Source organism: Vigna umbellata, chromosome 2, assembly GCF_029865625.1.
Source record: "Vigna umbellata cultivar VRB3 chromosome 2, Vumbellata_1.0, whole genome shotgun sequence".
NCBI classification, from domain to species: Eukaryota; Viridiplantae; Streptophyta; class Magnoliopsida; order Fabales; family Fabaceae; genus Vigna; species Vigna umbellata.
The window spans coordinates 29,719,875-29,791,963 of record NC_142166.1 but is presented as its reverse complement, the minus strand read 5'-3'; the positions used below and the strand labels follow the sequence as shown (position 1 = coordinate 29,791,963).

Here is a 72,089-nt window from a genome sequence, read left to right as displayed (position 1 = left end):
CAACGATTCAGAAGATAAATTTAAAATATACAAGTTCATGAAAATTTTATTATATAAACTAATTTTTGTTACGTGGAATTAAGTTTAAAGTTCGTACTGAAATACTTTACATGAAAAGACCAACACCTCAGTGCTAAAGCTAGCTACGATATCCATTTCATTTTCTTCAATTTAAACGTAGGAGATCAATCCAACAAGAGTTTAAAGAACTACAAAAATGTTAGGAAACTAAATTAAACCGCAGATGGAGAAAATCTGTGATTGTGATCCTCCTAATTTGGTTTGGAAGAAAGTAGACTTTAAGTCTAATTCTATCTTATAAAATCAGTTTGTAATACAAGATTTGTATTTGTTTATAAATTATGAATTGATCTTATCTTTAATTTACGTAAGAATTCCAAGACTTCCAACAAATAGTCTCTTGTCGATGAGAGTGGGTTGGCTAAATAAGTCGGGTAGATTTCACCAGCCATGATCACAACAATCTGTGGCTCTGAAATATTAACCTTCTTTTTCTCCATCTTTGCTGCTTTCTCTTCATCACCGGCTGAGTTCGAAGCATAATAATGTTTACGATAACAACAAGCTATGATGAGTAATGCAACTGCTATGACTGCGAGCATCAGGGCTAAGCCACCAAACAGGTAAGCTATGGGAGAACTCAACTTTCTCAAATCACCTTCTTCCGATTCACTTCTTCTGTTTGAGTTCATTCTTTTTACTACATTTTTTTACAAAGTTGTAATCTTTTTTCTTTGGAAACTGGTTTTTGATTTTGGGATGGTGTGGATGTGATAGAGTTTAATCAATTTATAGTCCATGATTAAGTACAACTGCTACAGTTACGGATCTTCCATGAAAGAGAGTGTTCGGAAGTTACTAAAACGCCCATCTGGTTTTTCTTTTTCTTTGAGGTTGTCTTGTGTGAAACTTCAAATCATTGTTGGTTCTTTTTCTTGTGTTTGGAGCATCAATTGCTGCAATTTTTCTTTCTTCTATCTTTTCCAAAGGAGGGCCTCAGGAACTTGTCTCGTATATATAGTAACTCCATCTTTCAATATTTTATTTTATTTTAGTATGACTAATTAATAAGTTTGTATAGTAAGATTTAGCATCATTTCAACTAACATTTTTCACATTGCACATTTAATTTCTTATTTAACATTATATATATAAATATCAGAGATCACAAATTCTAACTCATCAAATCATTTGACCAAATACGACAAAAGTTTACTAAGAATATGATTTATGAAAACTCATGTAAGTGATTTTAGTAGACTAAAGTTATCTTTGAGAGAATTTTAGGTGATTCTAGAGTTATCAGGATCATTTCAAAGTCCAAACTGATAAACCCTTGTTTTAAGTTTTTAAGAAAAGAAGGTCTCCATTTTTTTAGTAGGGATTAATTTAAGCTTCCAAGTAAAAAAGTCTTCAAAATTTTTTTAAAACAAAAAAAAAAACTCAAAATTTTTGAAAAAAATATTTTAAATAAAATTATAATAAAAATCACATTTTAAAGTTTGTTTAAGTCTTTCAACTCGAAATTAACTTTATAGAAAAGAAACTAATCTTATTAGACATATGTAGAAATTTAAAGGGAAATCTAAAAGATGTCCTAAATTTGTCTCTTTGTTCCAAATTAAACTTGAAAACAACCTTTTTAAAGATGACTTAAAAAATATGAAAGTCTGATTTATTTTGGAAAGAAACTAAATCACGACACACTTATTGTATTCTTGATAAGTATCCTTTGAGGAACCTAATTCGGATAATGTGTGACTTATTTATTATTCGGTTGGTTGTTTTGTAACTTCCAAATGGATTATTGATGTTGTATCAATGAAACAACCAACACAAAAGAAGGAACAAGAAACCTGAAACTGTTGTGCTTTTAAAGTCTCTAAGACAATACAATTATTAGTCACACTTCTTATTACACCCAATTATACAAGAAAAAAAGACAGTATTATAGTTTGTTAAAAATAAGAGGAAGTGCAATATAACATTTATTTAAAAAAAATAATTATTATAAATAAAGTTTCTTTAGCTCGTGTCAGTAAGACCTAACAGTGTAATACAAATTAATGTATGATTAGGTCGTTATTGGACAATAAAAGATAAAGACTCATTACAACTATTATAAATAAAAGTTTCATATATGACTTTAAAATCATCATGCACATTATATGCATCACTTATTGTATTAATTGGTCGGTCATATTATTGACTTGAGGATCGAAATATCTTTGACAAGCAACTTATCTTAAGGACAGTTTGGAATACTTTGAGTAAGGGACCTCAATTCCGTACCTGAAAGACCTTGTGAAAATGTGAGTCTCGTTAAATAAATTAAGCTGGTTTAAATATTTATTCTTTTCAGCAATATAAATTCATAGAATCGTTTACACTGTGAAAGAGGAAACATGAAGATCTTTTGGTTGAATGACAACAGTGCAACAATTGATAGAAATAATGATAATAATTATTATGGTCTGGCATTGGAAAACAGTGGAGAAACACATAATGGGGTTAGTGTTTTTTTGTAATGGAATAAGCTAGTTAAGAGGTTTAATTATGTGATCCATTGTACTCTAACAGGAGAAATCTGTGGACTGACATAATGGATTTGGTGTGTGACTAATGGGGTTATGTGGAAAATAGAATGGTCACTTAGTTGGTGGATTAAGGTGGAAAAAGGAAAATCTTTTTGTGGGGTAAATTGGAATAAAATAAGTGAGTAGGAGTGGTTGATGGAAGGGTCATTGTCTTTAAGACTTATGAACTGATGAGGTTAAGAAAATTGTTGGAGGGCCACCCAGTACTCACATATTCCAACTCCACATAAACATATATTTAAATATAACATGTCTCAGTTCATGTCTCAGGCCAATTGGAACCAGATATGTAAAGAAGAAATGGTGATTGGATTTTTGGTTTAAGAGTTAACATTGGAATATGTTCTGTTTCTTTTGGAGTTACATGAGGCCAACATTTATTTTGTGGCCGTGACTTTAAGTGCTAACCAAAGACTACACTTCTAGAAAAGTGATTCCCATTACGAAAATCAATGATCATATCAGATAATTTTAAGTCATGATTGAGGAATATCATATCTATTCACCTAGCTAAAGGACAAAAATGTTATGGTTAAAGTTGAGATTCACGAATAAATAATGTGAATCTAAATCATATTAAAAGGATTGGTTAAAGTTGAGATTAAAAAATAATGTGATTTAAATCGTATTAAAATTATATTATAAATGATATTGTATCATCATCTGTTTATTCATATACTTAAACGAAATATTGTAGTTAGTGAAAACGTATCTTAACTATGATGTTTCAACAATTAATCAATCAAAAAACTGATCAATTGAACACTCACCAATTACTTAAATATTTCTAATAATCAAATTTAAAGGTGAAGTATATAGAATCATAATTAAGTTTATGTTAGTTAATTATAAATTTATCTCGAAATTTATAAATATAAAATTTAAATAAAAAGATAAATAATTATATTTATTATAAATTTAAGATTTTAGTTGATTATCCGAAGGGTCGTGTTACTTACTTGAATGCTGAATTACCTTTTATCTATATTCTCATACTACTTGTAACTAAAAATGTGAAAACAATTAAAAAATTTGGTGAAAAGTGTGACATGAAGTATTTTAATTGCGTGCTAAACTTGCTTTCATCTCATACATGATCCGTAGTATTACGCAATTCCAATATTTTTTTTGAAAGGTTATCTTAACATACTAGTTTCTATGATTATTTGTTTTTGTTTCAAAATTTATCAATTAAAAGAGTGTGTTGACAAAGTTTTCCTTTTGAGGAAGAAAAATACGGCAAATTATACATATATTATCTGCATATACTGCCACTATTCTTGGTAGTATCTGTACCAATGTTCTACACCGACATGGGACACTATTTTATGTTTGAGACGTGACATGCTTTCATGAGTATTTGATAATGAAAACTATGTCGTGGTATCACACTAGGTAGATAGGATAATGAGTTGCCGGTGATTTATTAGTTATTATTATTTCTCACGGTTTTCCTTCACAATTATATATTTTAAAATCAAGAAAAATCCTTTCTATTTTAAGAGGAAGTATATATATCCTTTTGTTCCATTCGTAATATTTTTCAAGCCAAAGATCATCAATTTATAGTTTTTTTTAGAATATCGGCTTATAGCTCTTAAATTTGATCAATCAAAAAGTTAAAAGTGTCCTATAATTCAAGTACTTAACATGACTTTGCACGCTTTCATAGGTTTAGATTGTTACTTTTCGGATTAATTTTTCAAAATATTGCATAAGACCAAAAGAAAAGTGTTTTTATGCCAAAAAATTTCTGGAATAATTTATAGCCTCTTCCAAAAAATTCATTCCGAAATGATAAATTAAATTGTGAAACATTCAGAAGATATAATTTTGTGGTACCACCAAGTTCAAAAATTTGTTTAAAGGCAATTTGATCATTTAGTACTTTTGGGGGTGCAGGGAGATATTCCTACTGTGTAGAAAGAAAATCACAACTTGGGAGCCCATGGCGCAATTCGGGCCTTGGAAACCCTTCTCTTTTGTTAAGAAAACCAGAAACAAAAGTACGCCTGAAATTAACGACCAATAAAGAAGCCAAAAATTGCTAATTTTAAAAAAGGACAAATCAACTAAAATACTTTCAATCTCTTTGTTTGGTCGAAGAGCCACCCGAAACAAACCATATTGAAAACACAAACATGGTAAAAATGTCATAGGCCAAAATCTGATTACTTTGGGTGGGTGAGATACAAAAGAAAGGTTGTTCTCCACAGGAGATGAAAGCTCAGATAGAACTTCCATCGCTACAGGTGGAAGCTCACAATAAACATATCGTTCAAACCTAATCTCAAACTCAACTGGAACCTTCTCTGCCAAAATTTAATTTCCACCAAATCAATGTTTGATAAGAGAACAACCAGCCTCTGCAAGCATAACAGAAAATAACATTGAAGAAAAAGAAGTACAGCCTATATCTCCAACTGAAGATATAAAGCAATTCACATCAAAAGCTGTTGCTGACAACCAAATGTTCCATCTCATGATGTAAGGTGGAATATGATTTTTTTTCTTACGCTTTAGATGCGGCTGTATTGAAAATCAATCTTTCCACATATCTGCAAACTCATCAGGCTCCAGAGGATTAGACATCTCATGCATTTTCCTCCTTGTCTTTGCTTTGACCTTCTTAGCAAACTTTCCAGACTTCTTCTTTTTCTCCAAAGCCCGAACCTATCACAACCAACCAATGACAGATATAATTATTAGTAGAAAGCTAGAGAAATTCAAAGCATACATGAAAAATATATTGATTGGTACCTGATTTGGAGATACATAAAATGGATTCTCATATAATGTCGGGCCTCCAAAACTGCCACCAAATATTTTAATTGGGTTCAAGCAGAACCGTGGACCGACCTAAACAAATAGTTTGCTCATAGGTTAAATGAATGTTAGAAATTGAAAGATCAAAAGATACATCAAGAACCAGTTTTCAGACCTCAATCAATGTCATTTTATCAAGGCCTCCCCTTGGTAATTTGTCTGATTCATTATGATGAGTAGAAATCTGCAAGGGAATAAAGATGTAACATTCCTCAGTAGGCATTAGCAACAGGTAGAAAATACTACAATATTGTCTCATGGAAAAATCAATATTATATAGTTGGAGAAAATGAGACCATTTAATGTTCGCATTAAATAGGAGTATTGCGAACAACTAATAGTAATAATTGTCCTCTAATGACCATGTCATGAGTATAACACAAATGACTCAATCTAACGGTATATTGTCCAACAAAAACGGAGTATAACATCTATTCGCAGGCACGCACAGGTCAAACCAAAATCCCCACTTGATTCGATCATCACTGATCTGGTAAGACTGACCATAATTAAATGAATAAAGATGATCAATAAAATAAAACATTACATGCATCATAGTTTAACCTTTGAGCTTACAAAACAATACAATAGCGGAACATATTAATGTATTTACAAATAAATTGTTTTACATCGGTAGTAGATAAAATTTAAACTCATTATAATGGTCAAATATCCTCCATCTTCAAAATTCCTGTGGTTAACCATTCTTTATATATTATCTAAGTCTTGTCAAAAACTAAAACTTCAAATTGAAATGTATAGATAAGTTGATAATTGAGTAATGTTTATAAGAAGTAAAGGAGTAAAGGTTAAAAATGCTCGACCCAAACTTCACTTCAATCATTAACATGTGGCTAAAAAGAGCAATAAACATGTTTATAATAACAATGCATACACTTAATTTGTATAGAAATAGGCAGAAAAGATGCTCCTAACAATAATCTCCAGGATTTTTTAACCTTTATCTTAATGCAAAAATAGTCTATGGTAATTCCGGAATACAGACACAAACCTGGTAATTCCGGAACCATATATGGTCATCAGCTATTGAGAAAACAAAAACATGATCATGGAAGGGCTTAGCCTTTCTATGGTCCTTTGGTACTTCAAATATCTAAACAAAAGGAAAGAAATAGTATATTAGAAATTATCAAATACAGTAAACAAACAACAGTATCAGAAATAGAGAGAACTGCACACAGAAAATATACATTAAACAGATATATGACATAAACTATGTAAAATAGATGGGCATAACAATAACATCAATTGAATTTTCATTGATCAGACATAATAAATTGAGAAAAAAATCGTAGGAAGATATATGACGACAAAAATGTAAGATTCCAATTAAATTGGTAGAAAGCACATGAAGCAGTTCTTAATTTGGCCGGAAATTCATGGTGTACAACATCACGAATCATAAAAATAAGATGAAATCATCAAGCTAACCTTTACCTTATATATGAAAGTGCACATATGAGAGTTATCAACATAAGTTTACAGAAATCCATCTTTCCTCGGATGGAACTAGATGGACAAAAACGAAAAAACTTGCAACGAAAGAAACCAACAACACACCTGTAACAACATCTCCTTTAACAGTTTCCAATGTGCATCTTTTTCAAAATTTGCAGAAAACGTCAAAAGTGGACGAGAACCTTTTAGGTGATTTCCCGTTAGCTTCAACTCCTCCATTGTATGAACTGAAAAAACAGTGGAGGAAAAAGGAAAATCACTAAAAGTGTATAAAAAATGGTCGAGATAGAGAGAGAAACACAAAAGACATAGTTCACTGGGAAGAATGACCAGTGATGCCTAGAGTATACAGACATCAGAACTCTAAATAATCAGAGCAAGCAAACTAGTGTTATATTAACATTACAATGATTGAATCGGAATATACCTGCACTGACTAAAAATTTTACAGATGGGCCACTAGGGGCATTTGGCCATCCAGAGATAAAGATCTTTTGCTTTCCTGCACTGAAATTGATACATAAAAAATGAGAGAAGACACTAATAGAATATAACAAGTTGACCAGACTCAAACTCACGACTACCGTATCTCATTGAAATAGCATCAACAGTTGTGACCAACAAAGAATTCCCCTACCCATTAGCATGCTTCAGGTTTTCCAAATAGCGCAAAAAAAAATGAAAATACTAGTCTAGAGAACAGCACAACATATCAATCCTAAATTGAAGTAACACGGCACTGAAAAAACCTTGTGGCATATAAATAAAATACCTCAAAAAATAAACACGAAGAACAACTTTTGAGCTCAACAAGCTCATTAAGGGTGGCGCCTTTAGTTTCTTTTGATTCAACCTTGTTATCCTTCTTGCAATGCGGCAAAAGTGACACCAAGTTCAACATCAAATGTCGGTACCTACAAATTAATGGAAAACAATCACTCCACCCATGAATACCATAACAATATACAAAACCTAACTCACTATCCAAGGTTTCTCTGTCCTTAAACTTTGCAAATCAAGACACAAAATTAGAGTAATCCAAACTCGAAAAAGCAACAAAAACTGTAACTAAAAGTTATGGGGTGTGTATTAGGTTGTACCTGTAACTGATACGCCTAGAGCAAGTGACCAAAACCTTCTCTTTGTTCCTAAATATTGGTGAAGCAACGTTATTGTCTTCTACTTCATCAGTGACTTGACTCTTATCCTTCCAACCCAAAAGGGTCCTCACCGGTCTCTCTGGAGCAGCATCTTCCTTTTTAGGATGTGCAACAACTTGACCACTCTCACTGCGCTTTCTCTTCTTCACCATTTTCTTCTTCAAAATCTGCAAAAACCAAGAACGACAATCACAAAAACAAAACAAAACAAAAAATTGCCAACGACCCTTTAGCAAGGAACGCACCTGGGGTGGGAAGAGATGATAGAAAAACTGGAATGGGATTTCGCCGATGGTGTCGACAAATGAATAAACGAATGAGTTGCAACAATGGGGGCAAAAGGTTTTTCTACTTAGCAAAGGGACTACGCTTAAATATGGCCTTTATTCCCGATGGGCCTTACGGAAAGCCCACATATACGACTTTTAGGGTGTTGCTGCCTCCACCACTGCACCATGTTCCTCCGCTTGTCCTTAGGTTAAAACTTTTTTACTTTTTATCATTTAGGATTTTTTTAATTAATTTGAAAACCCTATTTTTTCTCCGCGCGCCCCCCACCCATCTCTCACACGGATTCCTCTCTTCTCCCTTTTCGTTTCACTTCATCTCAGTTTCTTCTTCCTTTCCTTTCTTTTTCCTTTTCTCACTCATTTGTTTGGTTTGTTTTTTTCTTCATCCAGGTTGGTTTTCTTCACTGGTTTTCTTCAGCATTCTTTTGTAGCCTTGTTTGGTAGTTTAATTTATGGTGTATTATTACTTTTTGGCTTTGGATGTGTGCTATTTTGTGTTCTTATCCACTGTCTTTCTGCTGATTGTATTGTTGGTCGCCTGAACAGAGCCAAAAGGTAGATCAATTCTGAAATTTCTTTTTCGAAAGACAGTTAGCACACCCCTATTCCGGATCAAAATTTTCGGAAGCCTGTGATGAGGTGCAGGTAGAAATTCGATGGAATGCACGAAGAAACACCCATCACCATGCATTTTTATCCCCATTTGTGTGCGTGTCTTGTTTGAGAACGTTTCGACACATCTATAGCACCGGAGAGAAGGATTTGTGGCAGAGCATCGTTCACGGCGGCTGCGTAAGAATTTTTTTTTGTGCATGAAGAAAAGCCCAAAAGCGTGTTGGTTAATGCGTTCACGAGGCTCTAATAGGGAGAGTCTAATTTTTGTTCACTGTAGAAGCAACACCTTCAAGTGTTCGTTAAAATGCCAGAGAAAAACTCTTATGTACACAGTCAATTCCTCACCCCACGAAGGTCACCCAGGTTCCTCCCCCAACTAAACCACACCACCCTCAACCCCAAATCTGCCGCCGTTTTCGTAAATAAATGCAATGAGTTAGGTTGAGAATATCATCATTTAAACTTTAAAGTTTAAAATTTAAAATTTAAAATGATGATATTTAACAAAGAAAAAAAACATAAATATGGGAAGTGTGAGGTCTCTGTATGATGGATCCTGGGTCCTGCGTAATTTAGGGTTTGTGGCGGTGTGACTTTATTTCACTACTTTTATTAGTTTCAGCACGACAACCAAGATAGAACCAAATAGAACCCCAAGTGGAAAAGTAAGAAGCAAATTGACACATTCTCTTATGGATGATGCTTCTTACTCTTCCACTTGGGGTTCTATTTGGTTCTATCTTCGTTGTCGTGCTGAAACTAATAAAAGTAGTGAAATAAAGTCACACCGCCACAAACCCTAAATTACGCAGGACCCAGGATCCATCATACAGAGACCTCACACTTCCCATATTTATGTTTTTTTTTCTTTGTTAAATATCATCATTTTAGATTTTAAATTTTAAATTTTAAACTTTAAATTTTAAATTTTAAACTTTAAATTTTAAATTTTAAATGATGATATTTTCAACCCAACTCATTGGATTTATTTATGAAAACGATGGCAGATTTGGCTCTGTTTTGGCTCTGTTTTGGCTCTGTTTTGGCTCTGTTCAAGCGACCAACAATACAATTGGCAGAAAGACAGTGGACAAGAACGACAAAATAGCACAGATCCAAAGCCAAAAAAAAAATAATACACCATAAATTAAACAACAAACAAGGCTACAAAAGAATGCTGAAGAAAACCAGTGAAGAAAACCAACCTGGATGAAGAAAAAAACAAACCAAACAAAATCTGGATCCACGCTCCTTTACGCCCCTCCACACCAGAGATCAACAACAATGGAAGCAATGAAACCCTAAAGGAAAATGAGTAAGAGACAACAGAAGGAAAAAGAAGGGAAAGGAAGAAGAAATGAGATGAAGTGAAACGAAAAGGGAGAACAGAGCAATCCGTGTGAGAGATGGGTGAGGCACGGGGAGCAAAAAATGAGGACAAATAGGATTTTCAAATTAATTAAAAAAATCCTAAATGATAAAAGTAAAAAAGTTTTAAGGTAAGGACATAATTGAAATTAAAAGAATTTGGAAAGATGGAAGAAGGATGTTGTAGTGGTGGAGGGAGCAACATCCTTTTTCTTCTTGTATACCCAAATTTTACGGTGATGCCAAATACGTCCCTTCTGAATATATAAAATATTAAATTAATTGGGTCAAGTCCAGTGTAACATCCCAAAATACAGGAATTTCCATAATTGAGAATTAATTACAATTAACAGTAACATAAACAGTCTTTGCATTAAATCAGGATTAAAAGCCGAACGGCATCAGTACAAAAGAACGCGCATAACGCATACAAGGGAAAACCTTGAACAGACGTTCTTAGATAAATAAAACAACGTACGTCAAAATAGAATGATAGCTGATTAAGACGAACGGCCTTTCAAAATACTTGGCCGAACGTTCACGCTACACTAACATTTACAATTCTATTCTAACGAGCACTCTAAGGCTCGGCCTTCACTTCAACCTCTACCAGATTAGCTTCATCCAAATTTTCTTCTTCCAGCATTTGCTCGAGGGATGCACCACCATCTGCTCACATCCACAACGGATGATCATTGCATTTTGACAAGACGAAAGTACATGGACAGTAGACAACACAATGGAAATGCAAGGGTAAGCTTATAATATTTAATTTATACAATCAACACATACGTTTACAGTTAAATCCAAACATATAACATGTAACTCATCAATTATCAAGCATAGAAATACATATATAAGACAGACCGTCCGGACTGTATGAACCATGTAGTTACAAGCGTCCTTGCACCCGAGTGGTGTAGTAACTGATCAAATCTCCCTGCTGCCACTCGAGGTTAACCCTATCTGTCCGAAGTACTCAATGGACTAGGGCCTCCTGCCACTCCCACGCATGACTACCCCCTTCTACTTGAAGAGGAGTATCACGGAATATCAGGATGGACCGCGAGGCTTAACTTATCCAGGTTCATACTTTACCAAATTTCACATTCAACACATCTGAGACGTTCCTCCTTGGAACGCTCGTTAAAATCCACTTCCATTAATTCATTCAAAATATCATTCGCTCATATTAACCAGTTCTCTTATTCACATTTTCATTCAGTGCTCCATTCTCGTAACATTAACAACATGCCTCCTTTAATCAAATAAGAACGAAATTATTAACGTACCTTTGTCTACACGTTTCTGAACAAAAGAAACGAACTCTTGTCCACTTACGGACGTTAAGAATACTTAAATAATTTAAATGGGATTGAGTTTAGAAGATCAGAATAATACTTAAAAAATTTTGAGTACGAAGAATTTAGGTTGAATCAAGAGGATAAATACCTTACAGGATAACTTAGATAAATAAGCAGAGTATGTTTAATTCAGAAAACAACACTTACTGTCAATGACCGAACATTCAATAATTAACTTTGGACGAACGCCAAGTACGTTCGCTCAGAATTCAATGATAAGGACGAGCGTTCAGTTATAAAACCGAACCCTGCTTTGGACGAACGCTAGGTGTATGACCGAGCATAAATCAAAACGAACGCTTGGCAAAACCGAGCGCTATTTGGGACGAACTCTTCGGTATAAGACCGAACGCCCTGTAGAACGAACGTTCGACATAAGGCCGAACGATATTAAGGACGAACGCTTCGGTATAAGACCGATTGCCCTGTAGAACGAACGTTCGACATAAGGCCGAACGATATTAAGGACGAACGCTTCGGTATAAGACCGAGCGTTACTTATTCATAAAGTTTTAAATATTTAAATACTGCTGAGTTAGACGAACGCTCAGATAATTCAATTTGGGGACGCTCGTTCTCGAGCAGAATTCCTTCCAAATGAAAGAATCCCAATCTAAGTTATTTTACTGAAAACCGAACGGTCTAAGACCGTACAATGACGAGCGTCATTTATCAGAGGGGATGATTTGAAATTTCAGATTTTTCAATCGTAACAGAATTTTCCAGATTTCCAATTTTATAAACTTCATAACTTTCATTCCAGATTTAATTCACTGTAAACATCATCATCATACAGATTTCAACATTTTAATCATTCCAACTATACAATAACCATACTCCATTCACACAAAATCAGATCAATCATGCATTTAAATCAAAATCAACATCATATAATACATACGAGCAGTGTTCGTTCATAACAGATCAATCAAACCAGAATCATATCAGATATCAGTAACCGTTCATAACAGCTCAAACTTCATACGTTTCACACATGCATTCCAGATTACACAGCATGCAAGTATAAATTAAACATATAAGCTCCCCTTACCCGGATTGGAAATCAAGCTTGTCCTAGATAGAAAATGGCTTTGTCCAACTACGCTTTTCTTACGTTCTTGACTCTTCCAAAATAAAATCTAACCATGGAACACAGAACACTTAGAATACATGCTTGCATGCATGAAAAACTCCATTTTTCCAGAAACCTAAGGATGAACTACAGTAAGGAGACTTACCAGGTTGGATTCAAATTTTGTTCGGTCCAAAATGAAGAGTACAGCAGTACGAATACTCCTACGGTGCTGCAATTGGGATCGGAGGAGAAACGTGAGTTTTCCAATAGAGAGAAGTTAAGGGTTTTTAGAGAGTAGCTGGAGAAGATGAAAGGGTGAGTTCAGAGGTTGAAGATGAGTGCGTGCAAGTGAGAGAGAGTTTTCGAAAAGTCTGGTTTTGTTTAACTTTCACGTTCGTTTGAACGAACGTCTCCCACGCTGACACCTGCATACCAAACTCTGAATTTGAAACTTCCAACGTGACAAGTGGCGTGTGTGCATGCAGAGTTTAGTGCGTTTTTAATGTTTCAAAGAATGATGAGCGTGGTTCTTCGTGCACGTCAGAGAGGAATGGGATCAGTTTAAGGAGTGGGTTTTAATGGCTGGGAATGAGGTGGCAAGCATTAATGGTGAGGTGCCAGGATTAATTTAGGCTAATTATTAAGGGTTTCACATTCTCCCTAACTACAAAAATTTTCGTCCTCGAAAATTTAGAACTTACCAGTGAATAAGTGTGGATACAAGTCCCTCATTGCACTCTCCACTTCCCACGTTGAATCTCCAGTCTTAGCGTCCCACACTATCTTCACCAAACGAATGTCCTTTCCTTTATGTAACTTGGTGCGTTCACCTTCTATGCGGACTGGTTGTAGCTCCAACGTTCGGTCTTGGCGCAATTGAATGTTTTCCAGCTCCAAGACATGCGAAGGATTAGTTATGTATCTCCTAAGCTGAGACACATGGAAGACCGGATGTAGGTTTGACAATTGAGGAGGCAAGGCAAGCTCATAAGCTACTGGTCCAATCTTCTTTAAAATCTGGTACGGTCCTATGAACTTGGGAGACAGCTTCTTTGGACGAACCACTCTGCCTACTCCAGTGATCGGATTTAGTCTCAAGAACACGTGGTCTCCTGCAGCAAACTCCAATGGTCTTCTTCTTCTATCCGCATAGGACTTCTGCCGGCTCAAGGACGTCTTCATCCTCTCCTGGATCAATTTAACTTTCTCGGTTGTTTGCTGGATGAGTTCAGGTCCAGTTAGCACGTTCTCTCCCTCTTGAAACCAGCAAAGTGGAGTTCGGCATTTCCTCCCATATAGAGCTTCAAACGGCGCCATCCCAATGCTAGCTTGAAAACTATTGTTGTACGTGAACTCCACCAGAGGCAAGACCTCATCCCATGCGCCTAAGTGGTCTAGGACGCACGTCCTCAGTAAATCTTCTAGCGTCTGAATGGTACGTTCGGACTGGCCGTCCGTTTGCGGATGATATGCTGAACTCATCTGCAGCTTGCTCCCCAACTCGCCTTGTAATGATTGCCAAAACCGAGATTCGAATCTCGTGTCTCGGTCAGAAATGATGCTTGAAGGCACTCCATGAAGACGAACTATCTCCTTGATATATAACTTGGCCAAATTTGTCATTGACATCTTCAAGTTCACGGCCAAAAAGTGAGCGCTTTTAGTCAATCTATCCACGATCACCCAAATTGAATCATGATTCCTCACCGTTCGTGGTAGATGAGTCACGAAGTCCATGGAGATGCTATCCCACTTCCATTCTGGAATTTCCAACTGTTGAAGCAATCCGCCTGGTCGTTGGTGTTCGGCCTTAGCACGCTGACATGTCAAGCAGGATGCCACAAAACGAGCGACATCACCCTTCATTCCAGGCCACCAGAACGAACGCCTAAGATCTTGGTACATCTTAGTCATACCGGGATGTATGCTAAGACGACTATGATGTGCCTCTTCTAAAATAATCCGCTTCAGCTCTCCATCATTAGGGATGCACGTTCTACCAAGGTAACGTAGCATACCGTCCGTCCCAGCATTAAACTCCTTGGCTTTGTCTGAACCGAGCGCGCTAAAGATCTTCACCAACTCTTCATCCTCACGTTGCTTCATCCAGATACGGTCAAATACAGTGCTTGATATTCTAAGGTTACAGCACTTGATGCTGTTCGTTTCCAACTCAAACTGTAACCTTAGATCCCTGAAACTCTCCACTAAGTGCAGCTCCTTCACCATCATTAACGAGACATGCACTGTCTTCCTGCTTAGAGCGTCCGCCACTACATTGGCCTTCCCAGGATGATAGAGCAACTCAAACTCATAGTCTTTCAAAAATTCTAACCAACGCCTCTGCCTCATGTTTAATTCCTTCTGATCAAATAAGTACTTGAGGCTCTTGTGATCACTGAAGACTTGGAATGTGGATCCGTATAGATAATGCCTCCAAATCTTCAGTGCAAAAACGACCGCTGCCAATTCCAGGTCGTGCGTTGAATAATTACGTTCATGAATCTTCAGTTGGCGAGACGCGTACGCTACTGCCCTTCTCTCTTGCATAAGTACACAGCCCAACCCTTGATGAGAAGCGTCACAGTACACTTCAAAGGGTCTGGACGTGTCTGGAATAATTAAAACTGGAGCGCTCGTCAACTTATTCTTCAACTCTTGAAAGCGCTCCTCACACAAGTCAGTCCACGCGAACGGTTTGTCCTTCCTTGTGAGCTGTGTCAGCGGTGCTACTATTTTAGAAAAACCTTCAATGAAACGTCTATAGTAACCCGCAAGACCAACAAAACTCCTCACTTCCGTGACCGAACGCGGGCTCTTCCAATCCAGCACTGCTCGCACCTTAGCTGGATCCACTGAAATACCTTCAGCCGAGACCACATGGCCCAAAAACTGCACCTCCTTCATCCAAAATTCACACTTGGACAGTTTTGCATATAATTCCTTTTCTCTCAGCACGCTCAGCACTGCCCTCAAGTGTTCTTCATGCTCGGTTTGTGTCTTAGAGTAGATGAGAATATCATCTATAAAAACGACCACAAATTTGTCCAAGTATGGCCGGAAGATGCGGTTCATATAATCCATGAACACTGCAGGAGCGTTCGTTACTCCAAATGGCATCACTACGTACTCGTAGTGTCCATAACGGGACCTGAATGCTGTCTTTTGGATATCGCCCTCCTTCACCCTGATTTGGTGATATCCCGAACGCAAATCAATCTTAGAGAACACCGTTGCCCCATGCAGTTGATCCAACAAGTCATCAATCCTTGGCAACGGGTATTTGTTCTTGATGGTCAGCTTGTTCAATTTCCTGTAGTCTATACATAACCGAGAGCTACCATCCTTCTTCTTCACTAAGAGCACAGGCGCTCCCCAGGGTGATACGCTCGGCCTTATGAATTGCTTCTCCATCAGTTCTTCAATCTGCTTTTTGAGTTCAACCAACTCTGCAGGCGCCATACGGTATGGTTGAACAGATATAGGGGCTGTCGTGGTCACCAAATCAATGGTGAATTCAACTTCCCGAACAGGAGGCAACCCTGGTATTTCTTCTGGAAAAACGTCCTGAAACTCTTCCAAAATGGACGTTCGTTCTTGCCTCAAATCTCCCAGCTCTTGATCTTCATGCGTCATGATCAAGAAGCAAGACGCGCCCTCCATAATATCTTCTTTTAATTGACCGAGCGTCACACCTACGCATTCTTCATCTTCGTCAGGAAATACTAACTCCTTCTTGCCACAATCTATGAGAATGTGGTTGGCAGCCAACCAATCCATCCCTAGAATTATTTCCAAGTCCTTCAAAGGTAAACAGATTAAGTTCACCTTATAGCTATGCCCCTCAACCACAATAGGACATCTAATGCACACGGTAGATGTCCTAAGCTCTCCAGCCGCTGGTGTTGATACCACCAAGTCGAACTGCATATCTCTCTCCACTAATCCCAGCCTTTCAACACACGCCTTCGAGATGAAGGAGTGCGTCGCCCCAGAGTCAAACAACACACAGCAGGGTATTCCATGCACTAAGCAGGTACCAGTGACGAGCGTACCTGAGCTCGCTGCCTCCGCTCCCGTGATTGCATAAACACGCCCAGTAGCTTGGGCTCGACCACCCCTTCCTTGCTGATTTCTTCCTGCGTTCGGCGGTCTCATCACTGCGCGTCCGCCCATGTTGCACTCGTTCTCCAGATGGCCATTTCGCCTACACCGAGTGCAATATTTTACTCCAACAAGTTGAGGACATGACGAACGGTAATGTGGCCCCCCACACTTGTAACATACCACGCTACCTTGCTGTTGAGCGTCTGTTAAAATGGCTCTGGCGCTCGCCCACCAGTGGCTCGCCTCTCCAGTTAGCAAGTACTCTGTATACGCCAAGCGGTTTTCATCCGGACATCTCTTAGCGTTGAAAATTCTCTCCATATCCCTCAGCCACTGGTCCGCTTCATCCGGTAGACCCTTCCCACTAAACTTGGCAGGGTGATGCTGAAGGAAACTCTCCAAACTCCATTCAGCATTCGGTTGAGCAGCGTTTGAAGAAGATGCTCCAGGCGCACCTCTAGTTGCAGCCAAGATCTCCATCAATTGCCTTTGCGTGTTTTCAGAATTGACACGCGAGGCCTCCAAACCTTGCATAGCAGCTTGGTTTTGCTGCATCAGAGTGGCGCAGCGGAAGCGTGGTGGGCCCATAACCCACAGGTCCCAGGATCGAAACCTGGCTCTGATACCACTAATGTAACATCCCAAAATACAGGAATTTCCATAATTGAGAATTAATTACAATTAACAGTAACATAAACAGTCTTTGCATTAAATCAGGATTAAAAGCCGAACGGCATCAGTACAAAAGAACGCGCATAACGCATACAAGGGAAAACCTTGAACAGACGTTCTTAGATAAATAAAACAATGTACGTCAAAATAGAATGATAGCTGATTAAGACGAACGGCCTTTCAAAATACTTGGCCGAACGTTCACGCTACACTAACATTTACAATTCTATTCTAACGAGCACTCTAAGGCTCGGCCTTCACTTCAACCTCTACCAGATTAGCTTCATCCAAATTTTCTTCTTCCAGCATTTGCTCGAGGGATGCACCACCATCTGCTCACATCCACAACGGATGATCATTGCATTTTGACAAGACGAAAGTACATGGACAGTAGACAACACAATGGAAATGCAAGGGTAAGCTTATAATATTTAATTTATACAATCAACACATACGTTTACAGTTAAATCCAAACATATAACATGTAACTCATCAATTATCAAGCATAGAAATACATATATAAGACAGACCGTCCGGACTGTATGAACCATGTAGTTACAAGCGTCCTTGCACCCGAGTGGTGTAGTAACTGATCAAATCTCCCAGCTGCCACTCGAGGTTAACCCTATCTGTCCGAAGTACTCAATGGACTAGGGCCTCCTGCCACTCCCACGCATGACTACCCCCTTCTACTTGAAGAGGAGTATCACGGAATATCAGGATGGACCGCGAGGCTTAACTTATCCAGGTTCATACTTTACCAAATTTCACATTCAACACATCTGAGACGTTCCTCCTTGGAACGCTCGTTAAAATCCACTTCCATTAATTCATTCAAAATATCATTCGCCCATATTAACCAGTTCTCTTATTCACATTTTCATTCAGTGCTCCATTCTCGTAACATTATCAACATGCCTCCTTTAATCAAATAAGAACGAAATTATTAACGTACCTTTGTCTACACGTTTCTGAACAAAAGAAACGAACTCTTGTCCACTTACGGACGTTAAGAATACTTAAATAATTTAAATGGGATTGAGTTTAGAAGATCAGAATAATACTTAAAAAATTTTGAGTACGAAGAATTTAGGTTGAATCAAGAGGATAAATACCTTACAGGATAACTTAGATAAATAAGCAGAGTATGTTTAATTCAGAAAACAACACTTACTGTCAATGACCGAACGTTCAATAATTAACTTTGGACGAACGCCAAGTACGTTCGCTCAGAATTCAATGATAAGGACGAGCGTTCAGTTATAAAACCGAACCCTGCTTTGGACGAACGCTAGGTGTATGACCGAGCATAAATCAGAACGAACGCTTGGCAAAACCCGAGCGCTATTTGGGACGAACTCTTCGGTATAAGACCGAACGCCCTGTAGAACGAACGTTCGACATAAGGCCGAACGATATTAAGGACGAACGCTTCGGTATAAGACCGAACGCCCTGTAGAACGAACGTTCGACATAAGGCCGAACGATATTAAGGACGAACGCTTCGGTATAAGACCGAGCGTTACTTATTCATAAAGTTTTAAATATTTAAATACTGCTGAGTTAGACGAACGCTCAGATAATTCAATTTGGGGACGCTCGTTCTCGAGCAGAATTCCTTCCAAATGAAAGAATCCCAATCTAAGTTATTTTACTGAAAACCGAACGGTCTAAGACCGTACAGTGACGAGCGTCATTTATCAGAGGGGATGATTTGAAATTTCAGATTTTTCAATCTTAACAGAATTTTCCAGATTTCCAATTTTATAAACTTCATAACTTTCATTCCAGATTTAATTCACTATAAACATCATCATCATACAGATTTCAACATTTTAATCATTCCAACTATACAATAACCATACTCCATTCACACAAAATCAGATCAATCATGCATTTAAATCAAAATCAACATCATATAATACATACGAGCAGTGTTCGTTCATAACAGATCAATCAAACCAGAATCATATCAGATATCAGTAACCGTTCATAACAGCTCAAACTTCATACGTTTCACACATGCATTCCAGATTACACAGCATGCAAGTATAAATTAAACATATAAGCTCCCCTTACCCGGATTGGAAATCAAGCTTGTCCTAGATAGAAAATGGCTTTGTCCAACTACGCTTTTCTTACGTTCTTGACTCTTCCAAAATAAAATCTAACCATGGAACACAGAACACTTAGAATACATGCTTGCATGCATGAAAAACTCCATTTTTCCAGAAACCTAAGGATGAACTACAGTAAGGAGACTTACCAGGTTGGATTCAAATTCTGTTCGGTCCAAAATGAAGAGTACAGCAGTACGAATACTCCTACGGTGCTGCAATTGGGATCGGAGGAGAAACGTGAGTTTTCCAATAGAGAGAAGTTAAGGGTTTTTAGAGAGTAGCTGGAGAAGATGAAAGGGTGAGTTCAGAGGTTGAAGATGAGTGCGTGCAAGTGAGAGAGAGTTTTCGAAAAGTCTGGTTTTGTTTAACTTTCACGTTCGTTTGAACGAACGTCTCCCACGCTGACACCTGCATACCAAACTCTGAATTTGAAACTTCCAACGTGACAAGTGGCGTGTGTGCATGCAGAGTTTAGTGCGTTTTTAATGTTTCAGAGAATGATGAGCGTGGTTCTTCGTGCACGTCAGAGAGGAATGGGATCAGTTTAAGGAGTGGGTTTTAATGGCTGGGAATGAGGTGGCAAGCATTAATGGTGAGGTGCCAGGATTAATTTAGGCTAATTATTAAGGGTTTCACATCCAACCACATCCAATTTCTAATTATTATTTTAACTTTTTTATTTTATATGTTTTTAAACATTTTAAAAAACCATCAACTTGTGCTGCGCCGCCTAACCCCGAGATCGCTGGCCACGCCGTTGCCGCTGACTGTTTCCTGCGTTGCGTCATTCAATCATCGCCACCGTCATTGGTGTTGACGAAACCACTTGCCGGAAGCATCGCTCAACCACTGCATTATGTTCTCTGGCGCGACGTGGTTTTCATTATCTCACCATCCAAAATTTTGAAATCAAAAGTCATATCTCTTCTCTGTGTTTGTGACCTTGGGTTTTAATTTTTTTTTTTTAAATCATCTCTGATAATGGGTCTGTCAGTTTTTGTTTATGGTTTCTTGTTTATTCCGTATCCATGAATCAACAGAAACACAAAAAATTATGACACACAAATTTATCACAATAATGCTAAGAAATCATGCATCAGATTTGCAGAACAGAGGAAATACAACTAACAAAGATTAAGAAAACGCGCATGAACAAATCCAAAAGATAAGAAAATTTGACCAGTGATTTAAACAGTTCAAGCAAAGAGATAAGATTTGGGTAAATAACCTTCGTTGTGTGAAACCAATACAATCCTAATTTTCTTCTTTCTTCAATCCAGTATTCTTCTTCCCTCTAATTCTTTCCAGCTTTCCGAATTCCAGAAACCAATTAGCTCCCTTCCCCGTTTTTCAATTCTAGTCCCCCTCTCCCTCTTTCAAATACCACGCAAGCAGAAAACCCTATTAGGTTTTTACATTGGGCATTTTAGATTTTCCTTATTTTTTGTTTTTATTTTATTTATAAATTTTATTATATTAATAATAATTTTTATTATATATATATATATATATACATATATATTTTTAACATAATTGATATTTTTTCATCTTAATTCATTTATTATTATTATATTTTTTTAAAAAGTTAAAATCTTTATTGTAAGAACTTAAAAAATAGAGTATTAGACTAAATAGGTATACTAAAATAATGAGATTGAGTATTTTATTATAAAATAATTTTATGATATAAATAGAATTTTTTAAACTTGTTTTATTATTTTAAGAACACTTCATCTTTTTAAAAGTCTTTATCTTTGTTCTCTCTCACTTCTTTTTAAAATTTCTTACTCCTAAGTTATCTATTCGATGATTAGGAGGTGTCTAGGCGATTCTAGAGTCAAGGGTTTACCTATTTAACCGATCAGTTTCGTGATTAGAGCAAGTAAATTTTATTCTCTCTTTCATGGCATTTTCTTTATTCTTGATCATGTAAGGAGTTTCTGCTGCATCTGTCAATTTGTGTCCTTCAATTTTTGACTCCATTTAGATTCTAAAGTTTCTTTCCAATCACCAATCGATGATTTGCACATATTTTTAGAAGTTTCTTAAGGTGTAAGTTACAATTGGGGAAACTATGGAAGTTTTATAAAGATAAAGGATTTGCTTTTAATTGAAGTATGTGGTATAATTTTAATGATATGTGAATTTACAACGAATTAAGAAAGAAAAAGAAATAATTTATTGTAAACAAACATGACTAACCTTTGTTTTTCTGCAAGTATGTTTCAAGTGGCGCAATGAGCTCCTCATCTGATATATAGAAAGCATACGGCAACTTCTCTTCCTAAAATGAAAGCATAGATAATCGCTCAATGTTATAAATAATAAACAAAATGTAAAATAGAATTTGAGAAGAATAAAGGGACTTGCTTACATTGTTTTGAAGCTTATTAACAATCTCATTGAGGTGTTGAGGGCCAGCATTCTGAGGTAGGTACATGGGAGAGCCCAAGGGAGTTCCATCTGGGTCTGTCAAAAAGACACATCACGTTGTTGATTATCTCCCTCTTCTCCACCATAGTCTCTGTCTCTACCTGGATTTTCCTTCTCTTATGCTGAGATTCTCTTATGGATGATGCTTCTTACTCTTCCACTTGGGATTCTATTTGGTTCTATCTTCGTTGTCGTGCTGAAACTAATAAAAGTAGTGAAATAAAGTCACACCGGCACAAACCCTAAATTAAACAGGACCCAGGACCCATCATACAGAGACCTCAGACTTCCCATATTTATGTTTTTTTTTCTTTGTTAAATATCATCATTTTAAATTTTAAATTTTAAACTTTAAATTTTAAATGATGATATTCTCAACCCAACTCATTGGATTTATTTATGAAAACGGCGACAAATTTGGGGTTGAGAGTGGTGTGGTTTAGTTGGGGGAGGAACCTGGGTGACCTTCGTGGGGTGAGGAATTGACTGTGTACATAAGAGTTTTTCTCTGGCATTTTAACAAACACTTGAAGGTGTCGCTTCTACAGTGAACAAAAATTAGACTCTCCCGATTAGAATTCAAACTCGAATTGAGAGTCTCGTGAATGCATTAACCAACACCCTTTTGGGCTTTTCTTCATGCACAAAAAAAAATTCTTACTCAGCCGCCGTGAACGATGCTCTGCCACAAATCCTTCTCTCCGGCGCTACAGATGCGTCGGAACGTTCTCAAACAAGACACGCACACGAATGGGGATAAAATGCTCTGCCACAAATCCTTCTCTCCGGTGCTACAGATACGTCAGAACGTTCTCAAACAAGACACGCACACGAATGGGGATAAAAATGCATAGTGATGGGTGTTTCTTCGTGCATCCCATCAAATTTCTACCTACACCTCATCACAGACTTCCGAAAATTTTGATCCGGAGCAGGGGTGTGTTAACTGTCTTTCGAAAAAGAAATTTCAGAATTGATCTACTGTGTTGCGAAAAGTAAAATCCTGTATTATGGAATTAAGGGAAAGCCTAACCTGCCAATTTTTTTTTAAAATTTTTTAATTATTTTTAAAATTCGTTTATCCATATTTAAAGCATATTTAATTATATAATTTTTTTAAAATTTTTAATTAATGTTTTCAATCAAATAAATTAAAATAATATTATATTTACATATCATATTATTCTATTATAAATAAAAAATAAATTTTAATTTATAATGATAATGGTTTAAACTACAACACTAATATATATTTATATTCTTAAAATAATATAACATAAAAATATTAACTTTTAATTTATTTTATATTTTAATTTAAAAAAAACGGGTTAGTAGAACAATCCATCGCTAATTTGACAGAGACCATGTAAGATTTTTCCGAATTGAAGTCACATATCTAAAGAGTTCTTTCTTTTCAACATTTTAACCATTTAAACCATCTAAAACTAGAAGTTTGAATCTCTGAAGATACCTCACCCACCATTCATCTACGATTTGGTTAAAGGAGGGGTGTAATGGTTCAATGAGGACATCCACACACAGCACTTGGTCGTGTTGTACTTCTAAGCCTTTCACATCTCTTTTTCATGTTTGCATGGATGTTTTAATTTCACTAAATAGCAGTCTGAACACAGCTTTACAAAATAAGAACTAAATTTTAACCGTTACATCTCAATTTAAAATACTCCATTCAAACACTACAAAAGTGACAAGGTGAACAAAAATGACAGTTTAACCAAAACATGGCCATTGTTGTTAGAAGAAAATTCCAGGGTAGAGGACAAAAACAAAATACTTCAAAACAGACAAAACATCTTGGTAGGTATATATTCTCGCTAGTATGTGATTGGCATCCAAAAATTTCAATCAGCTTCTTTACCACTGTGCTGAGACTCAATTTGAGCAACTTCGTCCAGGGCCAGACCCGAATTGCTTATGTGGAGTAATATTTCTGATGAACACATCTTATATGCTGTCCATATAATTTAAAGAGGACCTTGCATTGGAATCTCCATGAAATCTCCATGACTCAATTGAGATTAGATTACACTTACTTTAGATTCCAACATTCGTCCCAAAATTAGCCTAGCCCATCCACAACTTCAGCACTTTATCCTTACCACCAGAGGCTACCTTCTCTCCATCGGGACTCCAATCAACAGAAAAAACCTTTACCGCAAGAAAATAAATTTAGGTAAGCAACTAGAACGAAAAAGTATATAGCAAAATAATACCAAAAAATTTGGCATGTGAAAAGACATACTTCATCAGAATGGCCTGGAAGATCTTGTTTCAACTTCCGAGTCCGAATATCCCAAACCTGGAAAACCAAACATGGCCAAGGTTCCACCTTTGCAAATGAAAATTTATACGTTCTGATGTATAAATCAAACTAAAAAATCGTGACACAAAATCCTTTATTAATAGAAACAGAAAACCATGCTTACCTTAAGTGTGGAATCTCTGCTGCCACTTAGAAGAAGTCTACTGTCTGCAGACCAGCTGTACAATAATAACTTGGTTAGGGTTCTAAATGAAATATCGTTGGCTTCAAGTAAGAAGGAATCACGTAATTGTACCTGATCTGGTAAACAGGCCCGACATGGCCCCGAAAGGCAGCAACAAATTTCCCTGTGGTGCCATTCCATAACTTCACAGATTTATCAAAAGAAGCACTTGCCACCCATAGCCCATCAGGTGAAAAATAGACGTGGTTCACAAGCTGTCAGCAACAAAGCTTAACTTAATCATTAAACCTAAAAGATGTTACATGTGTAACAATACAATCAATTTCAACCAGCAACTAATAACAAGAAATGGACATCAGCAAATATTTAACATAATTTGGAGACATAGCAGTCCGCAGGACAACCTGCTGTGACTCAAGTTTAGATATGATACATTGGCCAAGAAAAGGATATCAGATTTATTAGAACCTTTTTTCCAAATTTTAGATTGCAAAGATACAGTCATATATCATAATATTCTTTCAAAAGGCCTTAGGCACTCAATAACGCTTATATAAACCGAAGTTGCATTGCATTTGATGATAGTTTTGGTTTATTCTCATTCCCATAATTTGAATGATAAGAAAAATAAAGAAAAGTTGTACCTGCTGATGACCTGTCATGCGAGTTTTGGGATGCTTGTTGACAAAAGGTTCCCAAAGGAACATAGTAAAATCATCAGATCCAGAGACCAATCTCTCAGGGGCATTGCCTCTCATTGCTTGATACCTTTCCAGAGCAACCTATATTCATCAGTGGCATAAGCTGGTATTAGTAAATGTATAACAGAGATGGAAGATGTTCCGAGAGGAAGCAATCTGTAATAGTTAAAACCTGAGAAATGTGAGGAAAAGATAAATTTAACATTTAATAGATTGAAAGCATCAACTACTCTAACAATAGCTATGAATGCAAAATGGATAACTAAAAGAAAAGAATGGAAGGATTAATTATTTCAAACCAAAGTTCTAAAACATTAATTAACAGAAATGAGAAAAATGTAATATGAAAATGATAGGTTTCCAATTAAGAAACCTTATCCACCACTCACTACACACTTTAACAGAGAAGAAAGAATACTATATAACCTCTGATTTATTGATCGATCAAGAAAGAATACAAGAATGGAGCAACAAGGGAGCCTAACCTCCCTCCAACAAGACTCACAAGTCTGTTCAAACACCAGAGCTTCCCCTCCTCCTCCTCCTCTAATCCCCAGCTCACCTATTTATACAACATAACATTCCCCCCCATCTAACTGTTAACACAGTTAGGCCAACTAACCAACTAACTCTCTCTAACTGTTTAATAACAGTCGACTAACCTCTCTTCTTCCTTACATACACTTTCAACTTCCTATCAGAAAAACAATAAATCTTTCCAAACTAAGAACCACACAAATCACTTATGGACGGCATAAAGCAGTACTCGAGAGCTTTAAACTCTAAAGCATACAAAATTACAAACTTCGACAAACATTAAGCTGGTCACTAAAATATTATAAATTATTAAGAATAATTTCCAAGTTCAAGTAACATTTTTATAACAAAAATCAAGCCTAATACTGTTATATGGGATTGGATACAGAATAAAGCAATGCCATTGAGCAATATCAAAAAAAAAAATTCTGAGATAAGCAAGAATATAAGCAATGAACCAATCTATAATTAAACAAACCTGACCAATCTGAGTTTGGGCTAACCAATCTGACCAGCCAATGCAGTCGGGTCTAGTAACTAAAATCCTACGTTCAGAGGGCCAACAATACCATTAAATTTAAAAAGTTACCTTCTTCATTTCCTCTGGAGATGAATATTGTTTTCCAGTATGATCAAAAGCTCCTGTGCGAAGAACATACTCGGTGCTTAATGCCAAAGAATTAACCCAATGCCCATGTCCCTAAAATTTTTCCAAAATATTAGAAAAAGTATTGGAAAGTAAAGACAGTTTAATAACAGAAAATACATGTAGCTGATTCAAAAATTAAGAAAAGAAAGAACATCATCGTATCAATGATAGACTTTCGTCATTCCATGATAGACTTTCATTTGGCTTTAAAAATACCTCTAAGTATTTTTTTTGCTTTCCACAGCCATCGTGTCAGTTACACATTTTTTCTCTACAGCAGCTGCTATACCCTTTAACCACTTTTAAGAAGTTTGACTTATGATACATATGTTCTAACTTGAGGAGGTGTATTAAATAAAGATATGATTTGAAAAAATGAAACATGATGAATATTGATAGTCACTTTGACATAGAGAAAGTCATGTCGAGGAAATATCTATTAGCTTTGTCATCATTTACTTTGTCAGCTTCAGCAACCAACTGAGTTTCATTTTACTAAGTCTCTAAGGAGTCTTTGTGTTGATGACATCTGTAGCAAGTTGTCTCATGTGATACATATGCTTTGGCTTGGGGGAAGTGTTAGAGATATGATTTGATTACACTAAATAGAAAGATATGATATGATTTGGTAGGGAAATATCTTACCAAATATTTTCTATTATTAGATATTGATTGTGTTCCTTATTATTGCATATCTTCTTTATTATTAATAAGAATACTCATATGTACAATACACGGAATTCATTATATTCCATCTTGGTTTCTCTCTTCTCAACATGGTAATAGAGCGGTATCATCCTTGTGACCTGATTTGTCACTAATCCTTTCAATAATTGTATAACAAATTTACATAACATTGATTCAAAATAAAACATCGAAATCCTTCCAGATTGAAATAGAAAAATACCAATAGGTAGCTACATCTGATGAGAAGATATTATCAAAACACTAAATGAAGAAAAAAGTTACACCAGATCCGAAACAGGGGTCATGCATAACAAAAACCATGTTAAAAAATAAACATGCAGATGAAAAGTTCAACTGAAAAGGGATGAGGCTCACCTTAAGTTCACGGATTAGTTTCCCTTGTGTGGTTTCCCAGACTTTGATAGTACAATCCTGAGAACTGTAATAAAGCAACACAGATAGGCTCCAAGCAGTAAATAGAATTACAGAATGATAATTAAGACATTAACTTAACCAAAACAAGGGAAAAGCCATCTACAGGCATCACTAAACACTAGGATCAGTTCAGTTAAAGTACAGAAAATAAAATCTCTTGAGATAAAAACGTGAGTTAAAATCATAAAATGAGAATTGAACCAAAATGAATTTATATTTCCAGTCTAACAGGGGGAATGCAGGGATATGTAAACTATGACAATGAGCACAAATAAAAATCCCGACTAAACTTCACAGAAACTAGGACGAAGTAAAGAGAGAGAAAATACCCAGTATAAATCACACCATCTCCACCCCATTTTACACATGTTATTGCAAGTGTGTGGCCACTAAGGCACATAACACATTTCTTTAAAGAAACATCCCATATACGAGCATCCCCATCTTTGCTGGCACTTACAAAGCGACGACATGGAGAATTCAGGTGGACAGGTTCCCAAGAGATACCAGTAATCCATTTCTTGTGACCCTATATTTAAGAATAATTTGAATTATATTATCAAAGAAACACATCATATGGAATTCATGACACAAAAACCCTTCTACTAATATCTGTTTAAAAGTAAATAGTTAACAAACCAAATAATAGTTGAAATATGTAACTAATAATAAATAAATGACAATTCATATAAAACATCTCCAGGATGTTCTTTTATTTACTTTTGGAATTAGGGCAAGGAAGAGGGGGGAAGCTGTGTAACTAGAGTTGTGTAATTCTTATAGCTAAATCAATGCTGCCCCTGCAGCCATTGCTCCATTGCTCACTACTGTTTTCAATATGTACTTCACTACGACAATGTACTATTCAATGTTCAAAGCATCAAGTTTCTCTGTTTGAATCTTCAAATAGTGGAAGTTTGCAATGCTATCAATAAACTTAAATGAAAAAAAATTAAGAAAAGAGTAAACAAACTTTATAATGGATGTTTGTATTGGTGATCAAAGATCTTACAGTTAGTGGATTGCCTAATGACTTTCCAGTTTGAGGGTCCCAACAAATAAGTTCACCAGCCTTGCTCCCACTTACAAGATACTTTCCATCCAGTGACCATGCAATACAAAGTACCCAGTTCTTGTGTCCTGCATAAAATGTTAACAGCTATAATGCTATATATGACTCGTTAAAATTGCCGAAGCATTATGAAACTATAGAAATTGATATTAATTTAATAAGGAAGGATAAAGAATAGCTCTTTACAGCAGAGTAGACCATTGTAATTCTCCCAATACTATCATTCCCAGCCTTCACAGTCCCTATCCTTCCCTCTTATTATTTTCTCATTCCTTTGCAATAACCCCCACCCTCCCACTATTCTTTGCCAGCTTAGAATTCCATCATGATCCAGATTTAATAGCATGAACATTCCCCTTAGCAGTAACACACTGCTTCTCATCGAGAACCTTCAACTAATTCTAACTCCTTTTACCATTTAGTTAAATTGATCATTTATATTCTTGTACTTAATTAGCAGATACCAAGAACAACTTAACATTTTTAAATGTCAAACCTTTGCAAGTGTACAATGGTGTCTGAGTGGTCAAGTCCCAAAATCGAACACTGGTATCACCAGAACCACTTGCCAGTTGTCGTCCATCGGGACTGAAGGCAACACTAAGTACAGCTTCGGCATGACCTAAAAATATAAACAACCGCAAAAATATGAATTCCAGAAAATTCAAAGAATAACACAAACTTGTGCTACAATCATCAACATCCAAACCACACTGCTGTCTCTCAAAGTTTAGCAAGCACAATACAACATTGTGCCACTACGAATGGGAAAATACACAATATGTCTCACATACCAGAAATAGTTGCAGAACAGCGATTCACAGGACGAATCCGAAAAATAGCTTGAGGTTGACAAACTATAGGCAAAGCCTTCTCCACTGAGACTGGAATAGTGTTAAAGTAACATTGGAAAGGAAAAGAAAAACATCATTACAAGTGCGTAATTCTTTGTATCAATTCTTTAGAAAGATGAGGATTTTTTTTCTCAAAATGTGTTAAAAGCAAGTAAATAAGTGAATTTACAACGAATTAAGAAAGAAAAAGAAATAATTTATTGTAAACAAACATGACTAACCTTTGTTTTTCTGCAAGTATGTTTCAAGTGGCGCAATGAGCTCCTCATCTGATATATAGAAAGCATACGGCAACTTCTCTTCCTAAAATGAAAGCATAGATAATCGCTCAATGTTATAAATAATAAACAAAATGTAAAATAGAATTTGAGAAGAATAAAGGGACTTGCTTACATTGTTTTGAAGCTTATTAACAATCTCATTGAGGTGTTGAGGGCCAGCATTCTGAGGTAGGTACATGGGAGAGCCCAAGGGAGTTCCATCTGGGTCTGTCAAAAGACACATCACGTTGTTGATTATCTCCCTCTTCTCCACCATAGTCTCTGTCTCTACCTCCATTTTTCAATCAGGGATTTTCCTTCTCTTATGGTGAGATTCTCTTATGGATGATGCTTCTTACTCTTCCACCTGGGATTCTATTTGGTTCTATCTTCGTTGTCGTGCTGAAACTAATAAAAGTAGTGAAATAAAGTCACACCGGCACAAACCCTAAATTAAACCGGACCCAGGACCCATCATACAGAGACCTCAGACTTCCCATATTTATGTTTTTTTTCTTTGTTAAATATCAGCATTTTAAATTTTAAATTTTAAACTTTAAATTTTAAATGATGATATTCTCAACCCAACTCATTGGATTTATTTACGAAAACAGCGGCAGATTTGGGGTTGAGAGTGGTGTGGTTTAGTTGGGGGAGGAACCTGGGTGACCTTCGTGGGGTGAGGAATTGACTGTGTACATAAGAGTTTTTCTCTGGCATTTTAACGAACACTTGAAGGTGTCGCTTCTACAGTGAACAAAAATTAGACTCTCCCGATTAGAATTCAAACTCGAATTGAGAGTCTCGTGAATGCATTAACCAACACCCTTTTGGGCTTCTCTTCATGCACAAAAAAAAATTCTTACCCAGCCGCCGTGAACGATGCTCTGCCACAAATCCTTCTCTCCGGTGCTACAGATGCGTGGGAACGTTCTCAAACAAGACACGCACACGAATGGGGATAAAAATGCATGGTGATGGGTGTTTCTTCGTGCATCCCATCAAATTTCTACCTGCACCTCATCACAGACTTCCGAAAATTTTGATCCGGTGCAGGGTGTGTTAACTGTCTTTCGAAAAAGAAATTTCAGAATTGATCTACTGTGTTGCGAAAAGTAAAATCCAGTTTTATGGAATTAAGGGACAGCCTAGCCTGCCATTTTTTTTAAAATTTTTTAATTATTTTTAAATTTTTTAATTATTTTTAAAATTTGTTTATCCATATTTAAAGCATATTTAATTATATAATTTTTTTTTAATTTTTAATTAATGTTTTCAATCAAATAAATTAAAATAATATTATATTTACATATCATACTATTCTATTATAAATAAAAAATAAATTTTAATTTATAATGATAATGGTTTAAACTACAACACTAATATATATTTATATTCTTAAAATAATATAACATAAAAATATTAACTTTTAATTTATTTTATATTTTAATTTAAAAAAAACGGGTTAGTAGAACAATCCACCGGGGACCATGTAAGATTTTTCCGAATTGAAGTCACATATCTAAAGGGTTCTTTCTTTTCAACATTTTAACCATTTAAACCATCTAAAACTAGAAGTTTGAATCTCTGAAGATACCTCACCCACCATTCATCTACGATTTGGTTAAAGGAGGGGTGTAATGGTTCAATGAGGACATCCACACACAGCACTTGGTCGTGTTGTACTTCCAAGCCTTTCACATCTCTTTTTCATGTTTGCATGGATGTTTTAATTTCACTAAATAGCAGTCTGAACACAGCTTTACAAAATAAGAACTAAATTTTAACCGTTACATCTCAATTTAAAATACTCCATTCAAACACTACAAAAGTGACAAGGTGAACAAAAATGACAGTTTAACCAAAAAATGGCCATTGTTGTTAGAAGAAAATGCCTCCTGCATCGCATCGCTCGTGTTTGTGACCTTGGGTTTTAATTTTTTTTTTTAAATCATCTCTGATAATGGGTCTGTCATTTTTTGTTTATGGTTTCTTGTTTATTCCGTATCCATGAATCAACAGAAACACAAAAATTTATGACACACAAAAATTTATCGCAATAATGCTAAGAAATCATGCATCAGATTTGCATAACAGAGGAAATACAACTAACAAAGATTCAGAAAACGCGCATGAACAAATCCAAAAGATAAGAAAATTTGACCAGTGATTTAAACAGTTCAAGTAAAGAGATAAGATTTGGGTAAATAACCTTCTTTGTGGGAAACCAATACAATCCTAATTTTCTTCTTTCTTCAATCCAGTATTCTTCTTCCCTCTAATTCTTTCCAGCTTTCCGAATTCCAGAAACCAATTAGCTCCCTTCCCCGTTTTTCAATTCCAGTCCCCCTCTCCCTTTTTCAAATACCACGCAAGCAGAAAACCCTGATTAGGTTTTTACATTGGGCATTTTAGATTTTCCTTATTTTTCTATTTTTTGTTTTTATTTTGTTTCTAAATTTTATTATATTAGTAATAATTTTTATTATATATATATATATATATATATATATATATATATATTTTTATTATATTAGTAATAATATTTTTAACATAATTGATATTTTTTCATCTTAATTCATTTATTATTATTATATTTTTTTTAAGTTAAAATCTTTATTGTAACAACTTAAAAAGTAGATTATTAGACTAAATAGGTGTAGTAAAATAATGAGATTGATTATTTTATTATAAAATAATCTTATGATGTAAATAGAATTTTTTAAACTCGTCTGAGTATTTTAAGAACACTTCATCTTTTAAAAGTCTTTATCTTTGTTCTTTCTCACTTTTTTCTACAATTTCTTACTCCTAAATTATCTATTCGATGATCAGGAGGTGTTTAGGCAATTCTAGAGTCAAGGGTTACCTATTTGACCGATCAGTTTCGTGATTAGAGCAAGTAAGTTTCATTCTCACTTTCATGGCATTTTCTTTATTCTTGACCATGCAAGGAGTTTCTGTTGCATGCGTCAATTTGTGTCCTTTTTTAATATTTGACTCCGTTTAGATTCTAAAGTTTGGAGGATGAGGTATTTATGAGGAATCCCGTAGTTTAGTTTTCTTTAGATTGATGGTGTAATTATTTTTATTTATCCAGTTTGTATATAAAGTTAAAAATTTATAATAGTTTTGGATAACGGTAAGTTTGTATTATATATTATAGTTTATAACTGTTCTATCTTATTAATTATATAATGATTAAGATATGGTTAATCGTTATATTTTGGGTTATTACATTTATTTTTAATTAATTTTTTAAAAATTACTTTTATATTTTTTCAGACAAAATCAAGTAATCACAGTAATTATTATAATTTAGACTTTGATTAAGAAATTAACATTGCAATATAATTCATTAGATATAGAAATACATCATATTTTGAAATTTAATTAAGAACTTAATCTGTAACATCCCAATAAATAGCAATTACCATTAATTAGAACTAATCACATTTACAGAATTAACAGTGCAGTCTTAAACATAACAGCTATTAGAAGCCGAACGTACGAGATATACAGGGTTCGGGATCTATCTACAAAATATCAAGCTCTGGACGAACGGTTTTACAAAATTAAATAATCGAACGTCCCCAAAATACAATCCAAAAACACTAACAGCTACTACTGAACGAGCGCTCTAGGGCTCGGCTTTAACCTCTACTTCAACAAGATTGGCGTCTTCCAAATTTTCTTCTTCCAGCATTTCTTCAAGTGGCGCCTCTCTGTCTGCTCACATCCACACGGATGATCATTGCATTGACAAGACGAACGTACAACAACAGTAGACAACACAAGGAATTGCAAGGGTAAGCTTAGGTAATTTAATTCATACACCCAATATAAAATCTAACATATAAAATCAACAAAACCATACACATAACAACATATCAAAGCATATAATAACTCATCCAAATTCTCATAAATAACGACCGTCCGGACTGTATGAATCCATGTATCTACAGGCGTTCTTGCACCCGGGTGATGTAGTAACTGGAAACGTCCATCAGCTGCCACCCGAGGTTAACCCTATCAGTCCAAAGTACTCAATAGGACTAGGGCCTCCTGCCATTCCCACGCATGACCTACTCCCCTCTACATGAGGACGAGCACTCACGGAATATCAGGATGAACAGCCATCAGCAGCTTTACCATGGTCATACTACATAATTTCTCATATTCAAATCATGGAGACGTTCCTCCTTGGAACGCTCGTTCAAAATCCACTTCCAATAATTCACTCAAAATACCATTCGCACACATTAACTAGTTCTCTTATTCACATTTTCATTCTGTGTTCCACTTTCATAAATTAACGAGCGTTCATCCTTTAATAAATAAGGACGAACGTATTACAGTACATTGACTACACGTTTCTGAACAAAAGAAACGAACCCTTGTCCTCTAACGGACGTTATGAGTATTTAAATAAGTTAAATGAATTGATTCTAAAAGATCTGAATAATACTTAGAAAAATTTTAAGTATAAAGACTCTAGGTTGAATCAAAAGGATAAATACATTACAAAATTATTTAGATAAACAACAGAGTATGATTTAATTCAGAAGACAACACTGCCAGTCAATGACCGAACGTCAATTAATAATTTGGACGAACGCTATTTACGTTCGCTCAGGAATCAATGCTAAGGACGAGCGTTCAGTTATAAAACCGAACACTGCTTAGGACGAACGCTAGGTAAATGACCGAGCACTAAATAGAACGGACGTTCGATATAAGACCGAGCGCTCATTTGGACGAACGCTCAGTATAAGACTAAGCGCTACCTATAACGAACGCTGGAATATAAAACCGAGCGTTACTAATATACTTCAATTATTTCAACCGTTGGACACGCTAGGCTGAGTCGAACGCTCAAACCTAACCCTTCACACAAGGGACGCTCGTTCTTAATCAGGATCCTTTCCAAATGAAAGAATTCTTATTCTAAGTTATTTTCAAGGGAAACCGAACGGTATAAGACCGTTCGATGACGAGCGTGCATTACCAAGCAAAGACTTTGAGATTTTCCAGATTTTTCATCTACAATAACTTCACAGTTTTCATACGATTCATAACTTATAATTTATCTCCACCATAAATCTCATACATTACAGAATTCATATTATCATCTCTTACCATACAGAAATTATTCATTTTTCCAAATCATACGTTTCATCCTCAACATACAGTTCAAACAATATCATTCATATCCATCCATTACACAGCACTCGTTCATGCATATTTAAATATCATACAGTTCATATATCCAGTACAGTTTCATGCTTTCACACACACCATGCAAGTATCAATTAAATTACTAAAGCTTCCCTTACCTGGTCTAGCAGTGAACTCCCAAATGCAAGGGTTTCGCTCTTTCCCTCACAGCTTTCTACCCAAAGAATCACTCCACAACTTCCACTTAATCTAATACACCAAAATCATAAACAGTTTCAGACCTCTAACCCATGCATGCAACCAGAATTTTGGTTCGCATGAACTAAATGGACGAATGTGCAGAGACGAGAACTTACCAGTTCAGATCTCAGTTCTGTTCGGTTCAGAACGATGCTCACGGTGCAGGGAATGTTTCTACGGTATCTGAAATGGAATCGGAGTAGATGACGGTGAGTTATCTTAGAGAGAAGATGAAGGAGTTTTAGAGAGAAGCTGGAGAAAAAGAAAGGCCAGAGTTTCGTGAGGAAGAAGGTGAATGCATGCAGAGAATGGGAAGAGTTTTTCAGAAAAATTCTTTTCCCTCCCACGCAGAACGAACGCCATTCTCCACACGCCACTTGTCTTCCACTAACGTTTTTCAAACGTTCCAGCCGCGACACATGGCAGATACATGCAGAGTGGAAGTGAGTGGGTTTTGACGTGGCACGGTGCAATTAATGGTGATCAGAGTGTGGGATTTGGTGCGTTAATTAATCAGGGCTTCACATAATCAAATTGGAAATCTTATTTAAAAATTTATCAGATTTTGAAATATGGTTAAATTATATTGGATTTCAAACTTATGTTTAGGACACAGTTAAATTTCAAAATTCTATTAAGTATTTTTTTTAATTTGAAAATATGGTATTGTTTTTAGTTTTATTTTTTCAAATTTACATTGTTTGTTTTATTGCTTTTTTTTTATTTTATACTTTTAAATTTATTTTGTTTATTTTGTTTTATGAATTTGTTAATCTCAATTTTAGTTATGTTCAGTGAGATATTCTATCTTAATGTTGTATTATTGGTAGTTAGATTCGTCATAATTAAGGTGAAAGATTTCTTTTAGTTTTATAAATTTTACCTTTGTTAGATTTATGTTCTTTCACAAATAAAATGTGTAAAAAGATGATTATATAAATAATTTGACAACCGATCATATTTTTTTTCATATGTGATGAATTAATTCAATAAATTTAAAAAATTGTTTTTAGGTTTGGTTTTATTGTTGTCAATTGTAACATCCCAAAATATAGTAATACCATAATTCAGAATTAATTACAATTAACAGTGAACAGTAAACAGTCTTAATATTAACAGGAAACCAAGGTTCAAAGCCTAACGGCTGGTGTACAAATAACGAGCGTATCCAAGTGCAGAGAAAATAAAGCAGAACAACTTAAGGTTTCAGAGTTACAAATTACAGCTCAAAATAACGAGCACTAATAACAAACGGTTTTACAAGATGATAACCGAACGTCCCAAAATGAGCTAATATATATATACAGTACTAAACTAACGAGCGCTCTAAGGCTCGGCTTTAACTTCAACTTCCACCAGATTTGCATCCTCCAAATTTTCTTCTTCCAGCATGACTTCAAGGGATGCATCACCATCTGCTCACATCCACAACGGATGATCATTGCATTTTGACAAGACGAAAGCACATGGACAGTAGACAACACAAATGGAAAACGCAAGGGTAAGCTTATACTGTTTAATTAATACAACACACATACAGTTCGTAATTCGATTCACACATACATCAAGTAACTTAATCATGTAATTTAACATAGAAAGATATATAAGACAGACCGTCCGGACTGTATGAACCATGTAGTTATAGGCGTCCTTGCACCCAAGTGGTGTAGTAGCCGGGATATACCTAATCAGCTTCCACTTGAGGTTAATCCTTCGCCCCTGCTAAGTGAGGGATACGAAAGACCTCCTGCCATTCCCACACATGACTACCCCCTTCTACGTGAAGATGAGCATCACGGAATATCAGGATGGACCAAGCCAGCATTAACTAACCACAGTCATACTTTACTAATTCAATATTCAATCATATAAGAGACGTTCCTCCCTGGAACGCTCATCCAATATCCATAATCATAGATTCAATCCATATAGTGTTCACACTGTAATTCAATATGATGTAACATCAATTTCATCTTTAACTGTAAGAGAATAACAGAACGAACGTACAGTCCACTGAACACTCAGGACGAACGTCCAAATAACTTCACTGGATACTCAGGAAAAATACTTAGAACGAACGTAATTTCTGTGGATTCTGTTAAATGAACCGACTCGACTTGAAGTGTACTGGTACTTAGAAAATAATCATGATAGAAACTTGAACCAGATTTAATGTACAAAGGAGGGTCAAGAACACTTAGAATTATTTTTCAAGAGATCTACATATGAATCCAATTCCAGGAATGGAACGAACGCAAAGAAAAATGAATATTTAAATACTTTGAACGAACGCTATTTTATCAATTGAATATTCACTTAGTACAAACGCGAGGTAAGAGACCTAGCGAGATTCAGAACGGACGCTCGTGATAAGACCGAGCGCTTATTGAGAACGGACGCTCGACATAAGGCCGAACGCTACGAATGACGAACGCTCGACATAAGGCCGAACGCTTATGAAAAACGAACGCTCGACATAAGGACGAGCGCTATCAAAGACGAACGTTCAACATAAGGCCGAACGCTAATTAGGACGAACGCCTCGGTATAAGACCGAGCGTTACTTATTCATAAAGTTTTAAATATTTAAATATTGCTGAGCTAGACGAACGCTCAGACATTCAATTTGGGACGCTCGTTCATGAGCAGAATTCCTTCCAAATGAAAGAATCCCAATCTAAGTTACTTTACTGAAATGCCGAACGGTTTAAGACCGTACAGGGACGAACGTCATTTATCAGTGGGAAACAATGAAATTTCAGATTTCTCAACCTTAGCAAAATTTTCCAGATTTCCAATTTATAACTTTATAACTTTCATTCCCGATTTAATTCACCGTAAACATCATCATCATACAGATTTCAACATTTGAATCATTCCAACTGTACAATCACCATACTCCATTTATACATGATCAGATCAACATGCATTTAATCAAAATCAAAAACAACATATATAATACATACAAGCAGTATTTGTTCATGACAGATTAAACCAACATCAGAAATCATATCAGATATCAGTAACCGTTCATAACAGCTCAAACATCAGACTTTACATACATGCAACTCATATCACAAAAATCAAGCAGTATGAATTAAACTTATAAGCTTCCCTTACCTGATCTAGCAGTGCACTTCCAAATGCTTAGAGTTTCTCTCGTGCTCTCACGGCTTTCTATCAGAAATTCACTCAACCACTTCAATTTAATCTAACACACCAAAATCGTAAACAGATCAGACTTCTAACTCATGCATGCAACCAGAATTTTGGTTTGCATGAACTAAATGGACGAAGGTGCAAAGACGAGAACTTACCAGTTCAGTTCTCAATTCTGTTCGGATCAGAATGATGTTCACAGTGCAGGGAAGGTTTCTATGGTGTCTGAAATGAGATCAGAGGTTTGATGGTGAGTTATTTTAGAGAGAAGATGAAAACGGTTTAGAGAGAGGGCAGAGAATTTGAAAGCAGAAATTCTGAGAAGAAGATGAAGCATGCAGGAGGAAGAGGGAGAGTTTTTCAGAATTATTTTTCTCTTCCCATGCAGAATAAACTCCCCAACCTCCACACGCCACTTGTCTCCCACTAACCTTCTCAGAATGCTCCAACCGTGACACATGTCAGGCGCATGCAGTGGAAGTGTGAGTGCATTTTGACGTGTCACGGTGCATTAAAATAGTGATCAGAGAATGAATTAGTGTGTATTAATTTATCAGGTTCTCACATTCCCCCTAACTACAAAAATTTTCGTCCTCGAAAATTCTAAAGCTTACTAGGGAATAGGTGAGGGTACAATTTCTTCACAGCCTCTTCCACCTCCCATGTTGAGTCACCAGTCTTGGCATTCCACACCACTTTCACGAGACGAACATCTTTGCCTTTGTAGAGTCTGGTGCGGCTGTCTTCCACACAAACAGGTTGCATCTCCAGTGTCCGGTCTGGGCGAATTTGGATGTCTTCTAACTCCAGTACGTGTGATGGATCAGCTATATACTTCCGGAGTTGTGAAACGTGAAAGACTGGATGAAGGTTGGACAGTTGAGGAGGTAAAGCCAGTTCATACGCCACTGATCCAATCTTCTTCAGAATCTGATAGGGTCCTACGTACTTTGGTGAAAGCTTCTTTGGACGAAGAACTCTTCCCACTCCAGTGATTGGATTCAACCTTAGAAAAACGTGATCACCAGCAGAGAACTCTAAGGGTCTTCTTCTCTTATCAGCATAAGATTTCTGCCTGCTTTGAGACGTTTTCAAACGTTCCTGGATCAGTTTCACCTTCTCGGTTGTTTGCTGGATCAAGTCAGGTCCGGTTAACACATTCTCGCCTTCTTGGAACCAACACAAAGGAGTTCTACACTTCCTTCCATAAAGAGCTTCAAACGGTGCCATTCCTATGCTTGCTTGAAAGCTGTTATTGTATGTGAATTCCACAAGCGGCAGAACTTCATCCCATACTCCCATATGATCTATAACGCAAGTCCTCAACAAGTCTTCAAGAGTCTGGATGGTTCGCTCAGATTGGCCATCCGTCTGAGGGTGATAAGCAGAACTCATTTGCAGTTTGCTTCCCAATTCTCCTTGCAATGACTGCCAAAAACGAGATGTGAATCTCGTGTCCCGATCTGATATAATACTTGAAGGAACTCCATGCAGTCTAACAATCTCCTTAATGTACAATTTGGCCAAGTTTGTCATGGACATCTTTAAATTAACAGCCAGGAAATGGGCGCTCTTAGTCAATCTATCCACAATTACCCAAATTGAATCATGGTTTCGGACTGTACGTGGCAGATGAGTCACGAAATCCATGGAGATGCTATCCCACTTCCATTCTGGAATCTCCAATGGCTGCAGCAATCCTCCTGGTCTTTGATGTTCAGCCTTGGCTCTTTGACAGGTTAAACAAGATGACACAAAACGTGCAATGTCACTCTTCATCCCAGGCCACCAGAATGACAAACGAAGGTCCTGATACATCTTAGTCATGCCAGGATGCATGCTAAGACGGCTGTGATGTGCTTCCTCCAGGATGATCCGTTTCAGTTCGCCATCATTGGGAACGCACGTCCTACCAAGGTAACGTAGCATACCGTCCGTCCCAGCATTAAACTCCTTGGCCTGATCTGTACCAAGCACGCTCAAAATTTTCACCAGTTCTTCATCCTCACGTTGCTTCCTCCAAATTCGATCAAACACATCACTGGAAATTCTAAGGTTACAGCACCTGATAACGTTCGTTCCTAAATCAAATTGTAATCTTAGATCTCTAAAACTCTCCACCAAGTTCAGCTCCTTCACCATCATTGCAGAAACTCTTACGGCCTTCCTACTCAAGGCATCAGCCACCACATTAGCTTTTCCAGGATGATACAACAGTTCGAATTCATAATCCTTCAAGAATTCAAGCCACCTCCTTTGCCTCATATTCAATTCCTTTTGATCAAAGAGGTACTTGAGACTCTTGTGATCACTAAACACTTGAAACGTTGCACCATACAGATAATGCCTCCAGATTTTTAATGCAAACACGACTGCTGCTAGCTCCAAGTCGTGTGTGGGGTAATTCTTCTCATGGATTTTTAACTGCCTGGAAGCGTATGCTACTGCCCTTCTTTCCTGCATCAGTACACAGCCCAAACCTTGATAGGATGCATCACAATATACTTCAAAAGGTTTGGCCGTGTCTGGAATGACCAACACAGGAGCACTCGTTAATTTCCTCTTTAATTCCTGGAAGCTCTCCTCACATCTATCTGTCCAAGCAAACGGCTGATCCTTCCTGGTGAGGTAAGTCAGAGGGGCTACTATCTTAGAAAATCCTTCAATAAACCGCCTGTAGTAGCCCGCGAGTCCGACAAAGCTCCTAATCTCCGTGACGGAACGTGGACTCTCCCAATCCAGCACTGCCTTCACCTTGGCTGGATCTACTGCAATACCACCAGCAGAAACAACGTGCCCCAAAAATTGGATCTCCTTCATCCAGAATTCACACTTTGAACGCTTGGCATACAGCTCTTTCTCCCTCAACACGCTCAAGACAATTCTCAAATGGTCTTCATGCTCTTCAAAGCTCTTGGAATAAATGAGGATGTCATCAATAAACACCACAACAAACTTATCCAAGTACGGTCTAAAAATTCTGTTCATGTAATCCATGAAGATTGCAGGTGCGTTTGTCACTCCAAAGGGCATCACCACATACTCATAATGACCATATCGAGACCGGAATGCAGTCTTCTGAATATCCTCCTCTTTCACTCTAATTTGATGATAGCCCGAACGTAAGTCAATCTTAGAAAACACACACGCACCATGCAACTGATCTAGAAGATCGTCTATCCTTGGCAGTGGATACTTGTTCTTGATGGTCAGCTTATTAAGTTGCCTATAATCAATGCATAGCCGTGAGCTGCCATCCTTCTTCTTAACCAACAACACAGGTGCTCCCCATGGTGAAGCACTTGGACGGATGAACCTCTTGTCCATCAATTCTTCAATCTGTTTCTTGAGTTCGGCCAACTCAGCTGGTGCCATTCTATATGGTTGAACCGAGATGGGTGCAGCAGTGGTTACCAAATCAATTGTGAATTCTACCTCACGGATGGGGGGTAGACCAGGTACTTCATCCGGAAAAACATCTGGAAATTCATCCACTACTGTTCGTCCTCCACTGTTATCAACATTGGATGAACGCTCTATCTCATTGCCTTCATACGTCATGATAAGGAAACAGCTTGCTCCCTCCATGATGTCCTCCTTAAACTGCCCAAGAGTGATTGACAGTTCTTCCTCTTCTTCATTTGGAAAGACTAACTCCTTCTTCCCACAATCTATAATAATATGGTTGGTAGCCAACCAATCCATTCCTAGAATTATTTCCAAGTCCTTCAAAGGTAAACAGATTAAGTTCACCTTATAACTATGCCCCTCAACCACAATAGGACATCTAATGCACACGGTAGATGTCCTAAGCTCTCCAGCCGCTGGTGTTGATACCACCAAGTCAAACTGCATATCCCTCTCCACTATTCCCAGCTTTTCAACACACGCCTTCGAGATGAAGGAGTGCGTCGCCCCCGAATCAAACAGTACATGACAAGGCATTCCAAACAGCAAGCATTCACCAGTTATAAGATTACCTGCGCTTGCTGCCTCCGCTCCAGTGATAGCGTACACACGACCTACTGCTTGTGCTCGTCCCCCCCTGGGCTGATTTCTTCCAGCGTTTGGTGGTCTCATCACTGCTCTTCCACTCATGTTACACTCGTTCTCCACGTGTCCATTTCGTCCACATCGGTTGCAGTGTTTTCCTCCCACTAGCTGAGGGCAGGACGAACGATAATGCGGCCCCCCACATTGAAAGCAAGTTACATTTCCTTGTCCAGTTTGTCCGACAGGAATCAATGCTTGAGAACCACTCGTATTGGCTGATTGATTCGGACGAGCGTAAGGTAGTCTCCTTTGAACAGAACCTCCCCTGGACACAATTGGTCCCCTACTAACTTGTTGTTGCTTCTTGTGTCGTTCAGCTTCTGCCATATTTTTCTCCAAAACTTTGGCCCTCTCAACCATGGCAGGAAACGTTCTTATGCACAAACTTGAAATCATAACCTTCAAGTCACTTCTTAGACCGTTCTCAAACTTCCGACACTGCCACTCCTCACTGGTTGCCATAGTATTGAACCGCACAAGGTGCTTGAATTTATTGGTGTATTCTGAAACTGACATACCCCCTTGAACCAGCTGTAAGAACTCAACTTCCTTTGCAAAACGAACGCTGTCAGGGAAGTATTCTTCATAAAATTTATTCCTGAAAACTTCCCACGTGACTGGTTGTTGAGCGTCCGTTAAGATGGCTCTAGCGCTTGCCCACCAGTGGCTTGCTTCTCCCGTCAACAAGTACTCAGTGTACGCTAAACGGTTCTCATCCGGACACCTCTTAGCATTGAAGATCCTCTCCATATCCCTTAGCCACTGGTCTGCCTCATCAGGAAGACCCTTTCCATTGAACTTCGCCGGATGATGTTGGAGAAAACTCTCCAAGCTCCATTCTGTAGCAGGCTGGGCAGCGTTAGAAGAGGACGCTCCTGGCGTGCCTCTGGTAGCAGCAAGAATATCCATCAGCTGCCTCTGAGTTGCTTCAGTGTTAGCGCGAGAGGCCTCTAAACTTTGCATGGCGCTCTGATTCTGCTGCATCAGAACAGCATTCTGCTCCATTAAAGTGGTGTTTTGTTGATGCAGTCGTTCCATCACTGTTTCCAACAACCTGGTGTTGTTGGACGTATCAGGCTCGCTCGGTTGCGGAGGAGGAGGGAGTCTAGGCGCCATTAGTTCTCTGGATCAGAGAAAAACGATCGTTAATAATGTTCAAGAGTTAAAACAATAACTCGTTAAACAAGCAATAAGCACACAGCAAAAACATAGTGCACTCATAACCTACAGTGTCCTTAGAAGAACAAAACTGCTCTGATACCACTAATGTAACATCCCAAAATATAGTAATACCATAATTCAGAATTAATTACAATTAACAGTGAACAGTAAACAGTCTTAATATTAACAGGAAACCAAGGTTCAAAGCCTAACGGCTGGTGTACAAATAACGAGCGTATCCAAGTGCAGAGAAAATAAAGCAGAACAACTTAAGGTTTCAGAGTTACAAATTACAGCTCAAAATAACGAGCACTAATAACGAACGGTTTTACAAGATGATAACCGAACGTCCCAAAATGAGCTAATATATATATACAGTACTAAACTAACGAGCGCTCTAAGGCTCGGCTTTAACTTCAACTTCCACCAGATTTGCATCCTCCAAATTTTCTTCTTCCAGCATGACTTCAAGGGATGCATCACCATCTGCTCACATCCACAACGGATGATCATTGCATTTTGACAAGACGAAAGCACATGGACAGTAGACAACACAAATGGAAAACGCAAGGGTAAGCTTATACTGTTTAATTAATACAACACACATACAGTTCGTAATTCGATTCACACATACATCAAGTAACTTAATCATGTAATTTAACATAGAAAGATATATAAGACAGACCGTCCGGACTGTATGAACCATGTAGTTATAGGCGTCCTTGCACCCAAGTGGTGTAGTAGCCGGGATATACCTAATCAGCTTCCACTTGAGGTTAATCCTTCGCCCCTGCTAAGTGAGGGATACGAAAGACCTCCTGCCATTCCCACACATGACTACCCCCTTCTACGTGAAGATGAGCATCACGGAATATCAGGATGGACCAAGCCAGCATTAACTAACCACAGTCATACTTTACCAATTCAATATTCAATCATATAAGAGACGTTCCTCCCTGGAACGCTCATCCAATATCCATAATCATAGATTCAATCCATATAGTGTTCACACTGTAATTCAATATGATGTAACATCAATTTCATCTTTAACTGTAAGAGAATAACAGAACGAACGTACAGTCCACTGAACACTCAGGACGAACGTCCAAATAACTTCACTGGATACTCAGGAAAAATACTTAGAACGAACGTAATTTCTGTGGATTCTGTTAAATGAACCGACTCGACTTGAAGTGTACTGGTACTTAGAAAATAATCATGATAGAAACTTGAACCAGATTTAATGTACAAAGGAGGGTCAAGAACACTTAGAATTATTTTTCAAGAGATCTACATATGAATCCAATTCCAGGAATGGAACGAACGCAAAGAAAAATGAATATTTAAATACTTTGAACGAACGCTATTTTATCAATTGAATATTCACTTAGTACAAACGCGAGGTAAGAGACCTAGCGAGATTCAGAACGGACGCTCGTGATAAGACCGAGCGCTTATTGAGAACGGACGCTCGACATAAGGCCGAACGCTACGAATGACGAACGCTCGACATAAGGCCGAACGCTTATGAAAAACGAACGCTCGACATAAGGACGAGCGCTATCAAAGACGAACGTTCAACATAAGGCCGAACGCTAATTAGGACGAACGCCTCGGTATAAGACCGAGCGTTACTTATTCATAAAGTTTTAAATATTTAAATATTGCTGAGCTAGACGAACGCTCAGACATTCAATTTGGGACGCTCGTTCATGAGCAGAATTCCTTCCAAATGAAAGAATCCCAATCTAAGTTACTTTACTGAAATGCCGAACGGTTTAAGACCGTACAGGGACGAACGTCATTTATCAGTGGGAAACAATGAAATTTCAGATTTCTCAACCTTAGCAAAATTTTCCAGATTTCCAATTTATAACTTTATAACTTTCATTCCCGATTTAATTCACCGTAAACATCATCATCATACAGATTTCAACATTTGAATCATTCCAACTGTACAATCACCATACTCCATTTATACATGATCAGATCAACATGCATTTAATCAAAATCAAAAACAACATATATAATACATACAAGCAGTATTTGTTCATGACAGATTAAACCAACATCAGAAATCATATCAGATATCAGTAACCGTTCATAACAGCTCAAACATCAGACTTTACATACATGCAACTCATATCACAAAAATCAAGCAGTATGAATTAAACTTATAAGCTTCCCTTACCTGATCTAGCAGTGCACTTCCAAATGCTTAGAGTTTCTCTCGTGCTCTCACGGCTTTCTATCAGAAATTCACTCAACCACTTCAATTTAATCTAACACACCAAAATCGTAAACAGATCAGACTTCTAACTCATGCATGCAACCAGAATTTTGGTTTGCATGAACTAAATGGACGAAGGTGCAAAGACGAGAACTTACCAGTTCAGTTCTCAATTCTGTTCGGATCAGAATGATGTTCACAGTGCAGGGAAGGTTTCTATGGTGTCTGAAATGAGATCAGAGGTTTGATGGTGAGTTATTTTAGAGAGAAGATGAAAACGGTTTAGAGAGAGGGCAGAGAATTTGAAAGCAGAAATTCTGAGAAGAAGATGAAGCATGCAGGAGGAAGAGGGAGAGTTTTTCAGAATTATTTTTCTCTTCCCATGCAGAATAAACTCCCCAACCTCCACACGCCACTTGTCTCCCACTAACCTTCTCAGAATGCTCCAACCGTGACACATGTCAGGCGCATGCAGTGGAAGTGTGAGTGCATTTTGACGTGTCACGGTGCATTAAAATAGTGATCAGAGAATGAATTAGTGTGTATTAATTTATCAGGTTCTCACATCAATTACGGTAAATTACTTAATTAAATTTCAAAATCTAATATTTTTTTAATAGACTTTGGACGTTCGTCCAAATGGCTCGACCAATAAGTGGTCGGCCAAAATAACCTGAGCGTTCGGTTCTGTGTTAACGAGCGTTCGTTCGTTTACAGTAATATATTAGACGTTCGTCCCATCTGTATACAGGAATTAGTAATTTAGACGTTCGTCCTCAAAATTGTATTCTGATGAAGTAATCCCGAACGTTCGGTCTTGGTATATTAGTGTGAACGTTGGTTCTTATATTGGTAAAATTAAATTTCAATCCTGAGCGTTCGTCCCTAAATCAGTAATTACAGAGAGTGATCTTTAGCGTTCGGTATTGGATATTAGCGATTGCAGTCGTTCGTCCTTGATATGAATTCTTAGGTTTCAAATTTAAAAGGTTCGGTTTTAGTGGATAAATGAGCGTTCGGTCTTGTTTCTGTATTAGCAATTCTGAGCGTTCGGTTTTGAGGTTTCAGTGATTTAAGCGTGCGATCTAAATTTGATATTCTTAGGTGTAAATCTGGAACGTTCGGCCTTTGGGTGTATTAGTATAATTTGATATTCTTAGTTTAAGAGCTTGAACGTCCGTTTTGGTGAATTAGTGAGTGTAGCGTTCGGTCTTCATATGATATTCTAAGTTTGAATCGTAAACGTTCGGCTTTGGTGTATTAGACAGTATAAGCGTTCGTTCTTAATTTAGTATTCTTAGGTTTCCCTCTTGAGCGTTCGACATTGGTATGATTGTGATGTGCGCGTTCGGCCTAGGAACTGATAACGTCCGTTCTTGTAGTATTCAGGAATTAGCGTTCGGAAGAGAGCGTTCGTCCAAATGAGGTTCGGCCTTGATATTTTAGCGTCCGGCCAAATAAGTGTTGAATCCAATAGGACGGTCGGTTTTTAGCGTTCGGCCAAATTGTGTGGAATCCAATATGACGTTCGGCCTAATTGTGTTCAAGCGTTCGGTTTTAGCGTTCGGTCAAATTTTGTTAAATCTATTAGCGTTCGTCCTAAGTGTCAATATAAGCGTTCGGCCTAATGGTGTGATCAGTGAAATAGCGTTCGGCCTGTTAGTAAATAGCGTTCGTCCTAAGTATCAATCAGCGTTCGGCCACATAGTGTTGAATCCAATATGACGTTCGGTTTTAGCGTTCAGCCTAATGATTCAGCGTTCGGTTTTAGCGTTCGACCAAATTGTCTGAGGGTTCGTTCAATTGGCATAATTTGCGTTCGGTTTACAACGCTCGGTGAATAGTGTTCGTCCATCCAATGGTCTGCAAATGGTGATGGTTTTAAGGTCATTTCTCTTGAATTGAATTATGTGCAAAATGTTTGGAAAATATATACTGTAAAGGGGATTTATGTGAATGTATGAAATACGTTGGATTTAATGTGATATTATGGAGGTATCTGATTATTCATGACTTGGGATAAGGTTTAAAGTAACAGTATGATTCATGAACGTAATTCCATGATCCTCAAGGAGAGGATACATGGTGGTGTTTTTGGAGTTGTATAGAATGATTACATGATAGCTCAGTTTTGGGGGTCATCCTGAATCTCCAATGGTCTTTCTTCTCCTGTAGAGAGGATTGAACATGTGGTGAGGAGTAGCAGGAGGTCCTAGTCTTGGATGCTTCCATATGATCCAAGGTGAGTGATAACGGATTAACCTCGTGATTGTGGCTGGGCGGGAGTGCCCAAAAGTTCCACCGGGCGGGAGTGCCCAGAGTTCCACCGGGCGGGAGTGCCCAAAAGTTTCACCAGGCGGTAGTGCCAGGGCGGGAGTGCCCAAAGTTTCACAAGGCGGTAGTGCCAGGGCGGGAGTGCCCAAATTTCATAAAGCCACCACGAGTGCAAGACCCGCCATAGCTCGGTAATCATTCTAGTCCGGACGAGTCGGGGTATAAAGTAACAAGTCTCGTGATGTCAGTTTACTATGTTTGGATGAATGTTTACATGTCATGGGAGTGTGTGAAATATGGATCAATGATTATGCTTTAATTGTTCTTGATTGCATGAATTAACTGTGTTGTATGTATAACATGCTTTTATATCTAGCTCACCCTTGCATTGTTTGTGTTATGTGCTGTTTGGGTATGTTTCTTTGGCGATGATCATCCACTTGGATGGGAGTAGATGACGGAGAGGATACTTTGGAAGCGGCCCTTGATGGAGACGGAAGTACTGCAGCTTAGATTAGCTAGTATTATTTCGTAATTCTTAATGTTTGGTAGAACTCGTGTATGTTTTAAGTTTTAAATTCTCCGTGATTTTCATGGAGAAATTCTAATACTCTTGTTGTCAATTCCACACTATTCTGAGGATGACTGTAATCCTTAAATTACTCTTGACTGCTTTCCTATATTATGCATGATGACGTCTTTATTATATATTAATGATGTATATAATTGGGATGTCACACCGAACATCAACTAAAATCTATACATCAGTTTTAAGCTCAGACGCAACTGCAAAGATAACATTGAATCCTTCTAATTCGATCTTCCATCTCTTCCTCCATTTGCACAGGATCACGTGACAATCCTTCAACTGCTCCCGTATAACATCACACATTATACGATCATCGCATTCACATGCACAAACAAGCAAAGTAAGGGTGAGCTAACCTGAAACACATCATTTATAAAACGTGTATAAATTATTTCCATACAAAAGTCATATAATAATTAAGTCAGACATTCTCATGCCAACGTACCACAATTCCTGTTGGACACTCATCCCACAGTACCCAATAATCAACCCAATACACAATAGACTCTCATCCGGATGATATGTTGATGAGCAAATCAACGGAAGGTGCCCCATTTGTGATTTCATTCTTAGTCCCCTCAATATGTCCACACTCAGCCCACAGATCAAGACATCCTACTACAGTACCCTCAACCTCAATACATACACAGATACCATATCATTACTGAATCAAACGATAAAACAACGAACTTATATTATATCAAATACTGTTTGCACGAACGTTAAGATTGATCACTTAGGCTCGACACTAAACACCAAACGTTATTATACTGGATACCATTAGGTCGAATACCAAAAGATCAAACGCTAAGTAAAATCAAGTACTTAGACTACACGTTAAAACAGTGTACTCTACTAGAACAATTACTATTATTTCGAACACTATTCGAACGAACGTTCAAAGATCAACTCTTACCGAACACTGCCTCTGACGAACACTATCTGAGGGCAACATCATCGAAACTAAACGTTCCCTACGAACGACCACTAACTATTAACGATCCTTACCTGAGACAAGCATCATCCGACCCGAACACTACCTGAGAATGATCACTTCCTGAATCATGCATCATCACGATTGATCACGACTGATCACTACCTGAGAATGATCACTTCCTCAATCACGAATTCATACATATTCTCAATAATATGTATAAATAAACCAATATTGGATCAAGGAAATAACCAACAATTCTCAATAATTGTTTCAAAATACTCCCACGGATTCATGCATTATTGCCGAACGCTATTTCCAACTCTGATGCTGTCTGAACGAACGTTCTGGAATCAATCATCATCAAAGGCCGAACGCTGCCGATGAACACCCAACCTTATCAACCGAGCTCCAAGGACGAACGCTCGAGATCAAGTCTAGTCGTACGTTACTTTAGACGAGTACTTCCTGAGGATTAACATCATCGAGAACGAACGCTCACAAACACAATTAAACCAAGGTCGAACGTCCAAGATCTAAACCGAACACTTAAGAACGAACGCTTATACCTACTAATATCTCAATACTGAACACTCAAATCAAACACCATTAATCCGGACATGATAATGACGAACGTTTTAATACTTAGTTGAACCCTAAGTCAATTTGCCGAACGTCATTAAAAGAAGCCTGACCGAACGACATAAATCAGCAGCTAACCGAACGGTGCTAAATCAAAACTTAACCGAACGCTCATTTATACCCAAAAACCGAACGCTCACTTATACACAAAAACCGATCGCCCACTTATACCAAAAACCGAACGCTTACTTATATCCAAAAGCCGAACGCTAACTCATTACCAAAAACCGAACGCTCACTTATACCCAAAAACCGAACGCTCACTTATACACAAAAACCGAACGTCATATCGAATTGACTATTGTTTGGACGAACGCTAATCGATTGAAACTTAAGAATACTAACTCAAAGCCGAACGCTCATAATTACAATAATACCAAGGCCGAACGCTCAACTACTTAGCCGAACGCTAAGATGAATTACTTAGGCCGAACGCTAAACCATTGGACGCTTCATCACTGTTTATACGAGCGCTTAAAGACCAAACATCATCAAAGAACGAACGCTTATAATCTATGGACGTTCACTATCTGAGAATAAGGAACATAAGATCGAACGCTCTTTACAACCTATGGATGTTCGACTTGAGACCAAGGCCGAACGTTCAAGATTACTCCACCAAAATACTAAGTTAAGGACGAACGCTCATTAATCAACTATTTAAATACGATTTGGACGAGGGTCTTATATTACAGACTTGACGGACGAACGCAGACGTTCGTTCAAAACCGAACGCTCAGTACGACCATTGAGCAAATTTGGACGAACGTCCAATTTCACCAGAACTGGACGAACGTTCTGAAGTTGGCCGACCACTATTTGGTTGAGCACTGTTGGGACGAACGTCCAATTTTGACTCACCAAAATTGGACGAACGCGCATTCTGCAGAATTTTGCAGAATCGCGTCAGATTTCCAGAAACCCCAAATTCATCCCCTTCTTCCCAGATTTTACCTAGATTTGAGCAAACACCTAATAACTCAAAAATCAAGGAAATAAATCAAGCTCCCCTTACCTCTTGAAGACTTCCTTTGCAAAAATAGTGATCTAACTCCTCCCAGACGTGCAGCTCAAGATCTCCCAAGAACTTCAGCAGCTCTCCACTTCCTCTCCCAGCTCTTGGTGCAAGAACTCCACCCTCACCAGATGCCCAACCCAGATCCTCCTCTAAGCCCCTTCTAAGGTTGGTACTACTTCCCTTGGGTGTTCTTGGACGGTTGAAAATGGAAGGAGGGAAGGGTTCTGTACTAGCAGAGTCCGCTCGGCATAGATCGAGCGCCCAGCCATTCCGTTAATGGACGCTCGCCCATGATGTCAACGAGGACGAACGTCTAGCCATTCAAGAGCTGTTGGTTCGCCCAAAATGGGACGTTCGCCCAAGATGGGACGTTCGCCCAAGGAAGGGACGTTCGCCCAAGGACTTGACGTTCGCCCAAGGACTGGACGTCCGCCCAAGAGCTGGACGTCCGCCCAAGATGGGACGTTCGCCCAAGGATGGGACGTCCGCTCAAGATGGGACGTCCGCCCAAGATGGTGAGCGTCCAGCCATTCATGATGGCGGGCGTCCAGCCGTTCATGAAACAAACGACCGCCTAAGAGTGTCCGTCCAGTGTGACAAGTAGAACCAGGCGGACGCCCACCCAGGGTAACATCCCTGACCGACCACCATTCCCAACCGACCCGCACTTTGCTGATTACACGGTTAAATACTAATGACACATTAAAGTCCTTAATAAAGATTAAGGCATTATTGGGCCGTTTCCGGGCCCCCAAAAGGTAAAAGCCCATTACGATCAGTATAAATAAAGGTCTCAGGTATGATTTCTGGACGGATTGCTTAGAACGCAACACATGCATGCATTATATAACGCTCTGTCATATTACTGACTTGAGCGTCGGAGTGCCTTTAGCAGGTACCCGGCCCCTCCCCAATTGGGAGTGTGGAGCAGCTCCAGGAGAAGATGGGATGTCCGCCCGACTTGGATTGTGGAGCAGCGTCCGTCCGCCCAGCCTGCGTCAACTGGAGAAAAAGCGTTCGCCAAGTCCGTGTCAGCTGCGCCGTTCGTCCGCCCGTCTCTAACATTCGCGATCATCCGCCTACCTCTACCGTTCGGGATCGTTCATCCGCCCAGGCAAGTTTGTGTTTCAACAGGGTCCGCTCGGATTCAGTCGAAACAGGTTCCCTTCCTCTGACTGCTCTCCCTCATGCCAAAAATGAGCCCCCTCTCCTTTTGCAAAGCTCCCCCCGTAATAATGCAATACCAATGATTGCATTCTAATAATGCAAGAGGTGGGTGACCACCCCGTCCCCACCATGCCCCCACCACTTCAAAATACAGGTTCTTACAATGGTTTTCGACATCTAATTTAAATATAGCATAAATTTCTCATGAGAATATTATCCTCATATAAACAATAGAAAAAAAGTAAATAAAAATGGAAGTACTTGGAGTTAGCTTGCCATGAAAAGCAAAGGGAAACAGGAGGTTGGGGTGGGTGACATACATTGTATGGAGAGAGTGAAAAAAAGTTAGGGTTGTATTAAAAATAAAAGGAAGAAATTAGACTTTACATTTTTTACCCTAGTGAAAGATCAAAGGATATTTCGGAGTTTTAGATAAATTTGGAGGTTTAGGAAGAAATTTGGAAGTACAAAAAGAAAGCCTCGATATTTACTAAAACTGGGCCGTTGCGTTTCTCTTTCTTGGGCTTCATCAGGAATGCTGATTCATGTTAGATCCTACTCTTTACGGTCCTCGTTTTGTTACATTTTTTTAAAATTACATATTTACCTTCTTTGTCCATTTAAAAACATTATTATGTGCTTTGCACTCTTTTACACACTTGAACTTATATGATTTCATTTCCAACCTCGAAACAATGTTCTTTCTCGATAATATAAATTGAGATTAAGTTTTTTTTTCTTCCGATTAAATTAAGATATTTTCCACTCTTTCTGTTATTTTTTTCTTCTTCAAAACTTTGGTTGAAAATGTCATCTTAAAAAATACTTTCATAAACATTTTTCTTTATTTATTACATTCTACAAAGTATTTTACAACACACACGTAGATTTCGAAAACTTATTTTAAGAAATACATTTCGAAATCTACACAGTAGAAGAGCATTTTTGAATAATCTTCGCTTTAAAATTCGAAATACACTTTTTGGTACATTCCGTAAAATACATTTTTAAAACATAAAGAAAATTCGAATATAAAGAGAGTAATTTAAAAAAGTATTTTAAAAATATTTTTATCCATTTGTTATTTCAAGATGTACTTTATAAAAAGACATTTTTAAAAAAAAATTTTGATAATTGGAATTAAAAAAGTGAAAATAAGGTTCTGTACATAATTTTAAATAACATAATTAAAAAATGTAGATTATTGAAGCCTTTAAGTTTTATAATTTGCATTAATTTATGAGAACAATTAAGATGAAAGTACAAAACAAGGGTGCATTGGATTATAGGAATTGAACACATTTAATTACACTAACTCATGCATCTTACTGAATTAACCAAGCCAAACAATATACTTGATTATAATTATTACTAGATACCGCATATCACTTAAATATAAGGAAAAATGATAAAATGCTAATACCTGAAAGGATAATTGTAACATCCCAATAAATAGTAATTACCATTAATCAGAACTAATCACATTTACAGTAAATACAGTGCAGTCTTAATATTTATAACAGCTGCTCCAAAAGAAAACAGCACGTACAGCAAATTACAGCGTTCAGAATTCATGATCAATTCAAAGCCAATGCTGAATAATCTATTCTGCAAAACTATATACAGAACTGCCAAAATACAGCACAAAAATCTAATATCTACTACGGAACGAGCCTCTACTGCTCAGCTTTGACTTCAACTTCTACCAAGTTGGCATCCTCCAAATTTTCTTCTTCTAGCATTGATTCCAGGGGTGCCTCTCCATCTGCTCACATCCACAACGGATGATCATTGCATTGACAAGACGGACATCCAGATACAGTAGACAACACAAGGAGAATTGCAAGGGTAAGCTTAGGTAATTTAATTCAATACAATCATCATAATTTTTAACATAGTAAATCAATCATACCATTCATACATCATTAGATACATATATCCACGCATACATTAACTCATGCAAATTCTCATAATTAAAGACTGTCCGGACTGTATGATCCATGTAACCGCAGGCGTTCGTGCACCCGGGTGATGTAGTAACTGGAATTCGCATCAGCTGCCACCCGAGGTTAACCCTTATCAGCCCAAAGTACTATGTAGGACTAGTGCCTCCTGCCATTCCCACGCATGAACTACTCTCCTCTACATGAGGATGAGCAATCACGGAATATCAGGATGAACAGCCATCAGCGATTTTACCATGGTCATACTACACTACTTCTCATATTCACATCATGGAGACGTTCCTCCTTGAAACGCTCATTCACAATCCAATCCAATAAATCTATTCACACTATCATTCGCACATTGTTAAACATTCCTCTTATTCAGATTTCCATTCTATGTTCCACTCTCTTAATTTAAACCAAGTTTATCGTTTAATCGATCCAGACGAATGTATTACAGTACACTGATGTCACGTTTCTGAACAAAAGAAACGAACCATTACCCATTCACGGACGTTAAGACAAAGGAGTAATGTAACTGATATTGAGTTTAAAATATCAGAATAATACTTAGGAAAATTCTAAGTATAAGGACTTGAGGTTAAATGAAAAGGACCATCACGGTTTAAGTGAATCCAAATAAATAATCAGAGTATTAATAAATTCGGAAACGAGCACTGCCAGTCAAAGACCGAACGTTAATTAATAAATTGAACGAACACTATTGAAGTTCGCTCACGAAGCAATGATAAGGACGAGCGTTCAGTATAAACCGAACTCTCCTTAGGACGAACGCTAGGTCAATGACCGGGCACCAAATAGAACGAACGCGCATTTGAACGATCGTTCGGTATCAGACCGAACGCTAACGATGACGAACGCTCAATCTAAGATCGAGAGTTCATTTGGACGAACGCTCAGTATAATACTAAGCGCTGCTTATGACGAACGCTGGTAAACAAAACCGAGCGTCCTAACTACATTTCACTTTATTTTCAATTGTTGGACACACTAGGCTAAGCCGAACGCTCACACCTAACTCTTGACACCAATAACGCTCGTTCTTAATCAGAGTCCTTTCCAAATGAAAGAATCCTTATTCTAAGTGATGTTCCAGGGAAACCGAACGGTATAAGACCGTTCGATAACGAGCGTACATGATCAATCAGAGAAGATAAGATTTCCAGATTTTTCATTCATATTAACTTCACAGTTTTCATACGAACCATAACTTAGGATTTATCTCCAACATAATTCTCATACATTACAGAATTCATATCATCATCTCATCAATACAGAATTTTCCATTTTCCAGTTCAAACATATCATCAATACAGTTCAAAACATTTTCATTCCAAACCATACAGAAATTCAATCATATTCAACCTCACACATTTCATTCTCTGCATACAGTTCAAACAACATTAATAATATACATCCAGTGCAACCATGCTCATTCGCGCATACTTAAACATCAATTGTTTCATGCAGTTCAGACATCCAATACATTTCATTGCTTTCATACAAATCAAACAAGTATTAAATTAAATTACTAAAGCTTCCCTTACCTGGTCTAGCAGTGCACTTCCAAATGCTTAAGGTTTTCTCTCGATCAATAACAGCTTTCTACCCAATGAATCACTCCACGACTTTCACTAAATCTAAGATACCAAAAAGGACATCAGATTCAAACCTATAACCCATGCATGCAACCAGGATTTGGTTCGCATGAACTAAAACAGACCAAGTGCAGGGACGAGAACTTACCAGATCAGTTCTCAGTTCTGTTCGGATCAAAATGATGCTCACAGTGCTGAGGAGGTTTCTACGGTGTCTGAAATAGGATTGGAGGAATTGATAGTGAGTTATCTTAGAGAGAAGATGGAACGGTTTAGAGAGAAGTCAGAGATGAAGAAAGGCTAGAGTTTCGTAAGGAAGAAGGTGATTGCATGCAGAGAATGGGAAGAGTTTTCCTGAAAATTCACTTCCTTCCTTCACAGAAACTAACTCCCATTCTCCACACACCACTTGTCTTCCACTAACATTCTCAGAGTGCTCTAACCGTGACACATGGCAGGCGCATGCAGTGTGAAGGTGAGTGGAGTTTTGACGTGGCACAGTGCATTAATTGATGATCAGAGAATGAATTAGTGTATTAATTTATCAGGTTCTCACATTCCCCCTAACTACAAAAATTTTCGTCCTCGAAAATTATAAAACTTACCAGGGAATAGGTGAGGGTACAATTCCTTCACAGCCTCTTCCACCTCCCATGTTGAATCGCCAGTCTTTGCATTCCACACCACTTTCACGAGACGAACATCCTTTCCTTTGTAGAGTCTGGTGCGGCTGTCTTCCACACAAACAGGTTGCATCTCCAGTGTCCTGTCTGGGCGAATTTGGATGTCTTCTAACTCCAGTACGTGTGATGGATCAGCTACATACTTCCGGAGTTGAGAAACATGAAAGACTGGATGAAGGTTGGACAGTTGAGGTGGTAAAGCCAATTCATACGCCACTGCTCCAATCTTCTTTAAAATTTGATAAGGTCCAACGTACTTAGGTGATAGCTTCTTTGGACGAAGAACTCTTCCCACACCAGTGATTGGATTCAACCTTAGAAAAACGTGATCTCCAGCAGCAAACTCTAAGGGTCTTCTTCTCTTATCAGCATAAGATTTCTGCCTGCTTTGAGACGTCTTCAATCGTTCCTGGATCAGTTTCACTTTCTCTGTTGTTTGCTGGATTAATTCTGGTCCGGTTAAAGCAGTCTCGCCTTCTTGGAACCAACACAATGGAGTTCTACACTTTCTTCCATAAAGAGCTTCAAACGGTGCCATTCCTATGCTTGCTTGATAACTGTTATTGTATGTGAATTCAACAAGCGGCAGAACTTCATCCCATACTCCCATATGATCTATAACACACGTCCTCAACAAGTCTTCAAGAGTTTGGATGGTTCGCTCAGATTGGCCATCCGTCTGAGGGTGATAAGCAGAACTCATTTGCAGTTTGCTTCCCAGTTCTCCTTGCAACGACTGCCAAAAACGAGATGTGAATCTCGTGTCTCGATCTGAAATAATGCTTGAAGGAACTCCATGCAGTCTAACAATCTCCTTAACGTACAGCTTGGCCAAGTTTGTCATAGACATCCTTAAATTAACAGCCAGGAAGTGAGCACTCTTAGTCAATCTATCCACAATCACCCAAATTGAATCATGGTTTCGGACTGTACGTGGCAGATGAGTCACGAAATCCATAGAGATGCTGTCCCACTTCCATTCTGGAATTTCCAATGGCTGCAGTAATCCTCCTGGTCTTTGATGTTTAGCTTTGGCTCTTTGACAAGTTAAGCAAGAGGACACAAAACGTGCAATGTCACTCTTCATACCAGGCCACCAAAATGATTTCCGGAGGTCTTGATACATCTTAGTCATGCCAGGATGCATGCTAAGACGGCTGTGATGTGCTTCCTCCAATATGATTCTCTTCAGCTCGCCATCATTAGGGACACACGTCCTTCCCCGGTAACGCAACATGCCGTCTGTTCCTGCATTGAAATCCTTATCTTTACTCAAACCGAGCGCGCCTAATATCTTCACCAGCTCTTCATCCTCACGTTGCTTCTTCCAGATTCGGTCAAATACATCACTGGAAATTCTAAGGTTACAGCATCTAATAACATTCGCTCCTAAGTCGAACTGTAACCTTAAATCCCTAAAGCTCTCCACCAAGTTCAGCTCCTTCACCATCATTGCCGAGACCCTTACTGCCTTCCTACTTAAGGCATCAGCCACCACATTTGCTTTTCCAGGATGATACAACAGTTCAAATTCATAATCCTTCAAGAATTCAAGCCACCTCCTTTGCCTCATATTCAATTCCTTTTGATCAAAGAGGTACTTGAGACTCTTGTGATCACTAAACACTTGAAACGTTGCACCATACAGATAATGCCTCCAGATCTTTAATGCAAACACGACTGCTGCTAGCTCCAAGTCGTGTGTGGGGTAATTCTTCTCATGGATTTTCAGCTGCCTGGAAGCATAAGCCACTGCCCTCCTTTCCTGCATCAGTACACAGCCCAAACCTTGATATGATGCATCACAATACACTTCAAAAGGTTTGGCTGTATCTGGAATGACCAACACAGGAGCGCTTGTTAATTTCTTCTTCAATTCCTGAAAGCTCTCCTCACATTTATCTGTCCAAGCAAACGGCTGGTCCTTCCTGGTGAGGTAAGTCAGAGGGGCTACTATCTTAGAAAATCCTTCAATAAACCGCCTGTAGTAGCCCGCGAGTCCCACAAAGCTCCTAACCTCCGTGACAGAACGTGGACTCTCCCAATCCAGCACTGCCTTCACCTTGGCTGGATCTACTGCAATACCACCAGCAGAAACAACGTGCCCCAAAAATTGGATCTCCTTCATCCAGAATTCGCACTTTGAACGCTTGGCATACAGCTCTTTCTCCCTCAACACGCTCAAGACAATTCTCAAATGGTCTTCATGCTCTTCAAAGCTCTTGGAATAAATGAGGATGTCATCAATAAACACTACTACAAATTTATCAAGGTACGGCCTGAAAATTCTGTTCATGTAATCCATGAAGATTGCAGGTGCGTTTGTCACTCCAAAGGGCATCACCACATACTCATAATGACCATATCTAGACCGGAATGCAGTCTTCTGAATATCCTCCTCTTTCACTCTAATTTGATGATAGCCCGAACGTAAGTCAATCTTAGAAAACACACACGCACCATGCAACTGATCTAGAAGATCGTCTATCCTTGGCAGTGGATACTTGTTCTTGATGGTCAGCTTATTGAGTTGCCTATAATCAATGCATAGCCGTGAGCTGCCATCCTTCTTCTTAACCAACAACACAGGTGCTCCCCATGGTGAAGCACTTGGACGGATGAATCTCTTATCCATCAATTCTTCAATCTGTTTCTTGAGTTCGGCTAACTCAGCTGGTGCCATTCTATATGGCTGAACCGAGATGGGTGCAGCAGTGGTTACCAAATCAATTGTGAATTCTACCTCACGGATGGGAGGTAGACCAGGTACTTCATCCGGAAAGACATCCGGAAACTCATCCACTACTGTTCGTCCTCCACTGTTATCAATATTGGATGAACGTTCTATCTCATTGTCTCCATACGTCATGATAAGAAAACAGCTTGCTCCCTCCATGATATCCTCCTTAAACTGTCCAAGAGTAATTGACAGTTCTTCTTCTTCTACATCTGGAAACACTAGCTCCTTCTTCCCACAATCAATGAGGATCCGGTTGGTATTCAACCAATCCATCCCCAAAATTACTTCTAAGTCTTGAAGGGGTAGGCAAATGAGATTGACCTTATATCTACGTCCCTCAACTTCTATAGGACATCTTACACAAACTGTAGATGTCTTAATCCCACCAGCCGCTGGAGTTGACACCACCAGATCGAACTGTAACTCGCTCTCCACTAGCCCCAACTTCTCAACACACGCCTTCGAGATGAAGGAATGAGTTGCCCCCGAATCATACAACACATCACAAGGCTTTCCAAACAGTAAGCAAGTGCTGGTGATGAGTGTACCTGAACGAGCAGCTTCAGCACCAGTAATAGCATACACCCTTCCTGTGGCTTGTGCACGTCCACCTCTCCCTTGTGAAGCTCTTCCAGCATTCGGTGGTCTCATTACTGCACGACCTCCCATATTGCACTCCCGATCCGAGTGCCCGTTCCTCCCACATTTGTTGCAATGTTTCCCTCCAGCAAGTTGAGGACAAGCCCATCTCAAATGTGGTCCTCCACACTGATAGCACGTCAAATTTCTTGGCTGTCCAGTTTGGCCAACAGTGACTAAGGCCTGTGATCCACCAGATGATTGAGTTGGACGAACGTATGGGGGCCTTCTTACGTTCGTATTGTTTCTGGATGCAACCTGCCCCCTATTCAATTGCTGCTTCTTCTGTTGCTCGGCCTCAGCAACATTCTTCTCCAGTACTTTTGCTCTCTCAACCATGGCAGGAAAAGATCTGATGCACAAGCAGGATATTAACACTTTTAAATCACTCCTCAGCCCATTTTCAAATTTCCTGCATTGCCATTCTTCACTTGTAGCCATGGTATTGAAACGGACAAGATGTTTGAATTTGTTTGTATATTCCGAGACAGACATACTACCTTGCACCAATTGAAGGAACTCCACTTCCTTAGCAAACCGCACACTGTCCGGAAAGTATTCTTCATAAAATTTTGCTCTAAAAACCTCCCAATTAATGGGGTTATGCGCGTCTGCCAGGATAGCTTTCATGCTTGTCCACCAGTGACTAGCTTCACCAGTCAATAAGTATTCTGTGAAAGCCAACCGATTGTCATTTGGACACCTCTTCGCATCATAGATCCTCTCCATATCCCTTAGCCACTGGTCTGCCTCATCAGGAAGGCATTTCCCACTGAATTTAGCCGGATGATGTTGGAGGAAACTCTCCAAACTCCATTCCGCTGCAGGTGGGGCAGCGTTAGAAGAAGATGCTCCAGGCGCACCTCTAGTTGCAGCCAGTATCTCCATCAATTGCCTTTGCGTGTTTTCAGAATTAACACGCGAGGCCTCCAAACCTTGCATAGCAGCTTGGTTTTGCTGCATCAAGGTAGCATTTTGCTCCAGTAACGTGGTATTCTGTTGATGTAGCCTTTCAACCACAGTTTCCAACAACCTAGTGTTGCTGGACGTATCGGACTCATTCGGTTGGGGAGGAGGAGGAAGTCTAGGCGCCATTAGTTCTCTGGATCAGAGAAAAACGAGCGTTAGTCAAGTTCGAGAGTTAAAAATAATAACTCATCAACACACAATAAGCACACAACGAAAACATAGTGTACTCATACCCTACATGTCCTTAAAAGAACAAAACGGCTCTGATACCAATAAATGTAACATCCCAATAAATAGTAATTACCATTAATCAGAACTAATCACATTTACAGTAAATACAGTGCAGTCTTAATATTTATAACAGCTGCTCCAAAAGAAAACAGCACGTACAGCAAATTACAGCGTTCAGAATTCATGATCAATTCAAAGCCAATGCTGAATAATCTATTCTGCAAAACTATATACAGAACTGCCAAAATACAGCACAAAAATCTAATATCTACTACGGAACGAGCCTCTACTGCTCAGCTTTGACTTCAACTTCTACCAAGTTGGCATCCTCCAAATTTTCTTCTTCTAGCATTGATTCCAGGGGTGCCTCTCCATCTGCTCACATCCACAACGGATGATCATTGCATTGACAAGACGGACATCCAGATACAGTAGACAACACAAGGAGAATTGCAAGGGTAAGCTTAGGTAATTTAATTCAATACAATCATCATAATTTTTAACATAGTAAATCAATCATACCATTCATACATCATTAGATACATATATCCACGCATACATTAACTCATGCAAATTCTCATAATTAAAGACTGTCCGGACTGTATGATCCATGTAACCGCAGGCGTTCGTGCACCCGGGTGATGTAGTAACTGGAATTCGCATCAGCTGCCACCCGAGGTTAACCCTTATCAGCCCAAAGTACTATGTAGGACTAGTGCCTCCTGCCATTCCCACGCATGAACTACTCTCCTCTACATGAGGATGAGCAATCACGGAATATCAGGATGAACAGCCATCAGCGATTTTACCATGGTCATACTACACTACTTCTCATATTCACATCATGGAGACGTTCCTCCTTGAAACGCTCATTCACAATCCAATCCAATAAATCCATTCACACTATCATTCGCACATTGTTAAACATTCCTCTTATTCAGATTTCCATTCTATGTTCCACTCTCTTAATTTAAACCAAGTTTATCGTTTAATCGATCCAGACGAATGTATTACAGTACACTGATGTCACGTTTCTGAACAAAAGAAACGAACCATTACCCATTCACGGACGTTAAGACAAAGGAGTAATGTAACTGATATTGAGTTTAAAATATCAGAATAATACTTAGGAAAATTCTAAGTATAAGGACTTGAGGTTAAATGAAAAGGACCATCACGGTTTAAGTGAATCCAAATAAATAATCAGAGTATTAATAAATTCGGAAACGAGCACTGCCAGTCAAAGACCGAACGTTAATTAATAAATTGAACGAACACTATTGAAGTTCGCTCACGAAGCAATGATAAGGACGAGCGTTCAGTATAAACCGAACTCTCCTTAGGACGAACGCTAGGTCAATGACCGGGCACCAAATAGAACGAACGCGCATTTGAACGATCGTTCGGTATCAGACCGAACGCTAACGATGACGAACGCTCAATCTAAGATCGAGAGTTCATTTGGACGAACGCTCAGTATAATACTAAGCGCTGCTTATGACGAACGCTGGTAAACAAAACCGAGCGTCCTAACTACACTTCACTTTATTTTCAATTGTTGGACACACTAGGCTAAGCCGAACGCTCACACCTAACTCTTGACACCAATAACGCTCGTTCTTAATCAGAGTCCTTTCCAAATGAAAGAATCCTTATTCTAAGTGATGTTCCAGGGAAACCGAACGGTATAAGACCGTTCGATAACGAGCGTACATGATCAATCAGAGAAGATAAGATTTCCAGATTTTTCATTCATATTAACTTCACAGTTTTCATACGAACCATAACTTAGGATTTATCTCCAACATAATTCTCATACATTACAGAATTCATATCATCATCTCATCAATACAGAATTTTCCATTTTCCAGTTCAAACATATCATCAATACAGTTCAAAACATTTTCATTCCAAACCATACAGAAATTCAATCATATTCAACCTCACACATTTCATTCTCTGCATACAGTTCAAACAACATTAATAATATACATCCAGTGCAACCATGCTCATTCGCGCATACTTAAACATCAATTGTTTCATGCAGTTCAGACATCCAATACATTTCATTGCTTTCATACAAATCAAACAAGTATTAAATTAAATTACTAAAGCTTCCCTTACCTGGTCTAGCAGTGCACTTCCAAATGCTTAAGGTTTTCTCTCGATCAATAACAGCTTTCTACCCAATGAATCACTCCACGACTTTCACTAAATCTAAGATACCAAAAAGGACATCAGATTCAAACCTATAACCCATGCATGCAACCAGGATTTGGTTCGCATGAACTAAAACAGACCAAGTGCAGGGACGAGAACTTACCAGATCAGTTCTCAGTTCTGTTCGGATCAAAATGATGCTCACAGTGCTGAGGAGGTTTCTACGGTGTCTGAAATAGGATTGGAGGAATTGATAGTGAGTTATCTTAGAGAGAAGATGGAACAGTTTAGAGAGAAGTCAGAGATGAAGAAAGGCTAGAGTTTCGTAAGGAAGAAGGTGATTGCATGCAGAGAATGGGAAGAGTTTTCCTGAAAATTCACTTCCTTCCTTCACAGAAACTAACTCCCATTCTCCACACACCACTTGTCTTCCACTAACATTCTCAGAGTGCTCTAACCGTGACACATGGCAGGCGCATGCAGTGTGAAGGTGAGTGGAGTTTTGACGTGGCACAGTGCATTAATTGATGATCAGAGAATGAATTAGTGTATTAATTTATCAGGTTCTCACAATAATATAAGGGGAAATAATTGATTAAGTTCTACTAACCCATTTTTTTTAAATTAAAATATAAAATAAATTAAAAGTTAATATTTTTATGTTATATTATTTTAAGAATATAAATATATATTAGTGTTCTAGTTTAAACCATTGTCATTATAAATTAAATTTTATTTTTTATTTATAATAGAATAATATGATATGTAAATATAATATTATTTTAATTTATTTGATTGAAAACATTAATTAAAAATTTAAAAAAATTTATATAATTAAATATGCTTTAAATATGGATAAACGAATTTTAAAAATAATTAAAAAAAATTTAAAAAAAATTGGCAGGCTAGGCTGTCCCTTAATTCCATAAAACTGGATTTTACTTTCCGCAACACAGTAGATCAATTCTGAAATTTCTTTTTCGAAAGACAGTTAACACAATCCTGTTCCGGATCAAAATTTTCGGAAGCCTGTGATGAGGTGCAGGTAGAAATTTGATGGGATGCACGAAGAAACACCCATCACCATGCATTTTTATCACCATTCGTGTGCGTGTCTTGTTTGAGAACGTTCCGACGCATCTATAGCACTGGAGAGAAGGATTTGTGGCAGAGCATCGTTCACGGCGGCTGGGTAAGAATTTTTTTTTTATGCATGAAGAAAAGCCCAAAAGGGTGTTGGTTAATGCGTTCACGAAGCTCTCAATTCGAGTTTGAATTCTAATAGGGAGAGTCTAATTTTTGTTCACTGTAGAAGCGACACCTTCAAGTGTTTGTTAAAATGCCAGAGAAAAACTCTTATGTACCTAGTCAATTCCTCACCCCACGAAGGTCACCCAGGTTCCTCCCCCAACTAAACCACACCACTCTCAACCCCAAATCTGCCGCCGTTTTCGTAAATAAATCCAATGAGTTGGGTTGAGAATATCATCATTTAAAATTTAAAGTTTAAAATTTAAAATGATGATATTTAACAAAGAAAAAAAAACATAAATATGGGAAGTCTGAGTCTTGGGTCCTGCGTAATTTAGGGTTTGTGCCGGTGTGACTTTATTTCACTACTTTTATTAGTTTCAGCACGACAACGAAGATAGAACCGAATAGAATCCTAAGCGGAAGAGTAAGAAGCCTCATCCATAAGAGAATCTCAGCATAAGAGAAGGAAAATCCCTGATTGAAAAATGGAGGTAGAGATAGAGACTATGGTGGAGAAAAGGGAAATAATCAACAACGTGATGTGTCTTTTGACAGACCCAGATGGAACTCCCTTGGGCTCTCCCATGTACCTACCTCAGAATGCTGGCCCTCAACACCTCAATCAGATTGTTAATATGCTTCAAAACAATGTAAACAAGTCCCTTTATTCTTCTCAAATTCTATTTTACATTTTGTTTATTATTTATAACATTGAGCGATTATCTATGGTTTCATTTTAGGAAGAGAAGTTGTCGTATGCTTTCTATATATCCAGCAATTAAGCCATATTTATTCTAGAGACTGATTATGGTTTTACATAACAGTTCTACTAGTAATCTCTACCATTTTGTGCATTCTATGTTTGAATTACTAAGGATTATGTTATTCAACTACAAATTATAGTTTCATATTATTTACATTGAATTGTATTAAAATTTAATAATAATATGATCAAATGATTCATATTTTAGTATATTCTTAACATATATTACCTATGTATTGTTTTTCTTCATATAAATAAGACATTGAATAACATTAGGTTGATATAAATTTGTGTATGGATTTATCTAAAAGAAAGTATAATCTGGTAAGCCGTATTAAATTTTGAGTGAAAAATGTTTTTCTATTGGCCTAGATTAGTTCACCAATATTGTTTATTGAAAGAATTATTATTAGCATTATTTGTTTTGATGTGCTAGGTAATTTTATTTAATTTTGAGCAATTCGTTAAATAATTGCATAAGAGATTTGATTACTCAACTAAATTGAGTCATATGGCCAAGCAGGAACATGACTGAACATAAAAATTACACGAACTTGCTAAAACTATTTTATCATAGCTATTTTATCTAAAACTATTCTAAGTTGATTTTCTTAGAAAAACACAGATAAATTTTTTCCTTTAAATATTTAAAAAAGTATTCTTTTTCCCTCTACTTTTAAGAGGGATAAGATTTTAATTGCCTACCTACCATCAATATTCCTTCTATCTGCTTCATAATGCACCTGAATTGAGAAACTTTTACCAATAACGGAAGTTTGAATGAATGTGTCAAACCCATCTACAAAGTCTATGTTGTTTGCAAGATTTATTTTTGAAGCAAGAATGAAAGTTGAATAGAATTACAGAAATGAAATATCTACAAAGTGCGTGAGAAGACATTGAAATCAGCCAAATATTAAAAAAAATGTCAGATAAAATGACACTAAAAACATACAACAAAAATAGGAAATACAGATTAATTCTCACCTCAATTTTGCCTAGTTCAGTGAAGAAGTGATCGAGAAGGTCTTGTTTGGCTTCCCGCACTTGACAATAGACAATTGACTTGGGAATTGAATACCGAAGACTTGCACATACTTGAAGGCCAAACAGATATCTCACATCCGTTTTGGCTCTGTTCAGGCGACCAACAATACAATCAACAGAAAGACAGTGGACAAGAATGACAAAATAGCACAGATCCAAAGCCAAAAAGTAATAATACACCATAAATTAAACTACCAAACAAGGCTACAAAAGAATGCTGAAGAAAACCAGTGAAGAAAACCAACCTGGATGAAGAAAAAAACAATCCAAACAAAATATGGATCCACGCTCCTCGACGCCCCTCCACACCAGAGATCAACAACAATGGAAGCAATGAAACCCAAAAGGAAAATGAGTAAGAGACAAATGAAGGAAAAAGAAAGGAAAGGAAGAAGAAATGAGATGAAGTGAAACGAAAAGGGAGAAGAGAGGAATCCGTGTGAGAGATGAGTAGGACGCGCAGAGCAAAAAATGAGAAGAAATAGGGTTTTCAAATTAATTAAAAAAATCCTAAATGATAAAAATAAAAAAGTTTTAACCTAAAGACAAAATTAAAATTAAAAGAATTTAGAGAGACGGAGGAAACGTGATCTAGGGAGCAACACCCAAAAAAAAATTAGAGGTAAAGGGAAAAGACCCTAAAAATCGTATATGTGAACTTTCCGTAAGGCCCATCGGAAAAGAATCTTGTATATAAAGGCCAGCATAGTGCCTTTGCTATAACTAGAAAAACCTTTTGCCTCATTGCTGCAACTCATTCATTTGTCGCCACCACCGGAGAAATCCCAAACCAGTTTTTCTATCATCTCTTCCCACCGCAGGTGCGTTATTCTCTGGCGGGCACCTTGCTAAAGGGTCGTTGGCAATTTTTTGTTTTGTTTTGTTTTTGTGATTGTCGTTCTTGGATTTTGCAGATTTTGAAGAAGAAAATGGTGAAGAAGAGAAAGCGCAGTGAGAGTGGTGAAGTTGTTGCACATCCTAAAATGGAAGATGCGGCTCCAGAGAGACCGGTGAGGACCCTTTTGGGTTGGAAGGATAAGAGTCAAGTCACTGATGAAGTAGAAGACAATAACGTTGCTTCACCAATATTTAGGAAGAAAGAGAAGGTTTTGGTCACTTGCTCTAGGCGTATCAGTTACAGGTACAACCTAATACACACCCCATAACTTTTAGTTACAGATTTTGTTTCTTTTTCGAGTTTGGATTACTCTAATTTTGTGTCTTGATTTGCAAAGTTTAAGGACAGAGAAACCTTGGATTGTGAGTTAGGTTTTGTATATTGTTATGGTATTCATGGGTGGAGTGATTGTTTTCCATTAATTTGTAGGTACTGACATTTGATGTTGAACTTGGTGTCACTTTTGCCGCATTGCAAGAAGGATAACAAGGTTGAATCAAAAGAAACTAAAGGCGCCACCCTTAATGAGTTTGTTGAGCTCAAAAGTTGTTCTTTGTGTTTATTTTTTGAGGTATTTTATTTATATGCCACAAGGTTTTTTCAGTGTCGTGTTACTTCAATTTAGGATTGATATGTTGTGCTGTTCTCTAGACTAGTATTTGCAATTTTTTTTTTGCTCTATTTGGAAAACCTGAAGCATGCTAATGGGTAGGGGAATTCTTTGTTGGTCACAACTGTTGATGCTATTTCAATGAGATGCGGTCGTGAGTTTGAGTCTGGTCAACTTGTTATATTCTATTAGTGTCTTCTCTCATTTTTTATGTATCAATTTCAGTGCAGGAAAGCAAAAGATCTTTATCTCTGGATGGCTAAATGCCCCAGTGGCCCATCTGTAAAATTTTTAGTCAGTGCAAGTATATTCTGATTCAATCATTGTAATGTTAATATAACACTAGTTTGCTTGCTCTGATTATTTAGAGTTCTGATGTCTGTATACTCTAGGCATCACTGGTCATTCTTCCCAGTGAACTATGTCTTTTGTGTTTCTCTCTCTATCTCGACCATTTCTTATATACACTTTTAGTGATTTTCCTTTTTCCTCCTGTTTTTTCAGTTCATACAATGGAGGAGTTGAAGCTAACGGGAAATCACCTAAAAGGTTCTCGTCCACTTTTGACGTTTTCTGCAAATTTTGAAAAAGATGCACATTGGAAACTGTTAAAGGAGATGTTGTTACAGGTGTGTTGTTGGTTTCTTTCGTTGCAAGTTTTTTCGTTCTTGTCCATCTAGTTCCATCCGAGCAAAGATGGATTTCTGTAAACTTATGTTGATAACTCTCATATGTGCACTTTCATATGTAAGGTAAAGGTTAGTTTGATGATTTCATCTTATTTTTATGATTCGTGATGTTGTACACCATGAATTTCCGGCCAAATTAAGAACTGCTTCATGTGTTTTCTACCAATTTAATTGGAATCTTACATTTTTGTCGTCATATATCTTCCTACGATTTTTTTCTCAATTTATTATGTCTGATCAATGAAAATTCAATTGATGTTATTGTTATGCCCATCTATTTTACATAGTTTATGTCATATATTTGTTTAATGTATATTTTCTGTGTGCAGTTCTCTCTATTTCTGATACTGTTGTTTGTTTACTGTATTTGATAATTTCTAATATACTATTTCTTTCCTTTTGTTTAGATATTTGAAGTACCAAAGGACCATAGAAAGGCGAAGCCCTTCCATGATCATGTTTTTGTTTTCTCAATAGCTGATGACCATATATGGTTCCGGAATTACCAGGTTTGTGTCTGTATTCCGGAATTACCATAGACTATTTTTGCATTAAGATAAAGGTTAAAAAATCCTGGAGATTATTGTTAGGAGCATCTTTTCTGCCTATTTCTATACAAATTAAGTGTATGCATTGTTATTATAAACATGTTTATTGCTCTTTTTAGCCACATGTTAATGATTGAAGTGAAGTTTGGGTCGAGCATTTTTAACCTTTACTCCTTTACTTTCTTATAAACATTACTCAATTATCAACTTATCTATACATTTCAATTTGAAGTTTTAGTTTCTGACAAGACTTAGATAATATATAAAGAATGGTTAACCACAGGAATTTTGAAGATGGAGGATATTTGACCATTATAATGAGTTTAAATTTTATCTACTACCGATGTAAAACATTTTATTTGTAAATACATTAATATGTTCCGCTATGGTATTGTTTTGTAAGCTCAAAGGTTAAACTATGATGCATGTAATGTTTTATTTTATTGATCATCTTTATTCATTTAATTATGGTCAGTCTTACCAGATCAGTGAAGATCGAATCAAGTGGGGATTTTGGTTTGACCTGTGCATGCCTGCGATAGATGTTATACTCCGTTTTTGTTGGACAATATACCGTTAGATTGAGTCATTTGTGTTATACTCATGACATGGTCATTAGAGGACAATTGTTACTATTAGTTGTTCGCAATACTCCTATTTAATTCGAACATTATATGGTTTCATTTTCTCCAACTATATAATATTGATTTTTCCATGAGACAATATTGTAGTATTTTCTACCTGTTGCTAATGCCTACTGAGGAATGTTACATCTTTATTCCCTTGCAGATTTCTACTCATCATAATGAATCAGACAAATTACCAAGGGGAGGCCTTGATAAAATGACATTGATTGAGGTCTGAAAACTGGTTCTTCATGTATCTTTTGATCTTTCAATTTCTAACATTCATTTAACCTATGAGCAAACTATTTGTTTAGGTCGGTCCACGGTTCTGCTTGAATCCAATTAAAATATTTGGTGGCAGTTTTGGAGGCCCGACATTATATGAGAATCCATTTTATGTATCTCCAAATCAGGTACCAATCAATATATTTTTAATGTATGCTTTGAATTTCTCTAGCTTTCTACTAATAATTATATCTGTCATTGGTTGGTTGTGATAGGTTCGGGCTTTGGAGAAAAAGAAGAAGTCTGGAAAGTTTGCTAAGAAGGTCAAAGCAAAGACAAGGAGGAAAATGCATGAGATGTCTAATCCTCTGGAGCTTGATGAGTTTGCAGATATGTGGAAAGATTGAACATTTGGTTGTCAGCAACAACTTTTGATGTGAATTGCTTTATATCTTCAGTTGGAGATATAGGCTGTACTTCTTTTTCTTCAATGTTATTTTCTGTTATGGTTGCAGAGGCTGGTTGTTCTCTTATCAAACATTGATTTGGTGGAAATTAAATTTTGGCAGAGAAGGTTCCAGTTGAGTTTGAGATTAGGTTTGAACGATATGTTTATTGTGAGCTTCCACCTGTAGCGATGGAAGTTCTATCTGAGCTTTCATCTCCTGTGGAGAACAACCTTTCTTTTGTATCTCACCCACCCAAAGTAATCAGATTTTGGCCTATGACATTTTTACCATGTTTGTGTTTTCAATATGGTTTGTTTCGGGTGGCTCTTCGACAAAACAAAGAGATTGAAAGTATTTTAGTTGATTTGTCCTTTTTTAAAATTAACAATTTTTGGCTTCTTTATTGGTCGTTAATTTCAGGCGTACTTTTGTTTCTGGTTTTCTTAACAAAAGAGAAGGGTTTCCAAGGCCCGAATTGCGCCATGGGCTCCCAAGTTGTGATTTTCTTTCTACACAGTAGGAATATCTCCCTGCACCCCCAAAAGTACCAAATGATCAAATTGCCTTTAAACAAACTCTTGAACTTGGTGGTACCACAAAATTATATCTTCTGAATGTTTCACAATTTAATTTATCATTGTGAGACCCGGAAAAAATTAACACTGCAATTATCTGTCACATCACCATTAATGCGCACGCCACGTCACTACTTCGGGTAATTAAAAACCCACTCCCTCATCTGATACAGTCTCTGCCATGCACGGAAAACCGCGCCACATCATTTCTCTGAAACATTAAAAACGCACCTTGCACCACATGCACACACGCCACCTGTCGCGGGAGAAGCTTCCAGTTCAGAAATTGGTGTACAGGTGTCAGCTTGGGAGACGTTCGTTCAGACGAACGTGGATTTAACAAAATAGAGTTTTTGAAAATCTCTCACTCACCTGCATCACTCATCTCCTTCCTCAGAACCTAACCTTTCATTTTCTCCCGCTTCTTTCTAAAAACCCCCAACTTCTCTCTACTGTAATTCTCACGCTCCTTCTCCGATCACATTTCAGAACCGTAGAAACGTTCCTGGAGACGTGAACGTCACTCTGGACTGAACGGATTTGGGATCGGAACTGGTAAGTTCTAGTCGCTAACTGTTCGTCCTTTTGGTTTCATGCGAACCCTAGCTTGGTTGCATGCATGGGTATAGGTCTGAGTTGTTTCTGATTTCTGGTGTTTTAGATTAAGTGAAAGTTGTTGAGAGAAACCTGAGGGTAGAACGCTGTTAAAGGACGAACTAAACCTTGCTTTTTGGGAGTACACTGCTATCCAGGTAAGGGAAGCTTATATATTTAATTTATACTTGTATGATTTTATGAAGGCATGATCTGGGTTGTCTGTATGAAATATATGTATATGTGCTGGTCTGGATCTGCATGAACGAACCCTGTTGTGCTGTATGAATATGTTTTCTGTTGGTTGAAATGCATGTTGAATTGGACTCGTAAGAAAGATGTATGACTATAGTATAGTTGGATTTATTAATGTGAAGAAAGCTGTATAG

General features: G+C 37.7%; 4 protein-coding genes and 1 non-coding gene across 10 annotated transcripts; 2 read left to right on the top strand and 3 right to left on the bottom strand.

The window, feature by feature from the left end:
• Window positions 1-4,636: 4,636 nt before the first annotated feature.
• Window positions 4,637-8,156, bottom strand: LOC148203781 (ribosome biogenesis protein BRX1 homolog 2). Of its 3 annotated transcripts, XM_088106555.1 has the most exons (8): window positions 8,024-8,156; window positions 7,696-7,837; window positions 7,351-7,430; window positions 7,026-7,150; window positions 6,457-6,558; window positions 5,560-5,628; window positions 5,379-5,477; window positions 4,637-5,291 (listed from the first exon to the last, which is right to left on the bottom strand). In XM_088106555.1, exons 2-8 carry the CDS (start codon window positions 7,740-7,742, stop codon window positions 5,160-5,162), a joined length of 654 nt encoding a protein of 217 aa, XP_087962681.1. In that variant the 5' UTR covers window positions 7,743-7,837; window positions 8,024-8,156; the 3' UTR covers window positions 4,637-5,159. The 3 variants fall into 3 exon arrangements, with proteins under 3 accessions (XP_087962681.1, XP_087962680.1, XP_087962679.1); XM_088106554.1 differs by lacking the exons at window positions 7,696-7,837; window positions 8,024-8,156 and having other exon boundaries at window positions 4,637-4,984; window positions 5,135-5,291; window positions 7,351-7,369; XM_088106553.1 differs by lacking the exons at window positions 7,696-7,837; window positions 8,024-8,156 and having other exon boundaries at window positions 7,351-7,369.
• A 9,299-nt stretch (window positions 8,157-17,455) lies between these two features.
• On the top strand, window positions 17,456-17,527 carry TRNAM-CAU (transfer RNA methionine (anticodon CAU)). The gene has a single exon. It is a non-coding gene; the product is annotated as a tRNA-Met (tRNA).
• Window positions 17,528-23,681: 6,154 nt separating this feature from the next.
• LOC148203779 (notchless protein homolog) lies at window positions 23,682-32,168 on the bottom strand. 4 transcript variants are annotated; one of them, XM_088106551.1, is made up of 15 exons: window positions 32,003-32,168; window positions 30,657-30,860; window positions 29,924-30,198; window positions 29,752-29,833; window positions 29,471-29,560; window positions 29,173-29,298; window positions 28,617-28,744; window positions 27,934-28,133; window positions 27,545-27,608; window positions 26,423-26,533; window positions 25,240-25,377; window positions 24,707-24,849; window positions 24,575-24,629; window positions 24,391-24,447; window positions 23,682-24,296 (listed from the first exon to the last, which is right to left on the bottom strand). In XM_088106551.1, exons 3-15 carry the CDS (start codon window positions 30,086-30,088, stop codon window positions 24,213-24,215), a joined length of 1,443 nt encoding a protein of 480 aa, XP_087962677.1. In that variant the 5' UTR covers window positions 30,089-30,198; window positions 30,657-30,860; window positions 32,003-32,168; the 3' UTR covers window positions 23,682-24,212. The 4 variants fall into 4 exon arrangements, with proteins under 4 accessions (XP_087962677.1, XP_087962676.1, XP_087962675.1 ...); XM_088106550.1 differs by having other exon boundaries at window positions 30,657-30,856; XM_088106549.1 differs by lacking the exon at window positions 30,657-30,860.
• A 9,756-nt stretch (window positions 32,169-41,924) lies between these two features.
• Window positions 41,925-43,536, bottom strand: LOC148203778 (uncharacterized). The gene is made up of 2 exons (XM_088107750.1): window positions 42,301-43,536; window positions 41,925-42,002 (listed from the first exon to the last, which is right to left on the bottom strand). Exons 1-2 carry the CDS (start codon window positions 43,534-43,536, stop codon window positions 41,925-41,927), a joined length of 1,314 nt encoding a protein of 437 aa, XP_087963876.1.
• Window positions 43,537-68,498: 24,962 nt separating this feature from the next.
• On the top strand, window positions 68,499-70,930 carry LOC148203777 (ribosome biogenesis protein BRX1 homolog 2-like). Its single transcript, XM_088106548.1, has 5 exons — window positions 68,499-68,623; window positions 69,091-69,192; window positions 70,021-70,089; window positions 70,172-70,270; window positions 70,358-70,930. Exons 1-5 carry the CDS (start codon window positions 68,507-68,509, stop codon window positions 70,487-70,489), a joined length of 519 nt encoding a protein of 172 aa, XP_087962674.1. The 5' UTR covers window positions 68,499-68,506; the 3' UTR covers window positions 70,490-70,930.
• The last annotated feature ends 1,159 nt before the right edge of the window (window positions 70,931-72,089 follow it).

What these genes read in the sequence shown, in the direction of transcription:
- LOC148203777 (XM_088106548.1), top strand. Translation starts at nt 68,507, where the DNA reads ATGGAGGAGTTGAAGCTAACGGGAAATCACCTAAAAGGTTCTCGTCCA. An exon ending in TAAAGGAGATGTTGTTACAG is followed by an intron (nt 68,624 to 69,090) that starts GTGTGTTGTTGG and finishes CCTTTTGTTTAG; the next exon opens with ATATTTGAAGTACCAAAGGA. An exon ending in ATAAAATGACATTGATTGAG is followed by an intron (nt 70,090 to 70,171) that starts GTCTGAAAACTG and finishes CTATTTGTTTAG; the next exon opens with GTCGGTCCACGGTTCTGCTT.
- LOC148203781 (XM_088106555.1), bottom strand. Translation starts at nt 7,742, where the DNA reads ATGAGCTTGTTGAGCTCAAAAGTTGTTCTTCGTGTTTATTTTTTGAG. An exon ending in TATGGTTCCGGAATTACCAG is followed by an intron (nt 5,629 to 6,456) that starts GTTTGTGTCTGT and finishes ATTCCCTTGCAG; the next exon opens with ATTTCTACTCATCATAATGA. An exon ending in ATAAAATGACATTGATTGAG is followed by an intron (nt 5,478 to 5,559) that starts GTCTGAAAACTG and finishes CTATTTGTTTAG; the next exon opens with GTCGGTCCACGGTTCTGCTT.
- LOC148203779 (XM_088106551.1), bottom strand. Translation starts at nt 30,088, where the DNA reads ATGGAGGTAGAGACAGAGACTATGGTGGAGAAGAGGGAGATAATCAAC. An exon ending in CTCCAGAGGAAATGAAGAAG is followed by an intron (nt 25,378 to 26,422) that starts GTAACTTTTTAA and finishes TGATGAATATAG; the next exon opens with GTTGCTCTGGAAAGGTATCA. An exon ending in GCAGAGATTCCACACTTAAG is followed by an intron (nt 24,448 to 24,574) that starts GTAAGCATGGTT and finishes TTGGTTTTCCAG; the next exon opens with GTTTGGGATATTCGGACTCG.
- LOC148203778 (XM_088107750.1), bottom strand. Translation starts at nt 43,536, where the DNA reads ATGGCGCCTAGACTCCCTCCTCCTCCGCAACCGAGCGAGCCTGATACG. An exon ending in TGTTTGGAATGCCTTGTCAT is followed by an intron (nt 42,003 to 42,300) that starts GTACTGTTTGAT and finishes TTCCAAATGAAG; the next exon opens with AAGAGGAAGAACTGTCAATC.